Source organism: Tiliqua scincoides, chromosome 14 (assembly GCF_035046505.1).
Source record: "Tiliqua scincoides isolate rTilSci1 chromosome 14, rTilSci1.hap2, whole genome shotgun sequence".
Classification (NCBI taxonomy): Eukaryota; Metazoa; Chordata; class Lepidosauria; order Squamata; family Scincidae; genus Tiliqua; species Tiliqua scincoides.
In genome coordinates this window covers 11,403,026-11,464,727 of record NC_089834.1, presented here as the reverse complement: position 1 = coordinate 11,464,727, position 61,702 = coordinate 11,403,026, and the positions used below count along the sequence as shown (strand labels likewise).

Below are 61,702 nucleotides of genomic sequence, written 5' to 3'. Positions count from 1 at the left end.
TATCCTCACTCATTTTCTAACCACCACACCACACTGGCACCTTCACAGAGAAGGCAGAGGGACCTTGGTTGCATGCCGGCCTTGTGGACAAAGGCATCCAGTGTGTGCGTGCTCTTCCTTTACTCTGCCCAGGAGATGCCTTGTGTTGCTGGCTGGCAAGCTTTTGGGCAGCAGGTGAGATCCAGCACATAGAGGCGGTTGTGCTGGGAACAGGCAGCGGCTTGAGGTGAGCAGGGGCCCCAGCCAGACTCTGTGCTGTGGTCTGGCCCAGCGTGATGGCAGCATTGGAACTGTGTGGGCGCTGTGTTCCTGGCAGCAGCGAAGCAGTCACACGTTCTTCTTTTCCTGGCAATGGAACCAACTTGTCTGACTTGCTGAGAAACTGCACTGCTCAGGGCAGGGTTTGCCTCTGGCAAAAGGAACAGACCCTCCTAGGAAGGCTGGTGGCACAGGACAGCTCTTTGTGGGGCTTGCCTGCCAAGCTCTGCTGCCGCACCACTGCGGAAACAGTTTCAGGCACGCGGGAACGTCCTTTCTCAGCACCTGAGTCGGGGTCACAGGAAGACCCGTCGCCCTGCCGGAGGAGGTCTGCGCAGTACAGCAGTGCCACGGGCAGTGTGTGCACCCTGGTGCCTGGTTTCTGGTCCTGGGACGGAGACGCCTCTGCAGCCAGCGCCTTACGGGGTGCTCCAGGGTCCCCGCTGGGCTGGGCTGGCCAAAGGCAACCCCTCCAGGCCTCAGTGTGCGGCCTGTGGGGCGCGCCTGGCCTTCTGAAGGGGATCCGCGGCCCACTCCTAGGCTCGCCTGCTCAGCAGCAAGTGCCGCTGGAGTCAGCGGGCTTCCTGGCGGGAAAGCGGCTGGGCTGTCAGAGGCGGGCCGGGCGGTGCGAGGCGAGGCCGGAGCCCGCGCGGGGCGCTCTGGCGCGGCTTTGCGGGCCGTCCTCTGAGCACGTGCAGAGCGCCCTTCCTCCCGAGGGCCCGGCCCGGCCCGCGGAGGGAGCGCCTGCGCCGCGCGGCGCCGCGAGGGGGCGGAGATAACCCCGCGGAGCGTCACGTGGCCGGGCGGGCGGGCGGGGCGCGGCCAGCAGCAGCAGCAGCAGCGGCACCGCCGGGACAGCCGGGAGCGATGCGAGGCCTCCGCCGGGCGCGCCCCTCGCCGCCTCCGCCGCCCGCTCCCCGGTGGGCCGCGCGGGGCCGGGCGGCGCGATGAGGGCGCGGGGGCGGCGCGGGGCGGGCGCGCTGCCGGCGCTGCTGCTGCCGCTGCTGGTGCTGCTGCCCGCGCGCGCCCGCGAGGCGGCCTTCGTGGAGGTGGTGCTGTTCGAGTCCAGCGCCGGCGGCGCCTACACCACCTACAGCACCGGCCTGCAGGGGCGCTTCTCCCGCGCCGGCGCCACGCTCAGCGCCGAGGGCGAGATCGTGCAGGTGAGCGGCGCGGGAGGGAGCGAGGGAGGGAGGGAGGCCCCCCGCCCCGCGCGCGGGCTTCCGGGGCTGCAGCGGGCCGGCCGGAGCTCGGGCCCGGCGGGCAGGCGCGGGGCTCCCCGGGCTGCCGGCCGCGGGACGCTCTTCGCGCAGCTGCCGGAAGCGGCCAGGAGGCCGCCGGGTCTCTTCGCCTCCCCGGCGGCTCTCCGCCTGGGCTCCCGGCTCGCCGCCTGCCCCTGGCGCCCAGGCCCGCCCTGTGCTGGGCAGGCGCGAGGGGAGAGCGGCCCGGCCCGGCCCTCCGGGGCACCGCCGCTGCCCGGCGGGGGCGTGGAGCGGCTGTGGGGATGCTGAGGGCTCCCTCTGCAGTGCCGGGAGGCGCGGCAGCCCGTGGCCGCACCTGGCCTCGCAGCGCGCAGTTGTGGGCACTGCTGGAAGGGGCCCTGCAGCCCTCCGCTGCTTCCCGGGCTCTGCGGCGTCCCCGGGGCTGTTCCGGCTGGGCCTTGCTGCCCGGGGCCTGCCTGCCTGCCTGCAGGGGCGTGACGTGACACGTGCGGAGGGAGGCAGCAGGGCTCCGCTGGCTCTCTGAGGGCCCCCCTGCCCGTTTGCCGGAACGAAGCGGGCTCCAGCTTTCCCGTGGAGCTGCGGTCAGCCCTGCCTGTCCTGCGGGGCGCATTGCCCTGTTTCTGCCCGGCGCGGAGCGGCCTGCTGGCTGCGTGCCCGCCTGGTGGCTTCCTGCCTGCAGGAGCCTGGAAGGAGTTAAGTCCCAGTTGCTGGCCTGCTGAGCCTCCCTCTCCCTGCTCAGATCAGAGGCGCGCGTGTTGCAGCTGGCAGTGCTGGAGGGGAGTTCCTCTCAGTGTGACAGCAGCGCTTTTAATTGGGCAGGACTGGCTTTGATCTCGCATATTTATAGGCAGCTTCGGATCGCTCCGGCCTGTGCTGCTTTCTACTGAAACCAGAGTTTTTCCTTTCATCTTGGATCCTTTGTGGATGTGCTGTTTATTTTGGGTGCTGTGGAAAATGGAGAGGGGAGAAGCTGCGGCAAGAGAGGCCTCTCCGGAGATGCTGGAGGCTCAGAAGCACTCTTGTCCGGCAGGGGGGCAGCAGCTCCTACGTCTGGTCCTGATGCCCCCAGCCCAGCCCAGCCCGCCCCTGTCCGGTGCGCAGCTCTCTGCTTGTCCCATGACCTGGCTGTGAAGCAGAGCTCTTGCGGGGTGCTTGCGCGCAGCCTCTGAGGTCTGCTGTGGGCACCTTTGGGAAGGTGCTTTTTCAGGGGGAAATCCTCAAGAAAAGCTACCCAAATCTTCCTCAGGGAGGGGTGTGGCTCAACAAGAAAGGACAGCCCTCCATTCGGTGTTTTGGAAGGCAGGGCCACCCATCTCCCAGGATTCGGTCATCCTTTCCTGAGTGGTGGCAGTCAGACCACTGGATGGGCAACTGTCCATCCGTCTGTCTATCAGTCCATCAGGCTGCTGACCGCACGGCTGGTGGAAGCCTGGCTGCAGGTGCCAGCAAAGGGGCCTGTGGAGTAGAAGAGAAGGGAAAGTGGGGAAGAGCTGCTCAGGTCTCCCTGTGGCCTGCCCAGTACCAGGATTTCTCCAAGGGGGTCTTCCTTGCCCACCATCACTAATGCTCTTAGGGGAGGGGCCTTTTTCCTCCAGACCACACGTGTGCATCTGTAGCAGAACACGCAACATTAACGCGACTTTTCAGAATCACAAGGCAGCAAAGAAACGGACTCCTGTGGTTTCATCAGAGGGGGCAGATCCTGTAGAAAGGCTGCTTTTAAACTGCCGGCTGTGCCGGCTCACTGCTCTCGGGAGACCTTTGTGCCGAAGACGTGCACCGCAGAAGCGGAGGTAGTTTAAAACCAACACGCGTGGGAGGAGGGGCCACAATGGAGGGGCGACACCGCTGTTTGGGCAGCGCCTTGCATGAGCAAAGCATGTCAGTGAAAAGCCTCGCAGCGTCCCAGGGAGAATTGTGATGGGATGACCCAAAGCAAGCGCTCCGGCTGAGAGCAGGCTGCAGTCAATCCTGCTGATTTCCTGCTTCCGACCGCGCCAAGCCTGTGCTCCTTGGGAGCTGCTGTGCCATGCACTTTCCAAAGGAGGGAAAGGGCATCTGACAGCGGGCACCTTCCTTCTCAGTGCCTCTGACTGGGACACGGGGAGACTGTGGAGTAGTCTGTGGTGTTGTTCCCCACTGGAGAGTTCTCGATGCTGATGGAGTTGTGCCAGGTTGTGGTGTGTGTTTGTGTGTAGCTAGACCACAGCTGTACACAGAGCTCGGATGCAATACAACAGCGGCCTGACAGGAAATGTGCTTTGAGTGATGTGCAGGGAGTGCGCTAAAGGCCAGCGAGTGCCACTCCTGAACCCCCCAGCACCAGGCATTTGAGAAGCCTTGCATGTCGTGAGTGACTGCAGCGGCTCTGGTGTGAGTGGGGATTGGGAGGGTCAGCAGCCTGCCTTCTGATGGGGCTGTGGCCCCCAAGCATGTGTATGTGGGTGGCTTTTTCTTATCCTGTCACGATGGAGCATTATGAGTTGGCTGGGGCTGCTGGGGCAGGAAAAACGCTCCAATGGGTGGCTTTCTTTGGCTGCATTCTGGGCCAGTGCCCACGGCAGAACTGTAGCAAGACACCAGGAGGCCGCAGTGAGGAAGGAGCTCAGCCATTGCGAAGGGTGGAGCTGAGCTCTGCTCCAGTGAAGCCGCCTCTTTTTGAAAGCACTGTGGGTGACCCCCTTCCCCTGAATTTTGAGTGCCTCTTCGACCTCTGCCGTGGGGCCTGCCAAGACTTGGTGAGTTGCTTGCAGCCCTGATCCTCCTTGGAGTGCCTGCACCCCCATTGTGGACTGGTGGTTCTCCAGAGACATGTGCTCCCCCCTACGTGGCTGCTGGTGACGTGGGGCACACGTCTAGTAAGGCGATCTGTGGCTCCCAGCTTGGCTAGCAGTGGGTTGCGCTGCTTGGGAAGCTGAAGCATCCTTTCTAGTCGCCTTGCGTTACTGCTCTGATGAGCCAACAGTGGTGTTTGATCCCTGTAAGTTGACTCCAGGCAGAGAGAGAGGAGTCCTGCAGCTGTGGTGGCAGCGGCAGCAGCAAGAGGAAGGGGGCTTGGCTGCCAATTGCAGCGTCTGGGACGCGTGTTGACAAAAGACAGACTCCTGCTCCAGAGTTATGGGTGGCTGCTGAGAGGAGAAAGGAGGGGTGGGTGTGAAGGGCATGTGGCAGGTACTGGTGAGTCCTGGGGAGTGGATCTGGGGCAGAGGAGACCTCTTGTCTGCCTGCCTGGTCGCAAAGCCCCAGGCTTGGTGGAAGTGTCCAGCCATCCTCTCTTGGGGAGGTCTTAGCCGGCTTGTGCCCTTCTCTCCTCGGCTGCCCAGTTCCTGCCTGCTTTGCACACACCGCGACTGTAGGGGGAAAGAACTGGGCACGGTGATATCTGGAAGTTGCCCTCCACAGGGGAGGGGTGCTCTTTTGCTGGCTGCTGGGAAGCTGAAATTGGCAGCGGACTCCCAGCGTGTGTACTCAATCAGATGGGCATCTTGTTCAACCGGGGGCATATGTCTCACTCTGAAAAGGGGGCAACTGAGGAGAACTCCCTTGCTTTCTGCCCTGCCTCTGCCCCATTTCCTGGAACAAGTTCAGTGAGCTATTATGAACTTGGCACATGCTCAGGAACTTTTTGATCCTGTACAGCAGCAAACTCAGTCAAAGCGCTGGGGGTCCCTTTGGGCGGGCAGTGCTGCTGGCTCCTGCTTGCCTTGGACGGCTTAACCTGTGCCTGAGACTGGCTGTTTTAGGGTGAAAGAAAGAGCTGACCTGCTCTGTGCCAGAAGAAGGGAGGGGGAGAAAAGAGCACTTTGACTTTGGGTTCTGGAGTGGGAACGCGGGCTTCTTGTTTCCCCCACCCTGGTAGAAAAGCTGTTACAAGGCTGCTGGGTAAACTGGCACATCCAGTGTGCCTCTGTCTGGCCATTCCTTTTGGAGTGAGGTCCTCGATGTTAAGCCTGAGGAGATGCACCTCCACCAGGTGGAGTGGAGCAGCCAGTTCCAGCTGAATCGGCCCCAGCAAAGAAGGTGGCGATGGACTTGTGGTCCTGCATTTGCCAAATCTGGCTGGTCTCTTCTTCCTCTTTGTGCATCCAGCGAAAGGGCTTTTCTCCCTGGTGATCACTGTCTGCCTTGTGAGTCCTGGGGAGTCTGCTTGGGCCTCCTTTTAGGAAGGCCTGGAGTGGGCTTCGTTGCCCTGTGTTGCTAAATCCGCCAAAGAGCCTTCAGTTCTTGGTGTTGCCTGGCAAAGTCAGAGATGCAGGCTGGGACTCTGAAATCACCTGGGCCCTGTGTGAACCTGCCTGCCTTCGGAGTAGCCCTCAGGTTCTCAGATTGCCATGCGCTTTGTGCACCTTTGTGCAATTTGTGCCGCTGCTGCCGCCACTGGCCTGGGATAAGGCATACTTGCTATGGGGGCGGGGGGTGGGGGTGGGAGAAGGATTGCCTTTATTGAAGGGTCCTTGCGCTTTGTGGGAGGATGGGCAGAAACAGGCGAAGGTAGTCTTTTGTTGCCTGACTTGAAAGTGCTTCTTTTTAGCAAGTGCCTCGATCAACCGGCTTCGCGGAGCTCCTCCTTGGCACAGACATCGCTGCTTGTTCTGAGGCCTGGTGCTCGCCTTCCCTGGCTGCAGGCTTGCTTTCTTGGTCCTCGGGGAGGGCCGCTGTGAGAAGTGGCAGTGGAGGGATAGAGCGGCACAGACCAGGCCTCCCAGTCAGTTTGCACCTGAAGTGGCTGCACCGTGAAACCGTCCCCTCTTGCGCGCTGCCTGCAGTCCGGCCTCGGTCTTGCTGGAGGAATGGTGGCAGCCAGCCCAGCCCAGCCCCTGCTCAAGCCGGGAGAGCTCGGCTGCTCCACCCTGCAGGCTCTCTTCTGCAGCCTCGCTCCTGCTTCACCTGTGCCAAGGCCGTGGGTTTGCCTTCCCAAAGCGTGCGGGAGCGCGGCCTGCCTCCCTTTCCTGCTGGAGGAGGAATGGACAGGTGAAAGTTTCCGGTGAGCCCAGCACAGAGCTGGTCCTCTCTGGCTCTGGTTCGAGCCGCAGGCTGGAGGATGGTGGAAGGACAGGGCTGTGGCAGCCGTGCAGCTGAACCCCCCAGACGTGGCGGGGGGGGGCAGGAGTCAGAGCAGGCCTTTGGTCTGAGACGCTGTTGAGTATCTGGGAAGGATGCGAGGAACATTTTCTTGAGCTGGAGTGTCTCTTGAAGTGGTGAATTGCTGAGATCCTTGGAGTCTCTGGCCCCAGAGGATATTTATAGTTGGCTGTTGGCAGGCATGGAGGACTTGCCTTGGTGGTGGTGCCTGGGCCCTTGGAAGGAAGCCCCGTGCTTGGGTGCCTGGGAGCCTGCTCCTGGCAGTGCTGCTCTGCAAGCACCAGACACTGTGGACTGGGTTCCCTCTGAGCTGCCCTCTCCCTGGCGGGCAGGGCTGCCGGCTGCTCAAGGGTTAATCCTCTGCTTTGCAAGCAGCTGGCCAGTTTACACTCCTTGCTGGGCTGTACAAAAATACTTCTCCTTTGAAGTGGAAAGGGTGGCGGTGGAGGAGAAAACCTGGAGTGGGGGCTGGGCCTGGCTGGCTGGCTGGCTGCTGCAGTTGGCAGCCTCCTCTTCTGGCCTGGCCAGCACGGTGACTCTTGGCTATGTGGCAGACCTGGAGGCAGAGAGAGGGCCGCCTTCCCCTCCAAGGACTGCCAAAGTGCTTCCGCTGCTCGGCTCCTGCCAATGGGGCCCGCTGGAGAGGAGTCTTCTGTGGTGGGGGCGATTTGTCTTGTTTGGTTTCTCTGGGTCCTACTCCCCTGAAGCACCAGTGAAGAGGTGTCCTTAAAAGGCCCCCTAAGGCAGGGGTGTCAAACATAAGGCCCGGGGGCCAGATGCGGCCCCTGGAAGCTTTCTATCTGGCCCTAAGGCACTCAGCTGCTGAGCAATGCTGAGGTTTTACTGCTGACACGGCAGTATTGGCATCCTTCAGTCTCGGAAGACTATGGTATCGCACTCTGAATGGTGGTTCTGGAACAGTGTCCTCTCCAGTGCGCGAAGCCTGGGTAAAGTAGGTATGGAGGATAGACTGTTTCCCATGCAGCAAATCCCCCCCCTCCACGTCGCAGGAGTTGCCAGAACGTGACTGTGTCCAGCCATGAACTGCCTCGGGCTCCGGCTCCGAATTTTGCCTCGAGGTTGACTCCTGAAGCCTTTTCCATAACTGGATGTAGCCACAAGGCAGTGGAGGTTTGGGGTCAGAGTTTTCCTTCTCTCAGATGAGCTGCCTTCCCAGGCTAAGGAGTCCCATCTACCCGGTGGCTGTTTAGTCGCCTCACGACAAGTACAGCCAAATTGAGGGCCTGTTCTTATCCCCAGCCCTCAGGGGAAACCCACAGCGACCCACATAAAAATTGGCCTTTCCCGTTTCCTGAAATATGGTCAAGATTTGTGTATTCTGTCATTTGCAGCTAATGAGCTTCTTTGCGAGAACAAAGTACTGATTTCTGGCCATCAGCTGCTTAATGATGTCACTTTCTGCTTAATGACGTCACTTCCGGCACCCAGCAGCACCCTGAATACTAACTTTGGTCCTCTGTATGAAGCAAGTTTGACACCCCTGCTCTAAGGGTCTAAAACATCATTTCTGGTTTTTGTCCAAAAAACCAGGGCACGGCCACCCTGTCCAGCGAATGCGGCGTGTCTGTGCTGCCCTCTGAGACCCTTTCCCTGCCCCCAGCCATGGCCTGGAGACTCTGGGCAAGCAGATTGCAGGCGCCCGTCTCCCCCAGAAGATCTCTGCTGGCTGCTCAGGATGCTCTCAGTCAGTTGCCCTGGCTTTGCAGGCGGAAGGTGCAGAAGAAGTCGCCTTATGCCTTCCTGAATGAGCAGGGCGGCTCTGCGAGCCTTTCCTAGCCCTTCCAGGAGGTGCTGCTGTAGGTCGAACGGAGGCGCTGCCAAGGTGCGGCCCTGTCATCTGCCTGGCGGTCATGTTCCTGTGGGGGGCCTGAGACCAAAGGCGGTCCGGAGGCCAGAGTGCTGAGACTCGATCCTGGCAGCTCCCTGGGCCAGAGCTTGCTTCCTTTGTTCTGTTGCCGGCATGGATCAGGTGGGCTGGTGGGGCCGGACCTGAGAGCTTCCTGGGTCTGTCTGTCTGTCCTCTGGTCTTGGAGCGACCTGTTTTGTCAGCAGGGTGTTTCCTGCCTGGGCCTTCCCTAGTGGGGCCCCAGACAACCCAGCCCGGAGTCCTGGGACCCGCGGACATTGCCCGTGTGGTTCTTCTGCTCTCAAGGAGATCTACTTGCAGAGGTGGAATAGCACCAGCTTGTCATCAGTGACTCAGCATAGCGGCTGAGGAGCCAAACTGGGAATTGGGCCTCTGCCAGGGCAGATCTCACGTCTGCCATGAATTCTCTCAAGGTGGTCTTGGCCAACTGGTTGCCTCGCAGCCTCAGTCTTCCCTGCTGCGGAGTGGGAATAGCAACACACCCACTTGTGGTCAAGAAGAGCCTCCTTCTGAGGCCTGCGAAGCGCGCAGCCCTTCTAGGCGATGCCGCACCGCTCCTCGTGCATTTCTTGTGCATTGTTTGTCAGGTGCCCCAGAAGGGGGAAGTCTCTGTTTCTGGCCTTGCTCAGAAAGCGGGGATTCTGCTGGAGGGGGAGGAATGGGGGGCCGTGTGTGGGTCAGCCCACCAGAAGAATTGCCTGTCTGAAGAGAGCCACCTCAGGCAGGTTGTGTGAGGAGGGGCTTGGCGTGTGCCTCCGGCTGCGCACATGTGCTCAGTGGCTGGTGTCGCTTCCTTGGGAGATGCTGCTTGGCGTGGGGCTGAGCTGGGGGTCTCTGTGTGTGCAGGTCCGCGTGCCCAGAAGATGCGCTTGCTGCCCCAGTTCGTTCAGCAGAGCCTGGACGGGGCTGGGCAGGAATGGGTGCTGCTGCTGCCCTGAACTGCGCAGGCAAAGCAGATGTTATCGGCTCTGGCCCTGGGGCAGTGGAATGGAAAGATCAAAGCGGCAGCAGCAGCAGCAGCAGGAGGAGGGAGGCTCTTCAAAGCCTGGTAAGGCAGCCCTGATGCAGCAAACCAGGAGGCTCTCAGTGCTGTGGCTGATTTAATCGTAGCCTGTGAGACGGGTTTCGAAGTCTGACACGCACACACAAAGGCTCCCCTTGTTCGCTCCGAGGTGAAGTGCCTGGTGGAAGGGGGCCTGTAGTGGCCGAGCTGCGGCTGGCAACCAAGGGCCTGAGACTGGGCTCCTGGCCTGGACTTGTTCCGCTGGCCCTGCTGGGCAAAGGGCTCTCTGGCTCTTCTGGTCTTCAGGAGGGGGCGGATGTCTGGCGCGGCTTGGCCAGGAAGCAGTGCCCTGGGCCGGCCTTGTGCTGAAGCGCGTCCTGCAGGGCGCCTGGTGGGCCAGTGCAGAGACCACGAGGCCGGCAGCTGCACCCCCAACCTCCCTGCCTGGCCGGGACGCGCCTTGTTGTGAAATGCCCAGGCCAGGGAATGGTTGGTTGACGTTCTCCAGAAGTAGGGGCGGTTTGAGTAGCTCGGTGGTTCTTAAACCGTTCGGCACCCGAACCCACTTTTTAGAACGAAACTTTATGGGACCTTCTTGGCTTTATGAGAAGAGCAATTTCACTTTAGCAGCTGCTCAAGCCTCTGTTTTTATCCTTTTTACTGGGGGGGGGGACTATTCTGGAGCACTTCTTGAGCTCTGCGTTCTTTGGACTGGGCCCGTTCTTGTGGCCTTGCCTTCTCCTTCGCTTTGAACATGCGTGTGCAGCTTTGTTTTGCTTTTCATAGGGCTCAGTACGTTTTCCTTGTCGGGGGGGGGCGCTTCCGTCTCTCGTGTTTTTTAGGGCCTGTGTTCATTGGATCTGGACCATTCTGGTGATGTTATGTCCCTCAAATTGGACTTAGGCACGGTTGCCTACTCATGAATAAACACAAATGTGCGGCTCAGGCTTACTTTCCACAGGGCTCACTGCATTTTCCTGTATCAACCGTCAGCTTGTCAGTTCCACGACCCACAGTTTGGGAGATGCTGGTGAAGTCCAGCTTCTTGTTTCTGCTGCTGACTGTTCCTCAGCCAGTGTGGGGACCAGCAAGTTGCGCTTGGGTTTCCTGAGCGCTTCGAGATTTGTGCAACAGGATTTTGTTGTAGAATTTCTAGCTGCGGGCAAGACCCCTGGAGGAGGAAGGCGCAGGGCCCAGACCCTGCTAGAACTGGGAGCTGCTGGGCAGCAGCCAAGCGCAGAACGCACCCCTGTTTGCTGGAGGGTCTCGGCAGTCTTGGTTGCTCCCATAGGCACCCCCCTTTCTCTTTTGGGCTCGGCCTGCCCAACACAGGTGTGGGTAGCCCCACTCCACCCTCCCAGGGCGGGTCTGCCCCAGGGACTGAGGGAGCCTGCCTGGCCCAAGTGGAGCTTCAGGGTTAAGTGGGGACTTGAACCCAGGACTGTACGCCATGCCAATTTTTGGTGCAAAAATACACCCTCTGTTTACCTGATGAGTTGTGTCGTATTTCTCATGCACGCTTGCCCTCCAGAGTCGGCTGCCTTGAGCGTGGTTGGCTCTTTTCCTAGGATGCTGGTTTCAACTTGGAATCCTTGATAATGGGTGGTTATTGTCTTGGTGCTCAGAGCTTCAGATTACAAACTTCCCTGGACTGGATCAGGACCTCTGTGGATGCGGAGGCTTTTCTGCCAGGCCCAGCCACTTGCCCTGGTTCCTGAGGTGCCCAGGCAGGGGCCCAAGAAATGGGCCGGACAGAAGTGGCCTCTGGTGAGCAGATCTGGAGGGCAGAAGTAAGTCGGACCGTTGCGAGGTTGGTCTTGGTGTGCAGCACTTTCCCCTTCCATCTGTGTCTGTAGACTGGGTTGTTGATGGAGAGGGAAGCATCCTGTTGGGGCTGTTGTCACTGAGGCCCAGAAAAAACCTATTTGCATGGATTCCACTGCAGACAAGGCTGCAGGGCCAGAAAGATGCCAGTGTGGCTCAGTTGTGGAGCCCAGAGTTTATTTGTGAGCAAGAGCAAGTTGGTCTGCCTCGGAGGAGGAGCTCCAGTTCTGACAAAACATGTAGCCAGAGAGCAAGAATGCCGTTTAGTGCACCTGAGGCAGGGAACTGGCCAGGAGGGTGGTAGGCCTGCTGGGTATCCAAAAATAGTGTGGGGAGGGGCAGAAGGGAGCCTGTGAGCTCCTCCCTTCCTGAGCTGGCAGCATCCCTCCAAGTGCAGGGCCCTCTTTTGCCTCTCGGCCCCTTGTCCCAAATGCCTGCGTGGGCCGCTGGACTCCCAGAGCATGCTCCTTTCCTAGGTGTGGAGTAGCACTCTCAGGCTGGAGGATTAGGAGGCCTGCCCTAGACCTTCCCACCAGCAGGCTGTCCTCTCCAGAGCTGTCACGGGGTGGCCAAAGACCTGCTTCTTCCTTCTAGCGTGTGTCCAGGCTCCTGATGGGCACTCTGGGAGCCCTGCTGGAAAACCTTTTGTGGGTTTATTCTGACCTCTTGCAAGAGGTCTCCCAGCAGCAGCAGCAGCAGCAGCCATCACGTGTGCTGTGGAGTGGACTCTGTCCTACCTGGTGCTCCGCTGGGGTGTTGGTGGGCAGCTGGCCCCCTTCAGCCGTTGTTCTGTCCTGCAGGCGACCACTTTGCTGGGAAGAGGGGAGTTTCCTAGCCTGGCCTTCCAGGCGACCAGCTGAGCCTTCCTGTTTTATTATCTGCTGCTGCCTGTGGCTCTGGGTGCAGGCGGTCTGTGAGCGGCTCCCTCCGCCCTGGGCTGCCAGTGAAAGGGAAAGAACAGGGCCAGAGAGCCAGGGGCGGCTGTGTGCCTCTCTGGCCTCCTGCGCTCTCCTCCTCCTTTCAGGAGCGGTGGGGGGGGGAGTTCGTTTTCAAAGGCAGCTGCTGGGATGCCTGGGAGCCCCCCCTGGCACTGCCCTTCTGGCCAGTCCTCGCAGGGCCTTTCTTTGTGCTGGCTCTAGATAATAGGCAGGGGATTTGTGAGGCTGGAGCTGGCTGAGGGAAGGCAGTGATAGTCTCCTCTCCTCCTGGCTCTCTCCCTGCTGGGACACAAAATCACCCCTGCCTGCGTTTGGGGAGCCTGCTGCTTGCTTGCCTGCCTCCCTCCCTCCAGGTTGCCCCAGAGGAAAGCTGCTGCAGGTGCGGGGGGGGGGGGGGAATATCATACTACGAACCAGTTCCTGTGGCATGAAAGGCCTTCAGCCTGCTCCTAAAACAGACCTGTTTGCAGGACAGCCAGTGCTGAGCACCTGCGTTTATCCTGCAAGATTTATTGGATGGAATATTGAGGGGATGGAACCAAGAGCCTGATTGCTTCTTGAAAAGCTCCTGGGAGTTTTGGAGATGTGTTGATCGAGCTGGCTTTCTGGAAGATGGTGTTCTTCCAGGCGGGCTCACGGTGGGTCTCGTCCACCAACACTTAAGCTGGGCTCCTTTTCAGAATGTCTGCAGGGACAGGAGCAAGTCCCTGTTCCTGCAGATACATTGGTTAGACGTGCACCCCTCCTTTGGTCTGGAAAGGACCTGTTGTGGATTTGGTCTTAATTGCATTTCTGTGAACTTGGTGAGCTGCCTCGAGTGTTCCTCTTAGGAGGAGGAAGGAGGGTGGCATGGAAATATGTTTGTAGATAAATAAACACCGGAGCCATCTTTGGAAAACCAAGTGGCCCCTAGAGCAGGGGTCTCTAAACTTTTTGGCGGGAGGGCCGCTTCAAATATCTGGCACAGTGTTGAAGGCCGGAAAAAAAAAGTTAAATATAAAATTTAAATGAATACATTAGAGATGGAACTTTGATGAATGAATGAATGAATGAATGGGCTCGAATGTCCCGGGTTTCTCCCAGCACCAACACAGCCCAAGAAATAAAGCACACACTTAAATGGAACCCTATTCCCCCACCTCACAAGCACAACTCTGGTTGTGTTTGGTCAACTGGGCCAGAGGCTCTCGGGATCAGAGGCTGGCCGCGGGCCACATCTGGCCCCCGGGCCGGGGTTTGGAGACCCCTGCCCTAGAGCATGGAAGATGTGAGAGCTTGGCTGTTTGTGAATTCCTGATGCAACCAAATAACCAACTTTCATCGAGTCGGCATACGTTGCCATTGGAACAGAATCAGCGCAGAACCTCTGATACCTTGGCAGCATCTCATTACCTGTGAGGGACACCACTGGACATGGTCCATGTGTCCCATATTTTTTGTTGACTTTACCTGCTTAATAATGGCCAGCTTTCTCTTTACTCGTGATTTGTGCCAGGTCACTGTGCACTGGGAACTAGATGTGCAGCAGCATGTTTAAAAGAAGCCTAGCATTCCAGGTGGTAGGCCTCATCCACCCGCACTGAGACACTGAGCTTGGTCACTGACCTGCAGCTCTGCTTTCGAAAATGTCCCACGAGCAAGTGCTACAAGGCACTGTGGGCTGGTGGTTGCAGTTCACCCAAGTTCAGATCCCTGTGTGACTTTCTCAGCCTCACATAACTCAACAGGATGGTTGTGAAGATAAAAAGAGCAGAGGGGAGCCCTGTGCCTCAGCCAGAGATTGAGGAAGGAAGAGGCAGGCAGGCAGGCACGTGAAACGCTAGTCTGTAGTGCCTGCATAAAACTGCCTCCCCCATGAGACAGCAAGGGAGGGCCGCTTAGCAGGCAAAAGGCTCCACCTCCAAGCACCAGTCAGCCAGTGCTGGGAAGGCTGGAGAGCTGCAGCCCATTCCCATTGGGGTTACCAGCTGGGATGGCTCAGGGTGGCTTCGTAGATGTGGCAGAACAGTCGTGGACCCAAAAATGACGGTTCTTGGGTCGGTGGGAAAGAGCGCCACGTGCTGGGGGGGCGGCGGCCCTTGTACTCCCGTTCAAGGGAGCCCTTGGTTCTTGGAAGGACCCCAGCTGCAGAAGGAGGTTTGCCTCGAACCTCCTTGACATCCAAGACCCACCTCTAACTGCCTGGGCCTCTCCTGGCTCTCAGACACACCAAGTGTTTCAGACAGCCACTGAGAAGCTCTTTGCCGGTTGGAAAGACGTTTGGCAAACCCTAGAGTCTGCAGGTCTTTAGGTAGGAGGTGGTCCGGCTGGCCTGGTTCTTGCCAAAAGGTGGCACAGCCAAGCAGTCTGAGGAGATAAAGCGCCTTCTCTTCAGAACAGTGTAGGTGGCACTGCCTCCAGGAGGAGGAAGGGAAGCCTGTGTTCCTGTGTTCTGAGTCCTGCTTCTTGGCCTCCAGAGGTGACTGGCCTTCCTGCAGTAGGAAAGCGATGGGCTGGGCTGGCAGCTGTTGTTGTACCAGTCAGATGGGGGGGCAAAGCAAGGAAGCCCCTCCTTGCCGGGTCTTTCGTGTCAGAGGGGAAGCTGCAGAGGGCCTTGGCTGTTCTCTTGGGTGCAGTGTGTGGCTGCAACAGCAGCCCACTTAAAGTTGTGCAATCCTTCCCAAAGCTGCCTCAGGGCTGTGAGTGGAGATTGTGGCCCTGGCCAAGTCCATAGAGAAGCCCCCCTCCGGTTAGGCAGCATGGGTGGCTGTGCTAGTGGCCTCCTTGGGAGAGCCAGTTTCTGCTTCGAGAGAATTCTGCAGTGATCCAGCTGCAGGGGGCACATTGGTTTCGTCGGGCCTTTCCTTTGAGACATTGCCACTGCTCTTCCTCCCCTGGGGTCCCTAATCTGCAAGCGACAAGGTCACTGTGGCCTGAGGGGCAGGTTAGAAGCAGCTTGCCTGGGAGGCAGGACCTCTGATGGGCAGGGGGGCACACATGATGTGGCATTTGCAGCGAGTCTGCTGTGCAAGTGTGCCTTCTGGCCCTGCCTCCCTTTTGTGTTGCTGTGGGGCAAAAGGGGTTGGTGGGAGGGCTAGACCTGCCCTGCCAGATGGCAGGAGGTGCACTCTGTTTCCCTTGGGTTCCCTTGCCCCCTGCCTGTGCCTTGGATGCACTGGCAGCTCTTTCCAGGCTGCTAACCCTCTGTCATTGCAGAAGAAATGGTGACGGCCCTCTGCTTGGTGCCTGCCCATCGCATGCTGCAGAGAGTGTGGGAAAGGGGCACTGGCCGACTTCTGGGCCCCCAGAACTAAGGAGCCTCCAGTGCTTTCTCCAGCAGAATGGACTGGGCAGCAGTGCATCCCTGCTGAAGTCCCTCAGCATTCCTGGGTGAGCTGCCCACATGCTACTCCACCCACCAGTGCCTGCAAGGGAGCCACGCCAACCCTTTCCCTGCTGATGAAGTCTTCCTTTCGACGAGCGTGGAGAAGCCTGGGCAGTGGCCACTTCTTCTGCAGGCCAGTCCTGGCTGTGACACTGGTCTTGTGGGCCAAGCTGGCTGGTTGTCGCAAACTTAGGGGGTTTGGGGTGCTCAGAGTTCTTGGTTCTCGAACCCTAAAGCCCTCAAGGCCCCCCCGTCCAGTAGTACTGCCACCACCCTGTATGTGCCAGTGCCTCAGTCCAGGGACACTGAGACCCTCTAGGCTTAATTCTGTCCCTTGCAGGCACTGAGCGCTTTCTCCAGTTAAAGCTTTAGTCCTCAAGTTACTAGACCTCAGTGAGCACTTGATAGCTTGCTGAACGGCTAGGCAGGATTCTGAATCTTTGTCCCCAACAGAAAATGAAACAACTTGGTAAAAGAGATTTTAGTTTATTAAGTACATACAGTTACATAAGGCAGCAAATGCTAGAGGCATAAACATCTAGGAAACATATCAGCAATAAAATAACAAAGCTAGCTGGCTATCTCTATTAAACCCTCTCTCACCTGGGTCAGTTACTCTTGTAGATCTTTTAGCCCCAGGGCTAACTATGAGGCCAGGTGCCCATAGGCCAGGTTGGACAATGGAGCTTGCAGCATGCAGGATGCTGTGCCCAAAAACTCTGCCCAGGAAGAAGCGGACACACCCCTTGGGGCACTCATTAGTATGCTTCTTATGCTAATAGTACTGAGCTGACTTCATGCTTATTTAGACTGTCCATTCAGAAACTTTTGAGGACAGAACCTTCTCGGAGTGGGTCTGGTTGCCAGCCCTCCTAGTTCTTAGCCCTCCCAACTGGAGATCCATGGCTGCATTCCTTTCCGGGCGCCCCTCAGCCTACTGAGGTGTTAAACATTCCAAGGGGTTGTAATTCTTGTTGTCTGTCCTTTCTGGCCAGCAAAGGAGAGACCACAATCTTTGTGTTTGTCTACTCACATTCTTGCAGCTGGGAACTGCGAGCCACTTCTCCGTTACTGACTTAGTTTGGTTCAGGCTTCACATGCTAACCTAGGCCTAAACTGTACATATTCATGGCACTGGGGTGCGCTGTCCCGGAAGCATGGAATGCTGTGACTGGAAGTGGACCTTGGGGGTCACCTGGGCCAGCGCCTATGTGGCGGGCCCAGCCCTGGGCCCAGCGAGTGTTCTGGGCTGGCACACGGCCTTTGCTTCTCCAGAAGGAGCCTGGGTGGCCAGCTGTTCCAGGCCGCTTGGTTGTGTGTCCTCGGGTGAAATGTCAGTTTCTGGGCAGATGAGGAGAAACAGGTGCCTGGAGAGCAAAATCAAAGGGTGGGAAAAAGGCGTGGTGGAGAGGGCAGGAGTGTGGTGATGAATGAGAGCTGCACACCGAGAGGCGCCTTCAGATCTGGGCGTGAGAGGCCAGTGGAGCTCCGAAGTTGGCACTGAGGAGGAAGCCGAGGACAGCAATGGCAAACCCTCAGAAAGTGCCTGACTGGACTCTGCTGGCACATCACGCTCCTCCCCCCCCCCCGAACAGAAGAGAAGCGGTTCTTTGCAAAAATGCAGTCCAGTTGCATGGTGCTTCTGTGTATTATCCAAAGAAATATCAAGTAATCACAAAAATGAAATAACAAATGAAGCAAACTCAGTTGTGGCGGGTGTAGGTGAGTGCAGGTGTGTCACTCAAGGCGTCTGGAGCGCCACCTTTGACAGGCGTGTTGTAGGCTCACCATAACGGGCCTACGAAGACGGCAGAGCCTGGCCATGTTGAGCCCCCCCGCCTCTCTTTGGCTTTGTGTCCAAGGAGAGTGAGCACCGGTGTGCGTGGGTGGGGGGGGGCTCTTTCCTGGCCTGGCGCCCCTTGCCTGGTGCCCGCCGGGTAACATGGCTTGTGAACAAGTCGCCCTTCTGCAGTTCCTGGGGCTGTTAGCCGAGCGGGTTGGGCTGCCCGCTGCCCTTCCTCTTGCCCTGCATGCTGGCCGGAGTCACTCCCTCTCTGAGCAGACTCTCCTGACCGCCTGGCTCTGCTTCGGCAGTGGCTGCGTTGCTCTGTGCCCACGCTGGCCCAGAGTGCATTGTGTTGAGTGCAGCTCATGGGCGTGAAGGCGGATCCTTACCTGTGGGGGGGTGTCTGTGGGGCTTGACAGGCTGCTCAGGGAGGCGTGGCTGGGCACTCCTCGGAGGAAAGTTGGGTAGCCGTAGGGCAGGAGTGCTGCTCCCGTCTCCTCTTCCCTTTGTGCGACCGGGATGCCGAGTGGGTGCAGCCCCTGCCTGTCATGGCGCTTGCACTGCCTGGCTTGCTCAGCCAGCAGGCAGGTCTTGCAGCGGTTGGGAAGGGAGGCGACGTCATGGCAGAAGGGGCCAGTGTGGCTGCCCCTTGCTGTGTCTCTCCCACTCCTTGGGAACCTCCTTGCCTGCCTGCCTCATGGAGGCTTCTTCTTCCCTCCTAGATGCACCCCTTGGGGCTCTGCAACAGCAACGATGAAGAGGATTTGTACGAATATGGCTGGGTTGGAGTGGTGAAGCTGGAGCAGCCGGAGCTGGAGCCCAAGCCCTGCCTCACCGTCCTGGGCAAGGTAGGAGGACCCTCAGGAGAGCCGTATCCAGCAGGATTGCTTGCTTGCTGCTACTGCTGACCGGTCTTGAACAGCTGCCTCTGGGCCAGGGAAGGAAAACGCCTCTCTGCTTTGGAGGCGAGAGGTCTGGTGTGGCAGCGCAGCAGCTCTGAGTGATGGCTCACCCTCCCCGTCAGAGTCTTGCTTCTGCCATGAGCCCACACGGTGGGCCTCACCCTCCCAAGCTGCCTTGGCCTTCCCCAGCTGCAGGCTGGGGATTTGAAGGCTCCCTTGCCTTATGGGGCTCCTGCAAGGATGGCCCCCAACCAGGATGCGCTCGGAGGCTGTTCCGCATGATGGGAAGGTGCCCTGATTTGGTGGTTGGTGGAGTCTGCAGTTGTGTGAGGGGCACCTGGGCAGGACTGAGCTGGAGGACGGGTTCCTTTGCAGGAGCCCTGCGTAGCTTTTGTGCGTGGCAGCCAGTTGGCACGTTGGGGGGGGGGGAGGAGTGTGTGCTGCTGTAGGAAGCAGCTGGCTGTGCCTGAGATGGGGCTTTTGTGGCAGCCTCGCCTCTGGCCTCCCATCACCGTGTTGGAGGGGCTGCAGGCGGCTGGCGTCTCAAGGGCAGGCTCGACCCATCGGCTGGTCTTCTGAGCGCGGCTTGGGGGGCAGGGAGAGGCAGCAGGATGCGGGGCTGTGGCTCGTGCAGGTGGGAGCCAGGCTGGTCCTGCCAGGCAGATTCTCTCCAGGGTTGGGGTGCTTTGAGCCGAGACTGCTTGACTGGGTTCTCAGGCCGGGCGCCCACTGAGCCTGTTTCCATGGTCACTGAGAAGCACTTAGTGCTGCCGGCTGCTTCAAAGGGTCCCTCCCCCCTCTAGCCCCAGAGCGCCTCGCCTTAACGGTGGGAGTCAAGGGAGTGGAGCGGCTGCTTTGTCTGCCCCTTTGGGGTATTTTGGGGGGGGGGGAGCTTCCACAGGAGTCTGTTTCTCCAGCCCCCGTGGCATTGGCGAGAGGTGACCGAAAACGGGCCTTCTCCTTGGGCTGATGGGGAAGCGCGACTGCAGTTCCTTCTGTCCAGCTTCTCCCTGTCTGGGGATGGGGCTCCCCATTGCCTGGGCTGCTCTGCAGAGCAGCACCGATGTGGTCACAAGGCCCCCGTCTGGGGTGTTGGAGTCGGAGTGCTCTGTGCTCCATTGGCACCCCCCTCCCCAGATCATTGATGTGCAGGGAGCGCATAAGATACACACTGAGTAAGACACAGTCCAGAAAGAACTCCTGCAGAGGGCATGAAGGGGGGGGGCTTGTTTTGGGATGCCGCCTGTGCAGGCCTGCCATTTTCCAGCAGTCCTGGGGCCAAATGAAAAGCCAGACTAGTCTGCCTCTGCAGCCAGCCAGCCAGCCAGCCCGCAGGCACTGGAGAATCTTCCAGATCTCAAAGCGGCTGGCTTTCTGACAGGACGCAGCTTGTCCCTCCAGCCTGCCTCTGTGCCAGAGGACTGGCAAGTGGCCCCCGTGACCCTGAGCTTTGAAAGGGGGCGGGTGGGGGCACCTTATATCTGACCCAGATAAAGTGCGAAGCACCATTAAAGACAGAACTGTGTTGCTTGTTGCTGAAGGAGAATTTGAGTGTCTCTCCCCCACCCCACCCCACCCCCTGGTGCCCTTCTGCACTTTTTGGGAAGTGTTCGCAGGCCATGTGTGAAGGCCCCCAGCAGGCACTTTGTTCCTGGACCCTCAGAAGAGCCTTCGGCAGAGAGGGCTCTGGAGGCAGCTTAGTAGTCATGAGGCTGTCCTGGGTTTGGGGGGATGGTTTTGGTTTTCCCCCCTTCCTTGAATTTGAATGAAGTTCTCCTACAACTTGTCTGCTCTTTAAGGAACTGAGAGGAGAAATAGAGGGGTGGCCTTCTCAGGGTAGGGAAGCCAGCAGTGGGGGCCAGAGGCTGGTACCAGTCCTCTCACTAGGCCAGAAACCCTGCAGGTGCCCCGCTGAAATGTGAATGGGGGGTCACTGGCCGGGCGAGGGATCTGGGCAGCTGCTGCAAAAAAAAAAAAAAAAGGGTGGCTTCCGTTCTGGGGCTTGCTGGGGAGAGGACCAGCGCTGCTGTCACCGGGTTGTCACCGGCTTGCGGTGCTGAGTTCAGTTCTGGATGCCCCACTGGGGAACAGGGAAGGGCTGCCCATCAAGTTGCTGACCCCGTCTCCCTTGTGGAACAGCTGGATCGCTGCTGGGGGCTCTGCAGTTCTGAAGTGACAGAAGGGTGGCAGCTTCTGTGTTCCTCTTGTGTGCCATAAGTGGAGCCCAAGCCTTGGCAAGCGGTCTCAGGCCCGAGATAGGAAGGCCTTCTTTGTGCATAGGATTTGCTTTCACTGGCCTGTGTGGCCTTCACAGGTTTAGACCAGCTCACGAGGGGAAGGAGGGGCCTGTCCATGGCCAGCAGCTGTGATAGCTAGCTAAAACCTCCAGGTTCAGAAGAAGTCTACCTTTGAATCTGTTGCCTCTGCTCGGGGGGGTCAGGACGATTGCCTCTCTGCCCTGCACGTGCATTTTCCAAGGCGCTTCTGCCTGGCAGCTGTGGGAGGTGGATGCTGGGCCCGAGGGATCCAGCCAAGCCGCTCCAGGTTTCTCGTTTTGGTGGTTGCAGTGAAGCCTGGCGCTCGAGAATATCTTCCTTCCAGCCTGTTACTAGACCTCATGGCTTGTGGGGAGAGCAAGGGGAAGTGTGCCGTGTCTGCTGGAAGCCTTGGAAGGTCTCGGTGGGGCCCCTCCCGGGCACTCCTCCTGCCTCCTGCCTGTGCAGCTTCCGAGTGCCTGCCAGCCATCTTGGCCCTTAGCAAAAAGGAGCAAGCCAGAAACCAAACAGGGTCCAGCACTGCAGTGGAGAGATGAGAGCGGAGAAGGAGGGGCAGCCAAGGGACTCCTTGCATCCACGCTGCTGCTTCCACTCTTTGCTGCAGGCCTGGGAATGGTCTGGACTGGGGCCAGGAGAAGCACAGGGTGCCCAGTTGCTTGTACTTAGGTGACTCCCGGCCGCCTCCCTGTGCTGCAGTCGCCCTGCTTGTCTGTTGCAAATGCTGTTTGTGATCCTCGCAGTGTCCCGTCTCGTGGAGGCTCGCAGACCAGCGCTGAGAGGCGCAGCATTTTCTGCGTTTTCCTCCGCTCCTGCCAAGCCTTCCGAAGGCAAGAGGCGGAGCTGCAGTGGGGAGCTGGAAAGTGACCAGATGGTTTATTTTAAAATGTTGTACCGAAGCGGTTGAGGACACAGGTAGAGGGAGGTTGCAGAGGAAATGCGGAAAGGGAGCACGGACCAGTCAGGGACAGGAAAGGCCTCCCCAGCGCATGGGACGGGCACAGAAGAGGGAGTTCCCAGTTCACTTTCAGAAGACGCTGCCCAGCCAGGCAGGAGCAGAGCGGTGATGTGCAGAGGCAGGAAGGCCTGGGGGTTGGAGCAGCCTGCGTCCTGTGGCTGGCAGGAGCCAGCAGGGGGCCCTGGTGGGACTTGCAGGGCAGGGCAGAGCTGAGGTGCGATGCCAGTGGGGTGCAGGCGCCAGCACTGCCGCCTGCCTGCCTGGCTCTCGGCCGGAAGCGGAGCAGGAGGTCTCTGCCTTTGTCCCTGGCGAGCCTGTGGAGGCCCCCGGCACAGTGACGCTCTGGACAGACGGCCCTCGCGGTGCCTGGGAGGCGATCCCCTCTCCAGTGCTGCTGCCCAGGAGGAAGCTTGGCGGCCTGGTGTGCGGAGCTGTGAGCCCCACAGAGTCCAGGGCCGGGGAGCCTCGCTGGCTGTTTGTTGGGAGTCCTGCTGCAGGTCACGGGCTGTGCCCACCCGCACCGCTGTGTTGACGGCTGCAGGGAGCTGGTTCTGGTGCAGGGGCTGGGCTCCAGTCGGGCACAGGCCCTGGTAGCAAACATGGATGTTGTGGGCAAGAGGCAGCAGCACACAAGGGTGACATCAGTTCCCTGCTCGGGGGGGGGGGGGAGAGGGAGGCTGGTTTTTCCACTCTTCGTCCTGCTGCTCCTCAGGCCGGCTGCGGAGCGAGGCCAGTGGAAACCGTCCCTGGGCGCTTTGCCTCTCGGTCGCCAGAAATAGTTGGCTGCCCGGAGGAGCCGACCTGCTGGGAGACATTCTCCGAGCAGTGGCTGGAGTCGCTCTTTGGCAAAGGAAGCCCCCTAATTAGAGACGGAAGGGTTTCTGTTTTTGTTTGCTTTTAATCCTTGCCCTGAGGCCTCTGCAGCGCAGCTCTGTCTCTGCCTGTGTGGGGAGAACTTCCCAGTTCTCCTTTGTAATAAGAGGCCTTTTGGAATGAATCAACAAGTGAACCGCGGAGGACACTGGGCTGGGCCAAGGCGGCTTGACCTGCTGCTCTGGCCATTGAGGGCGCTGCCTTTTGCTCTGCAGAGACCCCTTCCAGCTGGGCCGGCTTTCCCCAGGACCTGGGCATTGGGGGGTGTGCGCCCCTCGTGGCCAGGAGGGGCTGTGGAGGTGGGGATGCTCCCTGAGGGCTGAACTGTCTGGGGCTTGTTGCCAGCCGTGCCAAGCCAGCAAGGCTGCTTTCAAGGGGAAGGGTAGCCGTGGCAGAAGTGCCTCCCTTGCAGGGACGGCTGGACACGGCAGGGCTTGGAGGAGGATCTGCGTAGGGATGGCCGACATCCCAGTGGAGCAAGTCCAGCTGTAAAATGTTTGACAGCAGGCTTCTCGTGGGTGAATTTGCAGAACAGAAGACAGGCAGGAGCTCAGAGTGAAGCTGGCAAACAGTCCCGTCTGCAAACACCTTTGAGGCTCAGAGGCCGGACCGTTCGCGAGTGGTGGAAATGCTGAATCCAGCCCCTCTGAATGTGGGTGACTGTGACGCCACTGGCATCGCCAGCAGAGCGCGAAGGACTGTGGCCCCCAGACCCCTCCCTGCCTAGCTTTCTTCAGGGTGCTCTTCAGGAACCCTTCGCCCATCTCTGGCTCCAGACTTCCCAGGGAGCAGTGGGCATGTGGGTCTCCTGCACGTGCTTGAGAGAGGGCTTATTATTGGCCAGCCCAGCAGGCCTGATCTGGCGCCCCCTGCCCGCATCTGGCCATACCGCACCCCCCCCCCCGCCTGAACTGCCTCAGAGGCAGCCCTCATGCTGCAGCCTGTGCCAGAGACTCCCTGGTGTTTGCCGAGGTGCCTTTTCAGAACATGCTGGATGGTCTGGGCTTGTGGCTTCTCCAGTCAGTGGCAAGCTTCCTGCCAGGGCAGCCTCAACATGGCGTGCAGGCCCTTGGCCCATTCTGGGACTGCCAGAAGAGCTCTTGGGGGGAGGGGGACTGTGGCTCACAAATGGTGCTGCCGCCATTCGGGAGCAGTTGCTGTGTCTGAGCTCCTGGCCCTGCGCTGTGTTTGGGGGCAGCCCCTGTTCTGGCTGTAGGGGCACACGTGTGCTCTGCGCATGGCCGCATGCTTGGGATCCCATGGCCAAGGGCAAGGCTGCACAGGTGGAATGGAGGAGTGCCGGCCGGAGACTCCTCTGTCGTGACCCTGCCCTCCTACCCCAGCGGCCCCCATGTCTCCCCAGATGTGCATGCTGCTCCCCAGGGTGGTTCCGTGGCCTGCCTGTGAAGGAGAGATCCGTGCTGGCGCTGAGGTGCTGGCCTGCAAGTGTTAGGAGACCCTGTGGCAGCAGGCAGGCAGGCACTTTCTGTGCAGGGGGGTCGGTCAGCATTTCTGATTCCAGGAAAGCCTCCTGTGGTAGGCCTGGCAACAGCACACCTGCTCTGCCTTCGGCCATAGTGCTGAGAGCCACTTGGAACAGGCACCCCTGCTCAGAAGATGGCCTTCGCTCCTGGCAGAGCTGACGGCAGGCCTTTGGGGATTGGACTCTCTGCCTCTGCGAGGGGCTGCCCTTGACAAGGACAGTCGCGCTGCACAGCGGAGGGTGCCAGTCACCTAGCGCCACAAGTCCACTTTGCCCTGCGTTCAGGAAGAGGGTCTTGCCCAGAGGCCTGGGGTCACCACCCGCTGCCTGAAGGTGGAGCTCCACTGGGAGGGTCGATCTCAGAAATCCGCTTCCCTGGGTTTGCCTCCCTGGGGCACCTTGCTCTGTGTGGGGTGGGGAGGGTGGCCGTGGCCGTGGCCGTGGCAGAGGTGGTGGGCTGTGTTGGGCTGGGGGGAGTTGCCGTCCTGGACTTCTGGAGCTGGAGCTCAGGCTGAGCCTGCGTGGACCCGACTGCTGCTGGTCCCGGGAAAGGGGCCCCCCTGTCAGCCTGGAGGCTCCTGATTCTGGAGCCTGGCCAGGAAGGGGAGGACCAGGCCAGAGTGGCCCTCTTGGGGCAGGCGGGTCCTTGCAGCAGCCCCAAGACTCCCGCAGAGGGTGGGCTCTGCCTGCCCTCCCTTCCTGGTCCTGCTGGGTGTGCTGGTGGCCTGTCCTTGGAAGGCCGGGGCTGAGAGTCCGGCCCGGGAGAAGGTGCAAAGGCTTTGGCAATAATCGTGATTGTGCCCAGAGGAGTCCAGGAGGTGAGGGAGCCCTTCTGTTGCCGCCCCTCCTCCCTGTGGGCAGGCAAGCAGCCACCTGTGCAGTTGCCCCTGCTGGTCCTGCCCCGCCAAGCTGCAGGGGGAGGGGAGGCTCCTGGGCTCAGGCCCCAGCCTGCTCAGTGAAGGGCTGCGGCTTCAAAGCTTGTCTGAGAAGAGCAGGGTGGAGGAGGAGGAAGTGGAACCGAAGGGGGCAGGAGGGGGGCCTCTGCATTCTGTGGTGTGTTTGTGGCTTCTCTGCTTTGATCTCCTGCCAGGGAAACCTGGAAGGTCAGGCCAAGCTGCAGCAAAGCTGCGGAGAGTGGAGCGCTGCGGAATGCTGGAATGGAGCTGCAGCCAAGCCACACTGTGCAGGCTGCCAACCCCTGTCGCCCCACGGCCAGCCATGCTTTCCCAGCCAAGGGGTGGGGGGAGTGACGCCCCGCTCTTCTCTGTGACCAGGCCCTGCAGAGCCGGGGCGAGGGCAGCGCGGGTGGGGGAGCCAGGATGTGGCTTGTCCTGCCCAAGGGTGCATCTAGTGGGGGGAAGCTGGCCCTGCTCAGCCCTGGACGTGGAGGAGGGCTGGGATGGGGGTGGGGGGACTGGCTGCAAGGCTGGGGAGGGTGAAGCCCTTCCAGCCATTGGGCTCAGCAGTGGCATTTCATTTGCGGAGGAGCGGTCAGCCTCAGGAAAGGAAAGCGGTGGGTGAATGTGAGGAGGAGGAGAGAGTGGGGGAGTGGCTGCAGCTGGCAGAGTGGGGGTGGAGCCACAAGCCCTGGGAGCCCAGCCCAGGAGCGCCCTCTGGTGCAGAGCTGGGTTGGAGCAAGAAGGGGCAAGGCAGGACTGTAGCCATGTGAGGGCTCCTTGCTTCCTCCCAGCCCACTTCTGATGTTTCCTGTGTCTCTTGGACCCTTCCAGCGCTTTCCAGCTCTTGCCCCCCCCCGCCCTCCCAGCTGGGCCCTGCCGGAGAGAGAAGGCCTGAGCAGGGAGTGACCTCTGCCCTCCCTCCCCTCTTTTGCAGGCCAAGCGAGCAGTGCAGAGAGGGGCCACGGCGGTCATTTTTGATGTATCTGAGAACCCAGAGGCCATCGATCAGGTGAGTGGGATGGATGGGGGGGGCACAGCCCCATGTCTGCACTTACCTGCTCCTCCTTTGCAGTGGTGGGGCGTGGATGCCTGGGATGCCTCACTGACCACAGTGTGTTCTCTCCTCTTCTCTAGCTGAACCAGGGCTTGGAAGACCCTCTGAAAAGGCCGGTCGTGTATGTCAAGGGGGCAGATGCTGTCAAACTGATGAACATCGTCAACAAGCAGAAGGTGGCCCGGGCCAGGATCCAGCACCGACCCCCACCAGTAAGGCTCTGGGGCAAGTGGGCTGCTGTGGGTGTGCACGGCGCTCGTGCAAAGCAAGTCGAGAAGCAGTGCCCTGTCAGGGTCACGTGAGCAGTGTCAGATCTCTGCACGACTGATTCCGGGGGACCCCTGAGCAGCAGCAGTGCCCCTAGTCGTGGGCACTAGTCGTAGAGCTGCGTGCAGTGGGGCTGAGTTGCTTAAGGACAAGGGGCTCGTGTCAGAAGGATCCCAGGGGCTTCTGGAAGGAGAACAAATTCCCCCCAGCCGTGACGCCATAAAGCGCAGGGCAGCAAAGCAGCCCCTGAGGAGCCCTGGAAACCCACCCCTTCCCCCCTCCTGAAAGCCTGGGTGGAATAAGTAAGCCTGGAGGGTCCACCTGAAGACTGGAACTACTGAGGGAGAGAGTTCCACAGGCCCTGCAGCACTTGCCAGCTGAAGCGGGGTGCAGGGTGGAAACGAGGACAGGCCCAGCCGATGGGCAGCTTTTCTCCCCAGGCCCTTGGAAAGGCCTTTGGTGAGTTGCAATGGGAGGCAGTTCAGCTTCTGTGGACCACCCGAGGGGAGGTTGTGCTGGCGCTGGGGTGGCACCGCACAGTGCCAGGAAACATCTCTTGGGGCAGCTGTGAAGCGTGCGTCGTCATTGTTGCCACCCTGGAGGAGGATTCTGGGTCTGGAGGAACCTTCTCGCTGCTTCTGTGGCAGTCCCAAGAAGGGCCAGGTCTCTGTGCAGCTGTGTCTGTCGGGCTGCATTTGCTGCAAAGTCTCAGTGTGTTTGGCAGTGGCATTCCTGGGGGGAAGAGGGGCAATATGCCTCCAGGGCGATGCCATCTTCCTCACCCCGCCACCTGCCTCAGTCGGGGCTTTTGGAGAGCTGGGGAGGCCTGCACCGCCTCCCTAGCCCTCCGAAGATCTTTCAAGGCCTCCTGAAGACCAAAAATCACTGCTTCTGGTTTTTGGCTGGTAGTGATTTTTGACTTTCCTGAAACTTCAGCAGGCCCTGAGAGGAGCCAGGAGGTGGCACTTGGCCTTCCCCACTCTCCAGCGGTCCTCGGACAGTGGGCAGGCAGCGCTTGGCAGGGAGGGGGTGGCAGCCTGTTGTCCTGGCTCCAGGTGGCATAGAGGCCAGGCTCACCAGTGCAGGGTGCTTCCTTCCCCTCGAGTGCTTGCAGAAACCAGGTTCTCCCCAGCCAGTCCTGCCCATGTTGCCACTTAAGCCCAGGGCATTGCCCCCTTCGGAGCCTGTCTCTGGCCCTCTTCCGCAGTCCTGTCTGCATGGACTGGCAGCAGCTGCTTGGGGTCTTTCCCGGTCCTGCCTGGAGATGCTGAACTGCACCAGGGACACCCCTCCACAGGTGCCAAAGGCAGCCTCCTCTGGAGCCCCTGCCCACATCTCCCTCCAGCTTCAGCTCCGATGCCTTGCCCTGTTTCTGTCTGCTTGTCTTGAAGAAAGAGAGTAAACCAATGTCTGTCTGTCTGTCTGTCCCTCTCCCGCCACTGTCTCCTCCTTAAAAGCAACCAACCGAGTACTTTGACATGGGGATTTTCCTGGCCTTCTTCGTGGTGGTCTCTCTGGTCTGCCTGGTTCTCCTCGTCAAGATCAAGCTGAAGCAGCGCCGCAGCCAGGTAAACAGGAGACCCCGGAAGAAGTGCCTCCCTGGCCTGTTCTGTACCCAGAGGGCCCAGGACCCGTGGGGAGCAGCCTGTGGCAGTGAACCCTCGTTCAGGCCACTGGAAAAAGGTCTGGAGCATGGTGCGCTAGTCTCTCTGGCCTGTGAGGTGGGTCCTGAGCACCTTGTAGACCCCAACTGTGTGATCTCTGGCAGAGGCATTCCCCCCAGCTGTGTGTGTGCGCGTGGGGGCGGGCGCTGGCAGTTCCTCTCTTGCGAATGGGGGTGTGTGGATCTTGTGGTTCACAGCCTCAGGACTTGCAGGGGTGTCCTGCGGGTTCTCAGTAGCCCCATGACTGCCAGCTGGGGGGGGGGGGGAGAAGAGCGGCTTGTTGCAGACAGCTGGCTTGATCACTGCTGTCCCCCCGATTGGCCTTTCAAGGCCAGTCTCCAGCCCTGAGGCCCGAGCATGGTGATCCCACCCCCAGTGAGAAGTGTCTTTTTCCCGTGGCAGAATTCCTTGAACCGCCTGGCTGTGCAGGCCCTTGAAAAGATGGAGACCCGGAAATTCACATCCAAGCTGAAGGGACACTGCGAGGGCAGCTGCAGCGCTCTGGATACCCTCAGCAGCAGCTCCACCTCCGACTGCGCCATTTGCCTGGAGAAGTACCTGGACGGGGAGGTGAGGGGAGGTCAGGGTGTGGGTGGTCTCGCCTCTGGCTCCAGTGAGGGAGGCACGATGTTCGTGTCATGCCTGGAAGCCAGGCCGAGCGGGGCAGAGCCCTTCCCTGTCTCGTCCTGGTTGGCAGGTGGGCCACTGTGCTGCAAATTGGGGGGGGGCGCGAGTGCTTCTTTGGGGGGGGCCAAGGTGGGACTGAGGCACTGGCCAGTGCTGCTCATGGAGGCTGACTATCCTGGGACTTGGGCCAATGGGATGCTGACTCCTGTGTCCAGCCAGGAAACTCCAGTGTGGCAGAGGAGAAACAGTGGCCGCCAGTGAGCCCCCCCCGTTCAGAGGCGGGTGGGTGGACGGAGCGGTACTTGGCACCTCTGCAGCTCCACAGTCCTCTCTTGCCTCTGCAGGAACTGCGTGTGATTCCCTGCGCCCACCGGTTTCACAGGAAGTGTGTGGACCCCTGGCTCCTGCAGCATCACACCTGCCCGCACTGCCGCCACAACATCATTGGTGAGTGCAGTGCCCTGGCCCCGGACAGTCCTTGGCACCTGCCCCATCCCTAGTCGGGGAAGCATAGGGTTCACTCGGCCCGTCAGCTGCGGGAGTGGGAGTGGGAGCGGGGCGGGAGGCTCGGTGCTGCTTTGCTCAGGTCCAGGCGAGAGGAAGAACCCTGTGCAGCCTGCCGGGCAAGGCCTGGGGCGGTCACTGTCGCTGCAGGCTGCGAGCGGCTGAGCGTGGTCCGTGCTTGTTCTCTGTGCAGAGCAAAAGAAGGGAGCCCCCGGCCAGGGGTGCGAGGACCTGGCCAGCCAGATTCGAAGCCGGCAGCAGCAGCAGCAGCAGCAGCAGCAGCGCATCGTTCTGCCGCTCCGTTACCCTGGCCGAGTGCACAGAGCCGGTCAGGTCACAGCGTACCCCACCCGAACCAGCATGGATCCCCACGGAAACCCCATCACGGTCCTGACGGTGGATCGGCACGGGGAGGCGCCAGCCTTCCTCCGAAGCTACCAGCCCCTCCACTTGGATCGCGCGCTGAGCGCCCACCAGTGTGGCGCGGAGCACAGGGCCTACCCGCCTGCGCCCACTCCTCCTGCTCACCCCTTCCGCAGGCCCAGGTTCGGCGGCCATCACTTCTCCAAGCCCTCCTGCTTTTCCCAGTACGAGACTGTGTTCCAGCACTACTACTTCCAAGGCCTGAGCTACCCGGAGCAGGCTGGGCAGCTCCGCCTGGGGGCTCCCCCCAAGGGCCCCTCCCGCGCCTTCCCGCCCGTGGCCAGCAGGCTCTTCCCTCCCGTGGTCCACGTGGCGCCCTCCTCCCGCGTGGAGAGCGGCAGCGCCTCCGGCTTCGGCTGCTACCACGGCCACCGCTCCGCCTGCAGCGGCTACCTGGCCGACTGCCCGGGGAGCGACAGCAGCAGCAGCAGCGCCTCTGCCCAGTGCCGCTGCTCCTCCACCGACTCCATGGTGGACTGCGCGGAGGTCAGCCACCAGGGCGTCTACGGCAGCTGCTCCACCTTCCGCAGCTCCCTGAGCAGCGACTACGACCCTTACGTCTACCGCAGCAGAAGCCCCTGTCGGGGGGGCGAAGTGGGAGGGGCCGGCAGAGGGGCGGCAGTGGTTCTTCTGGAAGGCCCCCACCCCCTCGGCCCGGCAGCGGGAGAGTGCCTGCCCGGAGACCAGCTCTCGCACTGCAGCCTGGAGATGAACTACAGCAGCAGCTCTTCCCTGGAGCACAGGGAGGCTGCCAGCACCGTCCCCGAGGGGGGAGGCCTGGAAGCCCTTCCTGGGGAGGCTGGCCAGCCCTGCCCCTGCTCTTTCGAGGCCCAGCACGCTCCCCGGGAGCCCCTGGGCAGAGGGGCGGAATGCTGCAGCAGCAGCAGGCTTCTCCTGGGCCCGCCACTGTGGGCTGGCTGCAGCCCTGGTCCCGAGCTGCAGGCAGGGCCGAGTCAGGGCCGGTGCAGTCTTAGGACCGAGGGGGGGGCCTACGAGGCGTTGCCGTGCTGCTTCTATGAAGAGAAGCAGGTGGCCGGCTGCGGGGGCGCCCCCCCCAGCCAGCCAGGCTGCTACGCGGAGGACTACGCCGTCAACGTCCAGTACGTGTGCACGGCTGCCGAGGACGCAGGGCCGGGCTGCTTCCCTGCGGTGTGTGACTTGGGCCCGCGCATCGCCATCATTCCCGAGGACGGAGACTGTGAGCTGGCCCTGGCTGTGGACTGCCCGGGAGGCGGCAGCCCTTGGCAGGGGCTTGGCAGGCACCGGCAGCCTCCGGGGGGCGAGCGGGAACAGCAGCAGGAGCCGTGCTGCCAGCCTGTGGACTTCCCGCTGGAGGAAGCCCTGGGGCTCTTTCCCGGCCCAGCCCTGCGTGGCCCGGCAGCGGGCACTCGGGGGGTAGGCAAGTGGACAGCCCCAGTGGGGAAGGAGGATCGGCGTGAGTGACGCTCCTCAGGCCTCTGCTGGAAGAGCCGACCCGTGATGGGCAGTTGCTGAGCCAGGGCTGGGTTGGAACGGCCCCTCAGGCAGCCAGGTCCAGCGGTCAGACCCTCACCTGGTCCTCCTCCGAGCACTACCTGGGGGAGGGGTGGGAGTGTCCTGGCGCTCCCAGGAGGGGAGCGGGATGGAAAGCCGCTTTCCTGCATATCTTCCAAAGACCGCCCCGGTCCTCAAGACTACTGCAAAGTGGCACAGTATGACTCCAAGTAGCCAGTCACTGAGGGAACCAGCTGGCCTGGGGGCTGGCCGGCTGGCTGGCTGGCTGGCAGTGGGGGTTGTGTGGAATTTCTAACACCGCTGAAGTCCGGGGGGTGGCCCGGGGTGCAGTTGAGGGATGCAGCTGGACGGCCTGTGTGGAGTGACAGCAGCTTCCGCAGGGCTGCTCCTCCCCCTCCCAGCCTGACGGCCTCTGAGCAGGCTGGAGGGTCAGTTGTCCAAGGGCGCCTTTGCACCTGTGGCCCTGAGTGCCGTTCTTTTCCTCCTCCGTGTCCTTCCCTGGCAGCGGTCTTGTCGTTCCAGGGAGGTGTCACGCCAGGGACTAGCCCGAGGAGGAGCCTGCCTGGATGCCCCTCTTCCTCCGGGACTGCAAAACGGTCTTGAACTTGGCCTAACCTGTGAGAAAGTGAGAACTTCCCTGCGTGCGCCCCCTGTGGTGTGGAAGGGGCTGTGTGGAGTGGGATAGATTGCAGTGGCAGCCCTGACTTGCCTGTGACACAAAGTGTGCTTGAGAAACCACAGTGCCCACCATTGCTGCTGCTGTGTGCAAAGATGGCCCTCCTGTGCAGGGAGCTGCAGCCTGCCTTAGGAAATCAAGAGCCTCTTGAAGCCCAGGGAGGCCCTGGGCCTACCCCGTCCTTTTCGGAGGAGGCCAGGGCTCCTCCAGACCAGGGAAGACCACTCTCGGCTGTTCTCAAGGACAGGGGCAGCCTCTGTCCTCCAGAGGCGCCACCGACACAGGCGGAGTCCGACTTAGGGACACGCCTGATGGGGTCTCAAGCGTGGGTGGCGCACTCCGTCAGTGTCCGTCACTCAGGACACTCCCAGCACTGCCTTCGCCCCCCGCCAGCAGAAAGGCTGCTGCAGCTGGGACCTGGGACCTCTGCCTTGTGCCCGTGTGCCTGCCCGGTCTGCGCCTGGGCAGGGAGATTTCTCTCCCCTCCCCACTTTTTCTTACTAGTATTGCCAGTTAATGCCATTTGCTACCAGGTGTTAATTGTTTCCTGTGGAAACAGTGGCTTCTGGCTCCCGCAGGCTCGCCGCCACTTGATTCCAGTTGGCACCCGTTCTGTGTGGCCGGGCTGCGTGTTCAGGCTGTGTGTTTGTCTTTTCCGTGTCTGGAACAGAGACCTTTCTTAATAGAATGTGCCTAGAACTCTTTTTTTTCTCCCCGCCTGTTGAACTCACAAAAGCCACGGTCCTGGGTTCATCGGAGATGTAGAAATGCCCCCCCCATTCTCTGCCCACCCAGTAACGACAAGGGAAAGAGGACCAGAGTGATTAAACTCTCTCTTAACACAGGATGCTAACAGAGACTCTCCTCCCACCCAGTATTTTATCTGTCTGCTTGTGCATGTTGGTTTTGGTCAATACAGTGACGTCTCATCACAAACTTCAGTCACTGCCAGTCGGGGGGGGGAGGGGGGCAAATAGCTCCCATGAGCTTTGTTTTCTACATATGCTTCCCCTGAAGGGCAGTTTCTCCAGGACCCTGAGCTGTGTTGTCGTCATGGTCTGGGTGGCTGGTGACCCACTGAGCAAGGGGCGGAGGCCCTTAAATGGAACACCCGGAAAGTCCCCCCCGCCTCCTTCGCTGTGCCTGTTTGAGTCTGCAGCCTTCCTGCTTTGTGTGTCCAGCCATGTGTTGCCCCCCCTTCATGACAGGATTCAATCATGGTCAGAACGGGGGGGGGGGGGAAATGCTCTGAATCCAAAAGGCCTTTCTCTTAAATTGCCATTTTGTGGGGCTGCTGAGGCACTATTTTAAATTTTTGTAATACAAGGAAACTATTCTGTAGCACTTACATGGTTTTTTGTATAAAATTTACTGTAAAAATGTGTAATATGGTTAAAGGGCTCTTTCTCCTTCATTACCATTTTTAATGTTTCTGAGGCTAGAAAACTTGTGTACATTTTGTGTATATATATATATATAGCAGCACATTTCATTTATGGAAAGATGTTCTCCAAATATTTATTTACTAATATATTTATCTTAAGCCATGTCCGATGTGGAGTGTCTGATATTGTTCGAAATAATAATACTTGCAAAACACTAATGGGAAACCTTGTCTGTACCCACCAGTTGCACACACAGGTCTTTCGGTGTTTGCCGACCAAAAAGTGCTTTTAGCTCCCTGCAGGTTTGTAACAAACGTCTGTTTCAAAGCAAATACAGGTTTATTGTCTCACTGGAAAGTTGTCCTTCTTTTGGGGGCGTGCAGGGGCACGGCTGCTGCTCCTGAGGGCAGCAGTGCCCTGCGCGGGTGATGTAGCCCCAGGTGTTTTCGCAGGTTCCTGCCTGCTCCTCGTCCTGGTGAAAATGGATCTGGGCCTTCGTCCCTGGTGCTGCTACACTGACCTCCTTTGCCAGCAACGTGCAGTTCCAGGGACAATTGCCCAAACCCCTTTCTCTGTGGCAGGAGGGTTTAGGCCTTGCCTCGCGCCTGCTGGACACGTGCAACCCTCCCCCACTGGTAGGACCGAGTTCAGCTGATGCCATGAATAGCAGAATTACCGTCCGTTGCTCCCAACTGTACAAATATTTATTCTCAAGTGGAACACTAAGAAGCCTGACACTTTGAAATGCTCACAGAGCTACATGTGTGAACGTAGAGGTCCACACTGTATGTCGGTGAAGCTCCTATAGCTTTGATTTCCCTTTTCTGGAGAGGGGGGGATTCTCTGAGGGTGAAGGGGCAGGGTCTTCTGCCCAGCAGGGCTTTCCTTTCCTTAGAGAAGAGAATTGCTTGTGCAGGTGCAGGGAGCTTCACTGCTGCACCTTCCCTGGAAGGAGCCCCCACATTCCTTCAGCCCAAAGAGATAGCCCACTGGGCAGGTTTGTATGTGGCAGGCTGGGAGTGTGGCATTGCTCCAGAGCATCCTGTGGTTTTTAGCCATGTAATGTGTGTGTGTGTGTGTGGGGGGGGGGGCCTGACTGGGCAGTGGCACAGCTCTGGTTCAGCAGGCAAGGAAGAGGCGGCTGGACTGAAAAGCCCACCTACAGCCACGCCTCCTTCTGGGGTGTAATTAACAACCATGGGGAAGGAGGTAGCAATTCCTTATGTTGCCTCCCATGACCTGTGGAACCATCTCCAGAAGGCACCCACACCAGCCACTTCCTTGTCCTGACCTTCTGGTCCCTCCCTCATTGTTGTGGGTCATGACCTTATGACACTGGCCAAGTAATGGTGTATGTGTGTGGGGGGTGATCCTTCAGAAGCATGTGAGGATTCCCCTGAGGACACAGGAGGCCATTGCCAGGACTCTGCTTTGGCCATCAATGGGGCTCCCATTGCAGTCTCTGCTGCCACCTGATGGCCCCAAATGGGAAATACAGATTTTTTTTTTGGGGGGGGGGGAATGCAGATTTTTATTTTAAAAGTTTCATACTACAATAAAAAATACAAAGGAAAGAAATTGCATTTTACATTTTCAACTACAGTCCCATTACGTCAGCTGTTTATCTAGAACACAGATACATCACGTCATAGGTGGATTCACCCCATCTAACCATTCCCACTGTTTTTTCCACCTGTCTCTACCGGTTCTCACCCTTTCATAAGCCGCGACGCCGTATACTCTGGAGACCACAAAGCGGACCCATCCCTGCCTGTTGGTGGACTTTTTCTCCTTTATTTCTTTGCCCCTTTGGATGCCCAGCGCAAAAAGGACATACAGATTGATCAATCTTACCATAGACCACGGCACCTCCCACCTATTGTCTCCTCCCCTCCGTTGTCTGGCATTACTCGTCCTCTTGGGTCCCCTCATACCTCCTGCCGGCTCCTTCCCAGAGACGATAGTCTCCCAGGCCTGTTGGGCCGGTTCAGGCCACTTAAAGGCCCTCGCTACGCCCCTCCACAACTCCTTTGCCGGTATATACTCTTGGACAAAATGGGCTACCGTTTCGATCAGCGGCGGGACGCCTTCTGATCTAGAGGGTCCCAACCCTGAACAGGTTGGTCTCTTGTACCTCTTCTGATCTTGCAACCATGGGTTTGCCGCTCCCACCCTGATGGAAAGCCCCCCACCTTTACCCATAAACCAAAGGGGATTCTCTTGCTAAAGGCACCGTGCACCACCTTCTCCTGCAAGAGGTACGCGGAAAGGTGCATCTTACTTTGCTGTTTCTCTTGGTGAGGCCTCATGATAAGTCATTTCATACACGTAACACTTGAGTTGTTTCCCTTCCAGCCTGCTGGTTTTATACGGCTTGACGGAGAGCCCCATCTCCTTCATCAGAGTCAGCACCTCCCTCATGTACTCTGGCAAAGCTCGTTTTATCGCCTGAGTGAGTACATATCCCGTCTCTTCTTTCGCCCACCATTTCTGTCCCCAGGTCGTCTTTTCCCCAAGTGTCCCCAGGGCTCCAGGTTGCAGCGCATTTGGCTGCAGAGACTTGGCTCAATGCTGTCTTCTGCTGGACAAAACATCAAGAAACACAACAGAAAGGACGCTCCCTAACCCTAAGGAGCATAAAAACAGAAACAAGCACAAAGATAAAACGAACTAAAGCAGAGAACATGACAGGCTGCATGCCAGGAATGCAAATGTTCCAGCTCCAGCAGATGGCTATGCTGGCAAATTGTCATAGCAGGAAAAATGCCCACAGCCCTTTCCCCAGACCTTTCCTCTTAAAAAGGAAGGTGATGAAGACATCATGTCTCTTCCAAAAAAGGGTGATCCCTCTGGATGGCCGTGAAGGGGGCTCTGCCTGCCACACCTCTGAACCCTCAGCCAGCCCTGGTCAGGGGGGTGTGTGAGAGAGAATTCCCTTTCAAGACCCAGAACAAGAAGGGCAAAACACAAGGATGGGAACAAGCTGAGTTCTGCAGCCACAACCCCTGTAATGACTCGCACTCCCTGGATAAGTGGAGGTTTAGTGACCCTGGTGGCCTCCCTGAAAGGCTCCTTCACTGAGCAAAGTGCATCTCCGCATTCTCAGGTCTGCACACCGGCACATCCGTGATACGCCTCCTATACACCCCCTTTCCCAACAGTGCCCAGTTCCTGCCCCAATTGCTTAAGGCAGGAGCAGGGGGGGGCTTGCCACCGTGTGCACAGCTGGGTGGGTGATGGCCCACTTTCCTCCATCACATGGGCCCTTGAAGGGAAGGACTGTCCCTCTCAGGCAGACAAGTGCAGCAGGCTCAGGGACAGTGCCTGGTCTACCCACAAGAGAGAATCTGAATCCCTGCTCCTCCTCATCTCAGTCTCTGTTGTGGGGTCCTGGCTTGAGGCGGACCCTTGTAGTTGCAAGAGGCAGTGGCGGGGCAGTGGTGGTTCTGTCTCCCAGAGCAACGGCCCAGCCACTGGGGCCTCAGCAAAGAGTGTGGGGGGAAGGGGGTTGCGTCACCCGGGCCCTTCTCCCCCAGCTGCTAGGGCTTTTTGGCTCCTAGCCAGTCATTGGTTCATGGGCAGGCTGGGCTCTGCTCCCTCCAGCTGCCTGCCCCAGACTGGCTTCATCCTTGGCCCAGCTGGGCTTTATGCTCATGACTAGCCCCGCCCCTTCCTCCTTGGGAGGATTAAAAGACTGTCTGGCCTCTCCCAGCCCCTCCCCTCACTGCTTGTGATAGCCAAAAGGCTGGAACTTGGTGCTCCTCTCTCTCCTGGCCTTGGAGCCTGTCTCCCCCTCGCCATGAGCTCCCCTCTCGCTCTGCAAGCCTGTTCCCTCCAGGTTTCCCCCAGGTAAGTTGGGGGACCCTGACATCTGTAAATGCAACCCTGGCCTTCTCGTGAGAAGCAGGGCTGGCCTCTGTGCAAGTAGGTTATGTGCACTCCAGCTGCTCCTTGGCACCATCAGTATCAAGCTAGCCCAGGTTGCTGAATGTCAGGGATTTTACCTCCACAGCATAATACACAGAGTGGGGCAGACAGCTCATTGCTCATCTCGGTAACCCACTCCAGCAGCCCCCACATCGTCCGCATGCCTTCCAGGTGAACACAAAAGAGGCAAGCCTCCGTGGGCATAGGGGAAACCTGGTGGAAGGTAGAGAACCAGTGGGGTACCGCAATTCCAGGCTATAAACTCTACAGGAGAGGTCCAGGGCATCTCCCTTATGCAGAAAGTATTTGGTGCTCTTTAGTCTATAAAAAAGGTAGCCTGAGGGTTTAGCATGATTGAGACATAGAAAAGGGTTAGGGTTAGGGTTAGGCAGTTAGGCAGTTTATTGGAAAACCCTTCTACAAAACAAAGTACAGACACGGCATGGCCGAAAATAAAACACTTCACATACAGAAACTGAAATGCAGCACTCAATTACAGAGACCACAAACCCCTCCCCCCACAGAACTTACACAGGGCCCCCCACCTTTCAAAAACTTTAACTCTTTACACTTTCAACTCAAAAACTTTCAACTTAAAACTTTCAACTTTTAAACTTAAAACTTTTAAAAACTTTTAAAACTTTTTAACTTTTTACACTTTTTACACTTTATACACTTTTAAACTTTTAAACTTGATACTAAACTTGAAACTAAACCGTCCCCAGTCCTTTTTGACCTCCCCCCTACAAAACAATCAAGAACCCCATCTTCATTTTTTCAGTCACTAGTCCAGTCTCTGCTGCTGTTGCTGGGCTATTTGCTCAGTTCGGGGCCCAGCAACCAAGTCTCTCAGGTGATGGGGTTCGGGAAGCGACTCAGCCACCTCCAGCGCCGCCGCCACCGCTCCGCATCCCTCCGATTGTCCTTTTCCCAGAGAGCACAGTTCCGGAGTCTCTGCAGGACAAAGTCCCCCCACGGGGCGGTGGGCGCTCTCTGGTGGGCGTCCCACGCCTCCCGCTCCCTGTGCAGCCCCCGGGCGAGCAGCACATACAGGTTGGTGAGCCTCACCACGGCCCACGGCACGGGCACGCCCGCCGGGCCGCTGCGCGCTGGTTCTGCTGGCCCCGCTGTCGTCGCTGCTGCCGTCCTGGTTGCCTTCTCCGCCGCCGCCTCTGCCGCCATCTCCGCCGCTGTCTCTGCCGCCGTCTCCGCCGCCGTCTCCGCCGCCTCTGCCGCGTTGGTCTGCTGCCGCCGCTGCTGCTGCCTCGGCTCCAGCCCCGAGACGACGGTCTCCCAGTGCTGCTGCTGGAGGGCCGGCCACCGGAGGACGGCCGCCACCGTCCGCCAGAGCCGCTGCGCCATCGGGCAGTCGGCGACGTAGTGCTGCACGGTCTCCCGCACTGCCCGGCAGCTGGGACACGTCTGCCGCTCCCCAGGGAGCCAGGGCTGCGTGCCGCCCACCAGGAGGACTTGGTGGTAGGCCCGCCAGCGGAGCTCCCGGAGGCTGAAGGGGATCTCGGCGTCGCGCCCGCCGCCGAACGCCTGCTTCTCCGCCTCCCGGTCGAGGCGGTAGCTTGAGATGACGCTGCCCCTCAGCAGCCGCTGGCGCCACGCCTGCCGGAGCTCCCGCCTTTGCTGCGTGTCCCCGTACTGCTGTTGCAACTGCTGCCGCTGCTCTCCCTCTCCGCTCCTTCGGCACTCTGCCGCCGGGATCCGGCACGCGTGGATGACTTTCGCGGCCTCGATCAGGTCTTCCGGCAGAGCGGAGAGGAGGGCGGCCGTGAGGCGGCTCGGCGGCTGCTGCTGCTGTTGTCCCTCCGGCTCCTCCTCTGCCGCCCCCCACCATCAGCGTCCCCAGGCGGTCTTGCTCCACACGGCCCCAAAGTCCCGCCACACGGCCTGCTGGCGGCTGGTCATCGTCGTCGTCTCCCCGGTTGGGGCTGCTGCTGCTGCTGTCTCCGCCTCCTCCTTCTCGAACCACCACCTCCCGAAGTTGGCCGCCACGTAGGTGGCCGTCAGCCACGGGAGCAGCGCCTTCAGCCCCAGGCCGCCCTCCGTCGTCAGCCGGTAGAGTTCGGCGTGGGCCAGCGGGAAGAAGGGCGTGCCCAGGACGAAGCGCATCGTCTCCTCCGTTGCTCTCCGCATGACGGCCTGCGGGGGTGGGTAGACGCCAGCGACAAAGACCGCCCCGGGACGCAGTACACGTTGACGTACTGCGCCTGTTGGTAGACGGACAGGCGCCACCCTCGCCACCGGCCCACTTGGAAGCGCGTCTTCTCCTCCCACAGCTGCCAGTTCTTCTCCCACGCCCCGTCGCCCGGGCCGAACCAGATGCCCAGGACCCGCACGTGTTCTGCCTCCTCCTCCTCTTCCACTCGGTGCTGCTGCTGGGGCCCGCTTCCCGCCCTCTCGAGCGACGTCACCCGCATGGACTTGTGGCCTCTGCCTCAGAGGAGTTGGTACGCCCGGGACTTCTTCTCGTTGACGGATCTCCAGCTCGCCCGCGTCGCGCGCGAAGAAGGTGGCGTCATCCGCGTGTGTGATGAAGGACACTCTGTGCAGCTGCTGCTCTTCTCCAAACGACGCCCCGTCAGGCTGCGGTCTTGCTGGACGTGCTCCAGGAACGGGTCCAGGGCGAGGACATAGAGGAGCGGGCTGAGCGGGCAGCCCTGCCGCAGGCCCTGCATCTGCCGGATCTCCGCCCCCTTGTAGCCGTTCACGCGGGGGATGACGTGCGCCTCTTGATACAGCAGCTGGAGCCAGCCGACGAAACGGTCTGGGACGCCTTTGCGGCGCATCGCCTCCCACAGGTAGGGCCGGTGCACGCGGTCGAAGGCCTTCGACTGGTCCAGGGCCACCAGCCAGCCGCCCCACTCGCTTCGCCGCGCCCTGGTGAACAGCTGCCTCAGGATCAGCAGGGAGTCCCGCATCCGGCGCCCCGGGACTGCCAAGGTCTAGCCTTCCACCACCCAGCGGTGCGCCTGCGCTGCCAGGCGGTTGTTGAGGACTCGTGCCCAGATGCGGTAGTCCACGTTGCTGATGTTGATTGGACGCCAGTTGGAGAGGAGGCACGGGTCCCCCACGTCCTTGTAGATGAGGTGCAGCAGGCCGCCATAGAAGGTTCTGCTGAAGCGGCCGCGCCCTTCCAGCGCCGCGTTGAAGGCCTCCGCGAGCGGCTCTGCCAGCAGGTCTTTGAAGCGCTGGTAGAAGGCGTAGCCCAGCCCGTCCGGCCCCGGCGCTGACTCTGCCCGGCCCTGGGTGATGGCCCTCCCGACCTCCTCTGCGGAGATGGGTGCCAGCAGCTCCTGAGCCTCCTCCTCCGGCAGCTCCGTCCTCTGGAGGCCGCCCACGTAGTCCCACACGGTCGCCTCCTCGATCTGCCGGCCGTCAAACAGCGCCTGGAAGTGGTCGCGGATGATGCGCAGCATGCCGCCCACGCTGTGGTCCGGGTCCCGCTGCGGGTCCGGGCGCAGGCCGTCCAGGCTCCTCGGCGGCCTCCGGCCCAGCTTGGCCTTCTGCCAGTCCGCCGCCTCCAGTGGCGGCCCCGTGCTCCGGGCACCGTCACGCCGCTGCCGCCGCTCCCGCTTCTCCTGCAGGTATGCTTTTATGACTCGCTCGTCCCTCCGCAGCCGCTCAGGGTCATGGGCGCGCCCCTCGTTCGTGCTGACGTGCGCCTGCAGGAAGCCCGCTACGGCCCGCTGGTACTTCGCCAAGTCCCGGCGGTAGGCGCGTCCCGTCAGCGCCCGTCAGCGCCGGCCAATGTCAGGCTTGAGGCGCTAACACCAGCCGATCGGGTCCGTCCGTCTCTCCTCCTGCAGCACCCTCCGCGCGTGGAGGAGCGTCTCCAGCTCCTGGGCGTACTCCTGCTGCCGCAGCTGCCGGAGGTCCAGGCGCCAGCGGGCCGCTTGGCGCCCCTCGCCTTCTCCTCCCACGGTGACCAGGGTGGCCTGCAGCGTGGCGTGGTCCGACCACGGGGTTATCAAGATCTGGACGGACTGCGCCTCCCACTCTGGCTCCGCATAGATCCTGTCCAGCCGGCTGGCTCCCGTCGTCAGGTGGTAATAAGTGTAGCCCGCGCGGTTGCCATCCAGCCGCTCCCTCCCGTAGGTCGCCTCGTAGGTGCGGCGGCTGCTCATCGGGTGGAACTCCAAGCGGATGAGGTCGGGCGCGCTCGCTGCCTGGTCTCTCAACCCCTTGCGCTCCAAAAAGTCCCGCAGCGACCACTCCTCCGGTGTCAGGGGCGGAGGCTGCTGCCTCTGCTGCGTCGTTTGGCTCCGCAGCAGGGACCCTGTCCGGTCCTCGGGGCGGGCGCGGTTGTTGAAGTCCCCCGCAACGATCAGGGGTTGTGCCGTGTCCGTCGCAAAGTCCTTCAACCGCACCCAAAGGCGCCGCCGCTCCTCGAGCCGCACAGGTGCGTACAGTGCGCAGAGTCTCAGCGGCGTTCCTCCTGTGGGCAGGGGTGGTGGTGGGCCCGAGTCGCCCCCTCCTCTTCCCGGCTGGAGCAGCAGTTCTGCAACCACCAGGTGGCCGGGCTCGATGGCGAACCAGGTCTGAATCTTCACCTAGCTCCTCCATCGGGCGAGCACCGCCATGCCGCCCTGCCCGTCGGCACGGTAGGACCAGAGGGAGGGCCCCCAGGTCCACTCTCGCTGGGCAGTCGCTCGGTCGCGCTCGTCCTTCAGGTGTGTCTCCTGCAGCACCACCACGTCGTAGGCCAGCGCACCCAGGTAGTTCAGGATCTCCCTCCGGCGACTCGGCTGACGCAGGCCTCGCACGTTCCATGTGGCGACGGTCAGGCGGTGGGAGAACGTCGCTGCTGATGGCGGATTCGGGTTTGCTAACGGGGGTTGCAGACTGTGCGGGTGGGGAAGGTCTCTTTGTTGCTGTTGTCTTAAACTCTCCATGATTAAGCTTGACTGGGGTTGAAGAAGTAACTCATAACATAAAGTCCTTTAAATTAACATGTCCTCGCTCTCTCTCTGCCGTTTGCTCCTTCTGTGGCCGCTGCTGCCTCCTCCACCGTCTCAACATCGATTTCCTCCTCCTCCTTGACCTCGTCAGCCTCGGTGGCATCAGCTGCTGGTTTTTTATCCGTCTCCCGTGAGGACGCTTCTGCGATCACGTCCTCTCAGGGCACAGCACTACTTTGGGTGTTTCGATCTGAGCTGCCTCCCCCTCCCCCCGGGTCTTCCATTTCCAGGGAATCCATCTGCTCCTGCTCTTCGACCCTCCCTTCCTCCGGCCTCTCTGAGGTTGGTGTTTCGGGCACCTCGGTCGGCGTTGGCAGCGGCTGCGGTGACGGCGACAGCAGCAGCAGCGGGGAGAACGGTGGCGACTCGGGGCGTGGTGCTGGTGGCTCTGGTGGGGGCCCCCCTTCCTTTCCGGGCTCCGGCTCCGTCCTGATTTTCTTTTTCCCGCTCGCTTGGACAGCGGTCTTTCCCGGCTTTGCCGTCGCCATTTCCTGCCTCGGCGGCTGCTCTTCTCACACGTCCTCCCTGCTCCTTCCGCTCGTGCCTTCTCCCGCCTCGGAGGACACCGAGTTGGTCATCTCCCTTTCCTTGGCTCTTTTCTGCGGCTGGCTCTGCCGTCGTGGTGCCCTCGGCGGGCAACTCCCTCCGCTCTCCTCTCCCCTCTCCACCAGGCCTCTCCTCTGCGCCCTCTCTTGTTCCCTCCTCTGCCGTCGCCATTGTCGACTGTTGGGTGCCTGCTCTACCGTCCTCTCTTCGTCCTCCTCCTCCTCCTCCTCCTCTCTCTGTTCCGGCTGCGGCGGCTGCTCCTCCTCCTCCCTCCGCTCTTCCCTCTGGCCATTCTTGCTCTGGCGCCCCCCGTGGTGCTGGCTTTGGGGAGCAGACTCTGGGCCTGCGCCTCCGCCTGCGATGCGTTGGCGTCCTCGAGCTGCTCTTCTTCCCCCCTCCGTGGACATCTGCCTTTTCCACTCCTCGAGCAGCTTGTCCCGTTCCTCTGCCTCCTGGGCTCTCCGCCACTCTCGCTCGAACACTTCCGGGAACCGCTTGTTCAGCTCGGATTCCGGGCAAAAACGGTACGGGTGCCCGCACTGGCCGCAGAGGCTGCAGGTGATGGGTCACGAGCACCTCCATGTGCGGTGGCCCTGGATCCCGCACTTGGAACACAGCTCCGAGGCGCACGTGGCGCGGAGGTGATCGAAGGCACCGTAGAGGTAGCACGCCGGAGGTTGCCCGCTGTAGTGCGTGATGGCCCGGTCCGCGCCCATGAAAAAGAACTTGGGCAAGTGCCTCAGGAGGCCCGTCGCGGGGTTCCTCTCCAGCGCCGCTATGGCTCGGTATTCGCCGATCCACACGCCCCACTCGTCCCTCTTCTTCTGTGGCGCTTGCAGCACCCGGCAGTGCCGCTGCAGCCAGTAGTGGATGTCTTCCTCGGGCACCGCCGTCGTGCACAGGATGATGGTCACCACCTTGGTCTCTCCGCGGTAGAGGGGGACCAGCGTCACTCCCCGCAAGAAATCCTCGTCGTCCCGGAGCGCGGCTTTGCACCGCTCCCAAAAGGAGAGGTAGGCCCCTTCCGAGGCGAAGCAGATGTCGATCTCGGGGATGGCCTGCGGGCTGATGACCGCCAAAATGTCCTCGTCCACATCCATCCCCAGGGTCTCGATCAGCAGGTCTCGCACCACCCAGTCCCTTGTAAACTCCTCGCTGTCGCGTTGCCCCGGTCGGGCCCGTAGGCGGACGACGTACTGCTGGCGGTGGTCCCTTTCTTCCGGCCGTTCTTGGAAGAACTCCTGCAGGAAGACATCGTCCTCCCAGATGTCCAGCTCGGCTTGGAGCTGGGCTTGACGCTGGGCTTGTCGACGCTCCTCCTCGGTCCTCCCTCTGCGTCTCTCCTCCGCTGCCACCGCTGCTCCAGGGCCCCTGCCGCCTGGCTGTTGAGCCGCGGCGGCGGCGGCGGCGTAGGAGAACCCTGGCCGCGTATTTGCTGGTCCTCCCGTCGTTGTTGCTCTCTGCCCCGGGCTCGGTGTCCTTCTCAAGGGGCTGCGGGACCTGCTTCGGCTCCTCCTGTTTTCTCGGGCCCTCTCTCTCTGCCCTGGCCTCACATGCTCCCTCCTGTCTGCCGCCTCTGGGTTCGGTTTTGGTTTCGGGTCCGGGTGCGGGTCCGGGTCCGGGTCCGGGTTCGGGTTCAGGTCCGGGTCCGGGTCCGGGCCCGGGTCCGGGTCCGGGTCCGGGTCCGCTGGCGTCGATGTCAGTGCCGCTCCGGACTCTGCCAAAGACGCGTCGTCATCCAAAAACAACTCCTGCGACTGCGACGTCTCCATCCGCTCGACTCCTTCCTCCGGCCGCTGCCGCGGTCCTTGTCGCCGCATGGCTCTGTCACGACTCCTCAACACCTCCGCCACCTCTTGACCCCCGCGGTTCCTGCTCCGGCTCCTGCTCCTGTCCGCCTGCAACGGGAGGTTCCCGGCACGGAGGAGAGCGTCTGCCCGCCTCGTCCCTCTCCGTTCCCAGGTCTCCCTCTGCGGCATCGGGTCCGGGGCCTGGCGGGCCTGCTGGCTTTGGCTCTGGCCGCCCTTCCCCCTTCCCCCTTTCTCACCCTCCTCCTCTCCTCGTCGCTCCCTCTCCTGCTCTATGGCCGGCCCTCGACTTTCCCTCTGCGAACTGGCCCCTCTCAGGTCCTGCTTCAAACTCCACGTGCGCCGGTCTGATGCCGCCGCCGCCAGGACCGGCGTTCTGCTGCCCTCCCCTTCTTGCCCCGGACTCGATCCTCCCTGCTGGGGCCCTGGCCGGCTGTCCTTCTGGGGCTGCCGCCGCCTCTCCCGCTCCCTGCCCCTCCGTTTGGAGGCCTCCTGCTCTCTCTGCTCCTTGTTCTGCTCTCTGCCCTCCTCCTCCTCCTCCATACCTTCCTCTTCTGCAGCCTCCTCCCTTTCCCCCACCGCCGCACGAGTCTCACCCGGTTTGGGGGGTGCCTCCGCAGAAGCCACCCCCCGCTGCATTGTCAGGGCCTCCGGGTGAGGTGATCGACTGTGCCGTCGAGTCCGTCTCTCCGCTTCGTCTGTGCTGGCGCTGCGCCTGCCGCGCTCTGGCGTCCTCTGTTTCGCAAAGAGGGTGGCCGTCGTCTCCGGCCCGCTGTCGTCGTCGGAAGATGCCGTCGAACTCCGACTCCGCCCCTGGCGGCCCCTCTCCTCCTCCTCCTCCTCCTCCTCCTTTCTGCGCCTCCTTTGGTCCAGGACTCGGACCACGAGGTCCAACCACTCCAGGAGCTGGTGGACCCCCACGGGCTGCAGACCTCCTTGTGCGATCGGTCCCCCTTGTCGTAACGGGGGCCGGACCTCCTCTTCCACACTCCTTCCCTCCTGCTGCGCCTCCCATACTTGCACTCTCCAGTGGTCAGTGAGAGTCAGCAGCAGGTTGCTCATGCCCCTCTCCCCCAACCAGTCCGGCCACTTCACCCTCTGCTGTTGGAACGGGCGGAAGGAGACCGCTCTCTTGAGCAACCGCAGAGTCCACGCTCGCCGTTCCGCCAGCTTCTCCACAGGACCGTCCTGCCGCCCCTTCATCGCCTCCAGCATCTCGTCCCTCCCTCTGGACAGCCGGTCCAGTGTCCCTTGCTGGCTGAACTTGGACTCGTCCTTGTTCTTCCAGTTCCCTTCATCAGGGAGCGTCAGGCTGGCAACCAGGTGGGCCCACAGAACCGCAAGGTCCCGCTCTTGGTAGGGGGGCTCTGACAACTCCACCACCACTTGCTGCCAGCCGTGTTGCAGCGGATGCCCCCCTCGACTCCCTCTCTCTGGACCCGACACCACCGCCTCCTGGGCCGCGCACACTCTCAAACGGAGCCCCTCCGCGTAGTCATCTGCTTCTGGGACCCCTGCCGTTGTCACGGACTGCTCTTCCCGGAGTCTCCCTCTGAGACCGGGGGCGCCCTCTGTCATCTGCCGAGAGCTCCCTTCCCCATCTGGAGGCGGCCCCTTCTCTTCCTGCACTCCTGAAGAGGGCTCTCCCATCTCCTTCTGCTTGCAGGAGGATTTGGACGCTGTCCCTTTAAGGGCCTTTCTCCCTGCTGCTGAGCGGGCTGAGGGCCCCTGGCCCCTCTGCTCTCTTCCCCCTTGTCCATCCTCACCCTTATTCTGTGTCTCCAGTGGGAGGAGGTGTCCTGATGATGTTTCTCCCATCTCCTTCTGCTTGCTGGAGGCATTGGACACTGTCCCTTTAAGGGCTGTTTCCCCTGCTGCTGCATGGGCTGGGGGCTCCTGCGCCTTCTGCCCTCTCCTCCCTTGTCCATCCTCTCCCCCATTCTCTCTTTCCAGTGGGAGGGGGGTTCTTCCCTCATCCCCCTTCTCCTTCTCCTCACCTTCCATTCCTCTCTGTTGTTTCTGTTGCTCTTTGCATTGCTGCTCCTTGCCAGCTGAAGCTGCTAATTGCCTGGCTCCTTCAGTTTGTTGCAGAGCAGGCTCCTGGGATCCTTTCTTTGGACCTCCTGGGTCCATTTTTTGGTTCCCCCCGGTGGGGTTACCACCAAAGGGGGCCCCTAACCTTCCTACAACTGGGTGCACACAAAAAACTTCAAAACAATCACTCAAAACAACTGAAAAATGCCTTTGTTTGGCAGACTCACTCAGTGCTCCTGGAGAACAGGTCCCACCCACAGGAAGTTAAGGTTAGGGTTAGGGTTAGGGTTAGGGTTAGGAAAATATAATTTTTTTTTTTTTTTAGGAAAATATAATTTTTATTGGGTTAAAACCACCGTTCTACAAAAAACAAGTACAGAGAGGGGAGATGCCCACTACATAAACTGCAAGCAGAGCTCCCCGGTACAAAACAAATACAGAAACAGAGTTAAAAGGTTACATTCCCCAAAACAGCACCCTCCCCACCCCAACAAAGTCCCTCCTGGTGCAAGCAAGGGGAAAGAAACACAAATGCAGAAACACAAAGGTCCATCCTGGCTCAAACAGTGTCAGAGATACAAATATTTACAGCTATTTACAGTTCAAAAAGGCCCCTCTATGTGATGGGCGGGTGCACCCCCTGCAGCCAGGCCCACCGCCGCCGCCACTTGTCCCGAGGCAGGACGCCCCGCTCGTAGCCGGCCTGGTCGCGGAGCTGGGACAGCACGAAGTCCGTCCACGCCCGGGCCTCGGTGGGCTTCCCGCCCTGCAGCTCCTTGCCCCGCTGGATGGCGAGGGCGAGCAGGACAAAGAGGTTGACCAGCCGGACCACGGCCCATGGGACGGCTCTGGCGAAGGCCCGGGGCCCGCTCCACACTCCCGCACCTGCTGGCTCTGCCCCGGAGACCACCGTCTCCCAACCCTCCTCCGCCAGGTTCGGCCAGTCCAGGGCCCGGGAGACGCCCTCCCACAGGCGCCGGGCCGGGGCGCACTCACTGACAAAGTGCGCCACTGTCTCTCGTGGGAGGGGCTGCTCGGAGCAGGCCAGCCTCCTGCAGAGCTTGCTGGACTCCACCAGCCAAGGGCTCGTGGCCCCCACCTGCAGCACCTGGTGGAAGGCCCGCCAGCGCAGCTCCCACAGGCTGTGGGGGATCAGCCGGTCCCCGAAGGTGCCCTGGACTGCCTCCGCCTGGAACAGGTAGTCCAAGAGGCGGGCCCGCTTGAGGCGCCGGTGCGCACGGGCCGTCTCCAGCAGCCCCTCCGTCAGGGCATTGTAGATGGCACGCCGGAGAGTCGCCTCCTCCACCCTGGCGTCTGGCCCCTTGCACTGTGCCGCGCTCACCCCGAACTCCCGGATCCAGCCCGCCGCCTCCTGCCAGTACTCCGGGAGGCCCAGCCGCAGCGCGGCCGAGAGGCGGAAGCCCGTCTCCTCCCCCGTCCACCAGTGGCGCCCCCAGGCTGTGCCCTCGAGCACGTTGCGCAGATGGGCTCAGGCCGATCCGCCCTTTGTGACTGCCAGGGGCACGCCCGCCTCCTCCTCTGCCTGCAGCCACAGCTGCCACCGCATCACGCCCCCGCAGTTGGCCACCAGGAAGACGGCCAGGAAGTGCGGGCCCAGCGCCCGCAGGCCCAGGCCGCCCTCGGCCACCCGCCTGTAGGCGGTGGCCCGTGCCAGGGGGAAGAACTTTGTGCCCCAGAGGAACGCAAAGACCCGCCCCGTCACGCCGTCCAGGAGGCGCTTGGGTGGAGGGAACACCGCGGCCAGGCTGGTGGCCATCGGGGCACAATAGGTGTTCATGTAGCGCACCCGCTGGTACAGGCCCAGGTGCCAGGGCTGCCACAGACGCAGCTTGGCCTCCACCTTCTCCTCCCAGGCCCGCCAGTTGGCCTCCCAGCCCCGGCCGCGCAGGCTGAAGTGCACGCCCAGGATGGGGACTGTCTCTGCCTCCTCACCCGCTGCTGCCTGGGCGCCCTCCTCCTCCTCCTCCCAGAGCGAGGCCATGGAGCGGAGCCCCACCGATTCCGCCCGGGGCCGGAGGACGTAGCTCCGGGACTTGTCCGGGTTGACGGCCGCCCCGGACACGGCCTCGTATGCCCAGATCTGCTCCCGGACCGCCCGCAGCTCCCCAGAGGTCCGCACCAGCAGCGAGACGTCGTCGGCGTGGGCCACAACCTTCACGGGCCCCTCGCCGTCGATGCCCCCGATCCACCCGTCCTGCTGGATGCGCACCAGCAGCGGGTCCAGCGCCAGCACGTACAGCAGGGCGCTGAGCAGGCAGCCCTGCCAGATGCCCAAGCGCAGGAAGACCGGCTCCCCCAGGTGCCCATTCACCCACGGGGTGACGCTGGCCTGGCGGTACAGGGTGCGCAGGTACCCCGCAAAGGCCTCGGGGACGCCCTTGCTGACCAGCACCTGCTCCAGGTAGGCCCGGTCGACCCGGTCGAAGGCCTTCGACTGGTCGACCTGCAGGACTGCCCCGCCCCACACGCCCACCCGGGTGTCCTGGAAGTCCTCCCGCAGCACGATCAGCGAGTCCACCATCCGCCGCCCCGGGACCGCGCTGGTCTGCGTCCCGTGGACCAGCTTGGGCGACACCCTCGCCAGGCGGGTGTTGAGCACCTTGGCGAGGATGCAGTAATCCACGTTGGTCAGCGTGATGGGACGCCAGTTGGTGACCAACGTGGGGTCCCCTCCCTTGTACAGGAAGGTAAACGCCTTAGGGTTAGGGTTAGGGTTAGGGTTAGGGTGAGGGTGAGGGTGAGGGTTTAGGGTGAGGGTTTAGGGTTAGGGTTAGGGTTAGGGTTAGGAAAATATAATTTTTTTTTTTTTTTAGGAAAATATAATTTTTATTGGGTTAAAACCACCGTTCTACAAAAAACAAGTACAGAGAGGGGAGATGCCCACTACATAAACTGCGAGCAGAGCTCCCCAGTACAAAGCAAATACATAAACAGAGTTAAAAGGTTACATTCCCCAAAACAGCACCCTCCCCACCCCAACAAAGTCCCTCCTGGTGCAAGCAAAGGGGAAAAAACAGAAATACATAAACACAAAGGTCCATCCTGGCGCAGATACATTGCTAAAGGAACATTGGAAAAAACTATGTACAAAAACAGTGGCAGATATACAACTATTTACAGCTATTTACAGTGCAAAAAGGCCCCTCTATGTGATGGGCGGGTGCACCCCCTGCAGCCAGGCCCACCGCCGCCGCCACTTGTCCCGATGCAGGACGCCTTAGGGTTAGGGTTAGGGTTAGGGTTAGGGTTAGGGTTAGGGTTAGGCAGTTTAGGCAGTTTAGGCAGTTTATTGAAAGACCCTTCTACAAATCAAATCACATACACGGCGTTACATTGCCGAAAACTCATCAAAGAGACAGATTCAGAAACTTATATATACAGCAACTACCAAACCAGTCCCCCCCACAGAACATACACATGGCCCCCCACAAATGCAACGTAAAACTTTAAACTGAAAACTTTAAACATTAAACTTTAAACTTTAAACTGTCAACTTGACTTTAAACTGTACACTTTACACTTTAAAAACTTTTCTTTCCTTTCCTTTCCTTGACTTTACTTTAAAGTTTAAACCTAACTGTCCCCAGTCCTGTTTGCCCTCCCCCCTACAAAAACACTTCAGAACCCCTCCTTCAGGTCTTTGTCTTCCTCCGGTGTTCAGGTTCGATGCAGGCTTGATCAAGTCTCTGCTGCTGCCGCTGGGCTATTTGCACAGTTCGCGGCCCAGCAACACAGGCCCTTAGGTGATGGGGTTCGGGAAGCGGCTCAGCCACCGCCAGCGCCGCCTCCACCGCTCCGTGTCCCTCCTGTTGTCCTTTTCCCACAACGCACAGTTCCGGAGGCGCTGCAGGACAAAGTCCCCCCACGGGGCGGTGGGCGCTCGCCGGCGGGCGTCGCGCGCCTCCCGCTCCCTGTGCAGTCCCCGGGCGAGCAGCACGTACAGGTTGGTGAGCCGGACCACAGCCCACGGCACGGGCACGCCCGCCTTAGGGTTAGGGTTAGGGTTAAGGGTTAAGGGTTAAGGGTTAAGGGTTAAGGGTTTAGGGTTAGGTTTAGGGTTAGGGTTAGGGTTAGGAAAATATAATTTTTTTTTTTTTTTTTAGGAAAATAGGGTTAGGGTTAGGGTTAGGGTTAGGGTTAGGAAAATATAATTTTTTAGGAAAATATAATTTTTATTGGGTTAAAACCACCGTTCTACATTTCACAAATACAGTGAGGGGAGATGCCCACTACATAAACTGTGAGCAGAGCTCCCCGGTACAAAGCAAATACAGAAACAAAGTTAAAAAGGTACATCCCCCAAAACAGCACCCTCCCCACCCCAACAAAATCCCTCCTGGTGCAAGCAAAGGGGAAAAAACAGAAATACACAAACACAAAGGTCCATCCTGGCTCAGATACATTTCTAAAGTAACATTGGAAAAAAACTATGTACAAAAACTATGTACAAAAACAGTGGCAGATATATGTACATTTCAAAAAGGCCCCTCTATGTGATGGGCGGGTGCACCCCCTGCAGCCAGCCCCACCGCCGCCGCCACTTGTCCCGAGGCAGGACGCCCCGCTCGTAGCCGGCCTGGTCGCGGAGTCGGGACACCACGAAGTCCGTCCACGCCCGGGCCTCGGTGGGCTTCCCGCCCTGCAGCTCCTTGCCCCGCTGGATGGAGAGGGCGAGCAGGACAAAGAGGTTGACCAGCCGGACCACAGCCCACGGGACGGCTCTGGCGAAGGCCCGGGGCCCGCTCCACGCTCCCACACCTGCTGGCTCGGCCCCGGAGACCACCGTCTCCCAGCCCTGCTCCGCCAGGTTCGGCCAGTCCAGGACCCGGGAGACGCCCTCCCACAGGCGCCGGGCCGGGGCGCACTTGCTGACAAAGTGCGCCACCGTCTCTCGTGGGAGGGGCTGCTCCGAGCAGGCCCCCGGGGGCGTCAAGATGGCCAAGACCTCTGCGGGCGGAAAACCCAGCTCCCCCTCGAGGAACTCCCCTTCGATCCACTCCCGGGTACAGGTCTCGGCCTTGTCCCCCTTGCAGCGCAGGCGCACCACAAAGCGCTGCCGGGGGTCCTGCTGCGGCTGCTGCGGCCCCTCCTCAAAAAAACGGTGGAGGAACTTGGTGTCCTCCCACAGCTCCCTGTCTGGGTCCTCCCAGGTGGCCCTGCCGGGGCGTGCTCCAGCACCCGCCCCCCTCGGTCCTGCTGCAGTGCCCCCAGCCGCGGCAGAGGCATAGCTCCGGGGCGGCCGCCCGCTGCCCACGCCCCCACTCGCCGCCCTGTTGGTATCGGGCTGTGGCTGTTTTGGCGGCGGAGCATGTCTATTGGGTTTCCCCGTGTCCATGTTGGCAGAGTTCAGTTCCACAGTGTCTGTGTGGGGCAGAGTTATACTCACTCTGCCACCGCCAGATGGTCCTTGTGGCTCCAAGGCCGTCACGTCCCTGCCCGCCTCCGCGGGGTCTGCGCCGTCTGCCGCTGTCGCCGCTGTCGCCGCGTTGCTCCGCGCCGTCGCCGTCACCCGCGTGGACCGGTCTCCGGATGTTGTCTGCTGGGGTCCTGGGCCGTTCCGCTCCTCCTGCTGTCGTCCACCACCGCCGCTGCCGCCTCCGCTGCCGCCGCTCGGTCCTCTCCCGCCTCCGTCCGATCTCCCGGGTCTGCTCCACAGGCTGGGTCCCCGATCGGGCCCCCGGTCTCGCTCCCGCTCCGCCTCGGCCTCCGCCCTGGCCGCCGCCCGCTGCCGGATCCGCAGCCTCTCCTGCAGCGCCTCGGCGATCCGCTCCAGGCCGCTCGCAAAGGCGCTGCCCGTCAGCTCTTCTCCGCCCTCTCCGTCCAGGAACGGGGGCCGGTTGTCCCGCGACAGCGCCTCCGCATCTGTCAGCGTGCGGCTCCGCCGCTCCCAGTGCCCTGCCACTGCCTGCAGCACTGCCCGCATCCCTTCCTCCGTCAGCCAGGACGGGAAGCGGGCCTTGCGGTGCCGAAAGCGACGGAAGGCGAGCACCTTCCGCACGGCCAGGATGGTGTGGGCCTTGTGCTGGAGTGCCTGCTCCAGGGGGCCCTCCCACTGCTCCCTGAGCACATCCACCAGTTTCCCCTTGGCCTCGCTCAGCAGGTCAAAAACCTGCTGCTGGCTGCATTTGCTCAGGTCTTTGATCTTAAGCTTGCCTCTCACAGGCCCCTCTGGGAGACTGATGTTCCACACCAGGTCTCCCCAGAGCAGCAGGAGATCCCTGTCCTCCCAGGGGGGCTGCTGAAGGTCCTGAGCCCACTGGGCCAGAGTCTTCCCCGGGCGCTCCGCCCACCCAGACTGCCAGCCCTGCACCCCCTCTCTTTGGGACCTGCCTGAGCCATCTGTGTCCTCCACCTCCCTTTCAGTCTCCAGCTCCACCTCAGAGCTCACCTTGCTGCTTGCAAGACTCCCTGCAGAGGCTACAGAGGCTGCCTCCCAGTCCCTGTCCCTAGAGGCCCTTGCTGTGCCACTCCTGCTTCTAGGAGGGCTTCCCCAGGCCTGCTCCCTCAGAGACCAGCCCCCAGGGAGCCTCTCCCCCTGCCCCTGCCGCTTCTGACGCTCTCTCCCCCTTTCCCTGTGCCCAGCAGAGCCTTGCCTGCCTTCCAGCTGGGCTCCCTGAGCTTCTGCTCCAGAGGCCTGCAAAGCCTGGGGCTCGCCTAGCCTGGCTTGCCCAGGGAGGCCTCCCTCCAGTTCAGCCTGCCTTAGGGTTAGGGTTAGGGTTAGGGTTAGGGTTAGGGTTAGGGTTAGGGTTAGGGTTAGGGTTAGGGTTAGGGTTAGGGTTAGGGTTAGGGTTAGGGTTAGGGTTAGGGTTAGGGTTAGGGTTAGGGTTAGGGTTAGGGTTAGGAATAAATGATTTTTTTTAGGAATAAATGATTTTTATTGGACTAAGCCACCATCCTACACCACGTAAAAACAGTTGTCAGGAACAAAAGCACAGTCAACAGGGAGGACAAGGTACAAAGCAATGGAATACAACTCATAAAAACACAGAAGCAAATAAGCAAACCCCCCTCGGAGAAGTACATCCCTCTGTACAGAACCCAGGACAGGCTTGGGAAACAAAAGCAGTTCAAAGCAAATACATAACTAATACAAAACAGGTACACAAAGAGGTACAGCAACAGAAAACAGAATCAAAAATGTTCAACTATTTACAACAATGTACAACTATGTACAACAGGGCATACGGAGAGAGAAAACATGCGAGATGGATAAGAAAACCCTCGTACACACAGGCCGCCCTTGCTACCGGGGCTCCGCCCCCTCCTTGTCCCCGACTACAGCAGGGGGGTCAGGAATCCGAGGACCCCGACATGCGGACCCATGGCCTGTGGCCACCATCTTCTCTACCCCCTCCGATGCCAGAGGTGTAGCCCTACACACGCCCTCGCCACCGAGGGGCAGCGAAGGTGTCGGGTCGCCCGCCTGCGGCGTGGCCATCCCATCCCCCTCCGCTGCTGCTCCCTCCGGGGACGGGGCCATCCACAACCGGAGCGGCTCGCGAGCCTCCGTCTCCGGCGCCCTGACCGCCTCCTCCCTTGCCACCTCCGGACCGGGCGGGAAACTGCCGCTCCCCTGCTCCTCCGACTGCATCTCCACCTCCGCAGCGGGATCCGCCTCCTCCACCCGTTTACCCCCGTCCTCCGGCCGTGCCGTCAACACCCTCGGCTCTTCCGTGTGCAGCTGGGCGCTGTGGACCTCCAGCGGCCCCTTGCGCCGCTTCCGCTGCCGCTTCCCCTTGGTACTCCCCTTCCCGCCGGAGCCACCCGTCGGACTCGGAGGCGCGTCCGGAGACGCGTCCGGAGAGTCGGGAGACGCCGGGCCTCCCCGGTGCTTGCCCGCCTGCCGTTTCCGCGCCCTGCGTTGCGGCTGCGGTTGTGTCAACAGCTTGTCCTCCGCACCCCCGGCACCGCCGCTCTGCCCCTCGCTCCCCTCGTCCGAGGAAGAGGAGGACCCCTCCTCCTCTGCGGATCCCTCGCCCTCCGTCTGCTGCAGCACGGCATAGCGGGAGCCGGACGGCACCGCCGCCGACCCGCTCGGACCTGCTCCTCCTCCTCCTCCTCCGGCACAGGGACCCGAGCGACCCTTCCGGCCGCTGCCCACCACCTGCCACGCCTCCTCACAGCCACCTCCACCTCCGCTGCTGGTCCCCGGGCGCGAAACGGCAGGCGCCTCTTCCGCGGCCTGACCCCGAGCGTCGGCCGGGGAGGATGATCTCTCCCACCCGCTCGCTGTCCCTGCCGCTCGCGGCCCCCACTGCCGAGCCTCCGCCTCCGCCTTCCTCCGCTCCCGCTCGAAAGCCTCCGGGTGCCAGATGTTGAGGGCGGATTCGGGACACGTGCGGTACGCGTGTCCGCGAAGCCCGCAGAGGCTGCACGTCACCGGCCGATTGCACGCATCGGTGCGGTGGCCGCGCACGCCGCACTTGGAACAGAGTTCCGAGGTGCAGTGGCGCCGGATGTGGTCAAAGGCGCCACAGAGAAAACAGGCCGGCGGCTGGCCGCTGTAGCGCGTGACCCCCCGGTCCGCCCCCATAAAAAAGTACTTTGGGAGGTGGCGCAGCCGCCCCGTACCTGCGTCGCGGCGCAGCGCTACCACCGCCCGGAACTCCCCCGTCCAGTACCCACGGGCGTCGAGGCGCCGCTCCGGGGGCCGCAATACCGTGCAGCGCTGCGCGAGCCAGATCCCCACGTCCTCCTGCGGAACCACCGTGGTCCGGAAGAAGATCGTGAGGACTTTGGCCTCCCCACGGAACAGCGGCATCAACATCACGTCCCGGGCGAAGTCGGGGTCCCTCTGGAACGCCTCCCGAACCCGGGCCCAGAAGTAGCGGTAGGTGGCGTCGTCCGTCAGGCAGATGTCAATCTCCGGGATCCCCGGGGGCGAGATCACAGCGAGGACGCCGTGCGGCGGAAACTTGAGGTAGCCCTCCAGGAAGTCCCGCTCCACCCATTCCCGCGTAAAGCCCTGCGCCCGGTCCCCCTGCCTGTGGCGCAGGCGGATGACGAAGCGTTGACGGGGGTCACGCTCCTGGGGCAGCTCTTCAAAGAAGCGCTGCAGAAATTCCTCGTCCTCCCACAACTGCTCCTGCCAGGCCTCCTCCCTCCCTGCGGCCCCTCCGGCCGCGCGCCCCGACATCCACGGCCCTCCACCACCACCGAGAGCCGAAGCATAGCTCCGCGGGGGGCGCTCCCTGCCACTGCCACTCTCCGCCACCCTTACCCTCTCCCCGCCGGTCGGCTGCGTCGGCCGTCGAGGCGGAGACGCCGGCCGGGGCGGAGCAGGAGCCCGCAGACGCCCACCCTCCGGCTGAGGAGGGGCGCGGGGACCACTCGGCCCAGGACCTTCCGTGGCCCGGGGCCCGGCCACTGGCACGCTCACTGGCCCACTCGTGTCCTCGCTCGTGTCCACAACCACCTCTGCCCGTTCCCCAGTCCCAGTGTTCACAGCAGCAGGAGTCCGAGGCCCGTCAGAGGCAGCAGCTCCCACAGAAGGGGCGGCAGCAGCAGCAGCAGCAGCAGCAGCAGCAGCATCTCCGCCACCCGCCGCCAGTTCAGCAACGTCCCCAGCATTGTCCCGGAGGGTGGCCAAAGTCCGCACCCCTCCATCTGTCCGTTTTTGACTCTGCCCAGAGTCCTGGGACGAGCTCGGCCCCGTCGCCGCGTCGTCAGCGTCCGGCACGACCAGCTGCACGATCGCCGGCATTGCCCCGGGCGACTCCACCGCCGTCTCCGGCACAGGCGTCCTCCTCTGCCGCTCCCGACCTCGCTCCGCCGGCAGCTCCTGGCGTCGTCCCGGCTCGGCTCCCGACCTCGATCTCGCTCCCGTCGCCCTCGGTGCCGCCATCCGCGCCGTTCCCCGCGCTGGCCGCCTTGGCGATCCGGAAGGACCCCGTCGCTCGCTCTCCTCCGACGCCTGCCGTCCGACACTCTGGTCCCGCTGCGAGTCCGAGCTCTCATCCATCGCCCGCCACCGCCGTCGAAGTCGGCGGCGCTCCTCCAGGCCGCCCACCAACAGCCGCAAGCCTCTCGCAAAAGCCGCGGCCGTCAGCGGCGATGCAGCGTCCTCATAGCGGAAGCACGTCCAGTGCTCCGCCCGTTTGCCCTCACTATCCCCCAGCTGCGCTGCTCTCATTTCCCAATAATCAGCCACCTCACGCAGCCGCCGGGCCATCCCCTCTTCCTGCAAGGCGGCCAAGGGCTTTGTGCGCGGCCGCTTAAAGCGCCGAAAGTGCACCATCCGCCGGGCCGCCCTGAGGAAGTCCACCTTGCCCTGAAAGGCCAGGTCCAAGGGATTATACCACCGCTCCCTGAGCACCGCCACCATGGCCTCCAGCCCCGCCTCCAAGACCCGCTGAACCCCCTGTTGCCCCAACTTGTCCAAGCTGCGCAGCTTGACCCGGTCACCCGGCACCCGAATGCAGTGGACCAAGTCCACCCAGAGAATGAGGAGGTCATCTTCACTAAAGGGAAACGACGCCACATCCTCCGCCCACTCCTCCAACGTCCGACAAGGACGCTCGTCCCACACCCAGCTCTCCTCTGTGGCCTCCACCCCCGCGATGCCCAGTGCTTCCGCCATATGCTCCCGTTCTTCCTCCTCCCACCTCCGTTGCCTGTCCTCCCGCATCTCCCTCTCCGTCTCCATCTCCGAACTGCCTCTCTCACTGAAGAGACTACAATCGGAGGCGAAGGAAGACACCTCCCAGTCCCAGTCACGCCGGTGCCGCTCCACTGAGTGACCGCCACGCAGACTCCAACCACTGGTGTCAACTGCCCCCACTGGCCTCCTGAAGCCCTCAGTGCCACTATGCTGCTGCTGCTCCTGCTGCTGTCGCTGCAGCCGCCGCCCTTCTCCTGGCTGGTGCCCAGCCCCCTGCTGCCCAGACCCCTGCTGCCCAGCCCCTTGCTGCCCACCCCCCTGCTGCCCTACTGAAGTCTCTCCCGGGTGAGTGGCCACCTGAGGTACATAAGACACCTGGGGGGAGTGAGGCAAGCCCAAACTGCCTCCCCCTTCCCTGCTTGCACCCTCCTGGACTGCTCCACACAGCTTATCTGCCCTCTCCTCATCCATCCCCCTCTCTGCCACAGCACCCCCAGACACCTCTCCCACCTCCATGGAGTCTGCCTCCTGCTCAGAGGGCTGCAGGAGCTGCAAAAGCTCCTTTTCTGTGGCACTTTCCCCAGCAAGGTCAGGCAAAGGAAAGCCCTGCAGCTGCAGCTCTTCCAAAGCCTGCTGCCCTTCCCCCTGCTCCTGCATCTTAGCTCCCCAGGCTGGAGGACAATGCAAACTTTCCTCCACCTCCTGCACCTCCACTTGTCCACTCCCACGCCCCAAAGTAACGTCCCCTGAACCCCCAGGGGTTCCCCCACCTGGGGAGGGGTCACCCCCCTACTTACTCCTCCTCCCACCCCCTCAAAAACTCACTTTTTCTGGAGAACAAACAGGAGCTCCAAAAAATGCTGCCACACCCACAGGAAGCTAGGGTTAGGGTTAGGGTTAGGGTTAGGGTTAGGGTTAGGGTTAGGGTTAGGGTTAGGGTTAGGGTTAGGGTTAGGGTTAGGGTTAGGAATAAATGATTTTTATTGGACAAAGCCACCGTCCTACAGCACGTAAAAACATTTGGCAGGAACACAAGCACAGCCAACAGGGAGGACAAGGTACAAAGCAAGGGCATACAACGCATAAAAACACAGAAGCAAATAAACAACCCCCCCCTCGGAGAAGTACATCCCTCTGTACAGAACCCAGGACAGACCTGGGAAACAAAGCAGTTCAATGCTAATACATGACTGATACAAAACAGGTACACAAAGATTTACAGCAACAGAAAACAGAATCGAAAGGTTCAACTATTTAAAACTATGTACAACTATTTACAACAGGGCAGATGGAGAGAGAAAAACACTTGAGATGGACCAGAAAACCCCCGTACCCACAGGCCGCCCTTGCTACTGGGGCACCGCCACCTCCTGGTCCCCGACTCTGTCAGGGGGGTCAGGAATCCGAGGACCCCGACATGCGGACCCATGGCCTGCGGACTCCATCTTCTCTACCCCCTCCGAGATCAGAGGTGTAGCCCTACGAAGGCCCTCGCCACCGAGGGGCAGTGAAGGCGGCGGGTCGCCCGCCTGCGGCGTGGCCATCCCATCCCCCTCCGCAGCTGCCCCCTCCGGGGACGGGGCCATCCACAACCGGAGCGGCTCGCGAGCCTCCGTCTCCGGCGCCCTGACGGCCTCCTCCCTCGCCGCCTCCGGACCGGGCGGGATACAGCCGCTCCCCCGCTCCTCCGACTGCATCTCCACCTCCACAGCGGGATCCGCCTCCTCCACCCGTCTACCCCCTACCTCCGGATGTGCTGTCAACACCCTCGGCTCCTCCGTGTGCAGCTGGGCGCTGTGGACCTCCAGCGGCCCCTTGCGCCGCTTCCGCTGCCGCTTCCCCTTGGGACTCCCCTTCCCGCCAGAGCCACCCGGCGGACTCGGAGGCGCGTCCGGAGAGTCGGGAGACGCCGGGCCTCCCCGGTGCTTGCCCGCCTGCCGTTTCCGCGCCCGTCGTTGCGGCTGCGGTCGTGGCGACAGCTTGTCCTCCGCACCTCGTGCACTGCCGCTCTGCCCCTCGCTCCCCTCGTCCGAGGATGAGGAGGACCCCTCCTCCTCTGCGGATCCCTCGCCCTCCGTCTCCTGGAGCACGGCATAGCGGGAGCCGGACGGCACCGCCGCCGACACGCTCGGACCCGCTCCTCCTCCTCCTCCGGCACAGGGACCCGAGCGACCCTTCCGGCCGCTGCCCACCACCTGCCACGCCTCCTCACAGCCACCGCCTCCTCCGCTGCTGGTCCCCGGGCGCGAAGCGGCAGGCGCCTCTTCCGCGGCCCGACCCCGAGCGTCAGCCGGGGAGGATGACCTCTCCCACCCGCTCGCTGTCCCTGCCGCTCGCTGCCCCCGCTGCCGAGCCTCCGCCTCCGCCTTCCTCCGCTCGCGCTCGAAAGCCTCCGGGTGCCAGATGTTGAGGGCGGATTCGGGACACGTGCGGTACGCGTGTCCGCGAACCCCGCAGAGGCTGCACGTCACCGGCCGATCGCACGCGTCGGTGCGGTGGCCGCGCACGCCGCACTTGGAACAGAGTTCCGAGGTGCAGTGGCGCCGGATGTGGTCGAAGGCGCCACAGAGAAAACAGGCCGGCGGCTGGCCGCTGTAGCGCGTGACCCCCCGGTCCGCCCCCATAAAAAAGTACTTGGGGAGGTGGCGTAGCCGCCCCGTACCTGCGTCGCGGCGCAGCGCCACCACTGCCCGGAACTCGCCCGTCCAGTACCCACGGGCATCGAGGCGCCGCTCCGGGGGACGCAAGACCGTGCAGCGCTGCGCGAGCCAGAGCCCCACGTCCTCCTGCGGAACCACCGTGGTCCGGAAGAAGACCGTGAGGACCTTGGCCTCCCCACGGAACAGCGGCATCAGCAGCACGTCCCGGGCGAAGTCGGGGTCCCTCTGGAACGCCTCCCGAACCCGGGCCCAGAAGTAGCGGTAGGTGGCGTCGTCCGTGAGACAGATGTCAATCTCCGGGATCCCCGGGGGCGAGATCACAGCGAGGACACCGTGCGGTGGAAACTTGAGGTAGCCCTCCAGGAAGTCCCTCTCCACCCATTCCCGCGTAAAGCCCTGCGCCCGGTCCCCCTGCCTGTGGCGCAGGCGGATGACAAAGCGCTGACGGGGGTCACGCTCCTGGGGCAGCTCTTCAAAGAAGCGCTGCAGAAATTCCTCGTCCTCCCACAACTGCTCCTGCCAGGCCTCCTCCCTCCCTGCGCCACCTCCGGCCGCGCGCCCCGACGGCCGCGGCCCTCCGCCACCACCGAGGGCCGAAGCGTAGCTCCGCGGGGCTTGCTCCCTGCCTCTTCCACTCTCCGGCACCCTTACCCGCTCCCCGCCGATCGGCTGCGTCGGCTGTCGAGGCGGTGACGCCGACCGGGGCGGAGCAGGAGCCCGCAGACGCCCACCCTCCGGCTGAGGAGGGGCCTGGGGACCACTCGGCCCAGGATCTGCCGTGACCCGGGGCCCGACCACCCGATCTGCATCCCCACCCACAGGCACGCTCACCGGTCCACTCTTGCCCACAGCCTCCTGTGCCCCTTCCCCAGTCCCAGTGTCCACAGCAGCAGGAGTCTGAGTCCTTTCAAGTGCAGCATCACCCACAGGAGGGGCTGCAGCAGCAGCAGCAGCAACGTCTCTGCCACCTGCCACCAGTTCAACAACGACTCCAGCACTGTCCCGGAGGGGGGCCAAAGTCCGCACCCCTCCGTCTGTCCGTTGTTGACTGTGCCCAGAGTCCTGGGACGAGCTCGGCCCCGCCGCCGCGTCGTCAGCGTCCGGCACGACCATCTCCGGCACAGGCGTCCTCCTCCGCCGCTCCCGACCTCGCTCCGCTGGCAGCTCCTGGCGTTGTCCTGGCTCGTCTCCCGACCTCGATCCCCGCGCTGGCCGCCTCGGCAATCCGGAAGGACCCCGTCGCTCGCTCTCCTCCGACGCCTCCCGCCCGACACTCCGGTCCCGCTGCGAGTCCGAGCTCTCATCCATCGCCCGCCACCGCCGTCGAAGTCGTCGGCGCTCCTCCAGGCCGCCCACCAACAGCCGCAAGCCTCTTGCCAAGGCCGCGGCCGTCAGCGGCGACGCAGCGTCCTCATAGCGGAAGCAGGTCCTGTGCTCCGCCCGCTCGCCCTCACTATCCCCTAGCTGCGCTGCCCTCATGTCCCAATAATCGGCCACCTCACGCAGCCGCCGGGCCATCCCCTCCTCCTGCAAGGCGGCCAAGGGCTTGGTGCGCGGCCGCTTGAAGCGCCTTAGGGTTAGGGTTAGGGTTAGGGTTAGGGTTAGGGTTAGGGTTAGGAAATGAGATTTTTTTTTAGGAAATGAGATTTTTATTGGCAAAGAAAACCGTCCTACAAGACATAAAATACAACCATAAAACCGTCAACAGCAATATATACAAAGTACCATTCATGAATAAAATACCAGAGCCATAAAATACGGGAGATAAAATACAAAGTACTACATACAAGGCACACAGTACGAGGTACAAAATACAAAACAGAACATGCACAAATTACACAACACTAATTACAGAACACCAGCAATAAGAGACAAGAAGGTACAAAGCAAATGTGTTACAGAAGACAAATTACAAAATGCAACAGACAAACATACAGAGCAGCACCCTCAAAGGAATGCAGCATCTCGTCCAGTTCAGGTGATGGGTGGGAAGACCTCGCCCCACCAGGCCCATCTGCTCCGCCACTGGTCCGGACTGACCCGTCGGTCCCTCCGTTCAAAGTGGGCCAGGCCTCGCACGCGTGAAAGGACAAAGCGAGTCCAGGCATTCACGTCACTAGAAGAGCGACTCAGCAGTTCCTTCCCACGCTGGATGGTCAGTGCAGAGAGGACGGTGAGGTTAATCAGGCGAATGACTGACCACGGAACCCCCACCGCCCATGTCCTCTGCTCAGGTTCCTGCCCAGACACCACACTCTCCCACCCTTGTCGCGCTAAGCCGGGCAAGC

At 61.3% G+C, this 61,702-nt stretch overlaps 1 protein-coding gene across 1 annotated transcript; it reads left to right on the top strand.

The window, feature by feature from the left end:
* The first annotated feature begins 1,253 nt into the window (after positions 1–1,253).
* ZNRF3 (zinc and ring finger 3) lies at positions 1,254–33,198 on the top strand. Its single transcript, XM_066610070.1, has 8 exons — positions 1,254–1,421; positions 18,089–18,214; positions 25,689–25,763; positions 25,889–26,020; positions 27,533–27,643; positions 28,142–28,309; positions 28,711–28,813; positions 29,064–33,198. Exons 2-8 carry the CDS (start codon positions 18,089–18,091, stop codon positions 30,734–30,736), a joined length of 2,388 nt encoding a protein of 795 aa, XP_066466167.1. The 5' UTR covers positions 1,254–1,421; the 3' UTR covers positions 30,737–33,198.
* The last annotated feature ends 28,504 nt before the right edge of the window (positions 33,199–61,702 follow it).

Coding starts and splice junctions, on each gene's coding strand:
- ZNRF3 (XM_066610070.1), top strand. CDS start 18,089: ATGCACCCCTTGGGGCTCTGCAACAGCAACGATGAAGAGGATTTGTAC. Junction 26,021..27,532: donor TCCAGCACCGACCCCCACCA/GTAAGGCTCTGG, acceptor CCTCCTTAAAAG/CAACCAACCGAGTACTTTGA. Junction 27,644..28,141: donor TGAAGCAGCGCCGCAGCCAG/GTAAACAGGAGA, acceptor TTCCCGTGGCAG/AATTCCTTGAACCGCCTGGC.